Source organism: Schistocerca piceifrons, chromosome X (genome assembly GCF_021461385.2).
Source record: "Schistocerca piceifrons isolate TAMUIC-IGC-003096 chromosome X, iqSchPice1.1, whole genome shotgun sequence".
Classification (NCBI taxonomy): Eukaryota; Metazoa; Arthropoda; class Insecta; order Orthoptera; family Acrididae; genus Schistocerca; species Schistocerca piceifrons.
In genome coordinates, this window is record NC_060149.1 from 308,551,992 (window position 1) to 308,624,080 (window position 72,089).

Genomic DNA, 72,089 nt, shown 5'->3' on the forward strand with positions numbered 1-72,089 from the left:
TGTTTTAAATTTATTACATTATATTGTTGACAATGAGGTATATTTGTCCTGGTAAATATTGAAAATTTTTGATCAATTGTAACAAACTACTAGGAAACAAGCACAGTTAAACTGGAGATTTGAACTGGGCCATGAAACTTTGTCAGATGGCTCTGTTGACTGAATATCTCGCACAACAATAAAATGTGTGAATTCAAGGCTCAGTCAAACACAAAGTTTTAATCATAATATTTATTCAGCAGCATATGAGCACACATTTCCACAAAATAGGGTTGATGCCTACCATAGGAGCTAAACTTTATAAAAAACAAAAAAATAAAACAATAATATTCACAAGAACATTAGACAGGTGTCACAATGATAGACTTATATACTACTGCTGAAGAGCAAGTCTACAAATCTTGCTAACCTCTCTATCATCTAATTAAAAATTTATTAATTTGAAGAATAAAATTCAATTTCTGTTCACTCCGCTCTACTAGTGATTTTCTTTGGATTTCTAAGCAAACCATATAATTATTTGAGATCAAATACAAATTTTGTAATGACCTATTACAGTAATAATGTATGTAATGGCACTTTTGTTTATTGTTTGACTTGGTTCACAATAACAAATTATTGAAGTCTCCAGATGATAATTATTCTTTGGAAAAAGAATCTGTTAAGTCACACAAACTCCTAATATATATTTCAAATCTTTTGTTAGAAGCATTGTTTCTCAGTTTTTATTTTGACAAAACAACCAATTCTTCAGTGTACTTTAGCTTTACTTTATTTATTACCAGAAAAATTTTGCATATAGTTGTTTTATAGATGATTAATTTGGATATAACAAATTTTTTGTATGATGGAACAAGTCATTCATTTTATGTAAAGCACACAAAGAACATTTATTATTAAATCACCATGCAGTTTTGCAATTTAAATCTGAAGCACAATTTTTGAAAATAAGTCCAATTCTAGGAAAAAAGGAAATGCTCACTTATATTGAACAATTCTCCCAGGATTTGACAGTATTATACAGACACTTCATACCATGTTAGCTAGCATGGTGAGTAAAACAAACTAACCTAACCTGCTACATAATTCATATGAAGTTAATGAGTTGTTTGCAGTATCAAAACAATGGTGGTGTATAATCCTGAAACAAATATAGAAAATTATTAAAATGTTTAGTTCTTTTGAAATATGTATGTACTGTTACAAATAAAGAAATCATAACGTGGTTTACATTTAAATTTTACAATTATGTAACAAAGGAAGGAAAAATCTTCTTCTGTGAACATTTTGGTATTTTCCAGTATTAATTGAATGAGATCATCATTAAAAAAGACTCAAAGTTTTTTTCTTAAGTTAAGAATCCATTTTAATAGCATTTAGTTCATACACTGAACAGAAAAAAGGATCATAACATCAAGGAGGAGTTGTGTGGCATAAAAAGAAGTTGGTAGGCATGTTACTACATCTGAAAGATAATGTCTATTAAAATTTTGTGCCACTCGCTATAAGAGCAGCATTAATAGTACCACTATGAGGATGAAAATCAGGTTTGCTTTAAATACATGCTGTAAGAGTTGTGAGAATGAGTTATCTTTGAGGCTGGACATGGTGAGTTGATGTTTATCAAGGGTGCCTTTAAGGTGACAAAGCCACTCTTATCAACAACTCACTGATTTTGAAGGAGATCATGTAATGTTGAGAAGCTGTATGTTCCTTCTGCAATATTGCAGAAAGACTTGGCAGGAATGTAGCCACTGTACAAGATTGCTGGCAGCAGTGGTCCCAAGGCTGTCCAGTCACAAGAGTACTGGGTTCCATCATGTTTGGCATATGGCTCTGGTGCAACATACTGCATCTGCAGCAGCAATTTGAGCAGCAGTTGGCACCACAGTGACAGAATGATCTGTTACAAACCTCAAGGACAGCTCAGAGCCAGGTGCCCTGTAGAATGCATTCCATCGACTCCAAACTATCACCATTTGCGAATTCAGGGGTGTCGAGCAAGAGCTCATTGGAGGGAAGGGCGGAGGTATGTTGTGCTTTCTGATAAAAGCTGGTTCTGTCACGGTATCAGTGACGGCCATGTGTTGGTTAGGAGGAGGCCAGTTGACTGCAACCAACCTGTCTGCATGCTGGACACACTGGACCTACACCTGGAGTTATGGTCTGGGGTGCAATTTCGTATGACATCAGGAGCAGTCTTGTGGTTATCCCATGCACCCTGACTGCAACACCATATACTAGTCTGGTTATTTGACCTGTCATGCTGCCATTCATGAACAACATTCCATAGGATGTTTTCCAACAAGATAATGGTCACCCACATATCAGTGTTGTAACCCAATGTGCTCTACAGTGTGTTGACATGTTGCCTTGGCCTGCTCGATTACCTGATCTGTCTCCAGTTGAGCTCATATGGGGCATCATTGGGTGACAGCTCCAGTGTCATCCACAACCAGCATTAACTGTCCCTGCATTGACTGACCAAGTGCAATGTTCATGGAACTCCAGCCCACAAACTGACATCCGGAACTTGTATGAAACAATGCGTGCACATTTGTATGCTTGCATTCAACATTCTGGTGGTTAAACATGTTATTAATGTACCAGAATTTCACATTTACAATGACTTACCTCACTCTTACATTAACATGAAACCTTGCAATGCTAATCGCAGGAAGGGTATTTGGCCACCGACTGTCGCTAACATAGCCAAATCCCTTATAACAATTCTGACCTCATAGAGAATCAGAAAAAGGTGAAGAAGAAGAAATTACAATAGAATGATATAATATACTCTTACCACACTACATATCTGCCCATAACCTTCCTAATCTCTCAGATTTCCATACCTTCCTCTGAAAGCACCAAACAAAACAGCATGGAGATAGTATTTCTGGCTCCACTAGACTCTAAATCCAAATAATTAAGTGAGTGATTTGGATTTACTCATTGTCTCATTCATCTACACATTTTTTCTTTGAAGTGTTTATTAATATTGCATATAGTGTTCACTGTAGAGCCTCCTGTAGACAGCTGTTTAAACAGTTGGACGTACTAACAACAGCCTTGTAATGCATTTACTCCCTTATGAGATGTGTTGACAACACTCACAGTTCAAAAACCTACAGTAACATTTATACACATAATACTAGAATGAGACATAACTGATATATACCCATCACTTGGCCTGAGTGTGGCATAAAAAGGAGTAAGGTATTGAGCCATAACAATCTTCAACCACCTACACAGTGATGTAAATAATTTAATAGATAATACAATTAACTTGAAACATAAACTGAAGTCATATGTGCCTGACAATTCCTCCTGCCCCGTAGATGAATTTCTGAATGTGTACTGATATGATGTGTGATTTCTTTTTTTTTTTTTTTAAAGAAAGAGGGAGGGATAGATGGGTGGGTGGGTGGATGCATCAAACATAGTTAAGTATAAATCCCTATGCATAAAAAAGTGGCTTTAAGACCATCACATAAATGGTCAGTGTGTTGCCATATTTTTCACTGAGAAAGTGCATTATAATTGAAGAACCGACTTGTCTCAAATATAGGAAGACACCCAACTGTGATACATGTAACATGAAAATAACTAAACTAAGCTAATCTGAACTAGTAACACATGCCAGTTAGGAATCTTTCAAACTCATTTTGTACAAACAAAATTGTTTACACTGAAATCTGAAACTGGAAACAGTGATTATTAATCAGACTGAAAAATAATCACGAAAAGTATATTTGTAATGACTGAGAATGAAACATCTACAGCAGATGTAAAAGAATTATGGTAGATATCAGTTAAGTGATGAGACCATTATGGGAAGAAAGAAAAATAACACAACTTAAAAGTATGATGGTTGTCTTACCTCCTTCTTATTTTGTGCAACCTTAACATATTTCAATACAAATTGCTATACCCATTCCACCTCCTATACAGATAGCTGCAACACCTCGTTTGCCTCCTGTCCTTTGCAAGGCATAAATCAATGTTGCTATTATCCGAGCTCCTGAAATGTGAAGACATCAATAGAAAATACATCATAATCAGTTCCTTTGAAATAATGAGGCTAACAATGCAAGTATGGTGACAATGTCAGTGTAAATAAACTATTACCATATTTAAGTTGTGTTAGTGCATAAAAACACTGCAAAAATTCTGCAGACATTATTTTCTTATTGGTAGGATAGGTGGTGTGACATTAAAGTATACCATAAGAAATGGTTTTCATTGTTGGCCATCATACTTTCAATCATCACAGTTTTTTCATCAGACTGTTTTAACAAAACACTCAACAATGACATTAAATTATTAGCTATTTTACAATGTTTCTAAAAGCTTCTTTTTCTTGACAATTAAAATATTTATTGATTCATAACTAAGGTGTCTTGCACATCCATGCTAAAACTTCCTAACAGATTAGAAGTGTGTAACACAGTTTAATTGATTGTTAATGAAGCAGTACACAACCAAAGAGTTTCATAGTGACAGGTAACTTTAACATGTTGCTTATAATCTCTTCTAACTTTTGCTGCTGCAAATTTTGAAACTGCATCACCAAAATTGGTATCTTTAGCTACACTATTTTTGAAAGCACAAAACTGCCAAACTAGAGTGTCATACTTGACTCATAGTGGACCAAAGATAATTCTTCATTAGTTTGAGTTTTGGAAAACTTCTCTCGCAGGTTGCTACCAAAGCAGACAAAGTTAAGAGAAATATTAACACCAAAGTGAGGTTTGACCAGATTTGGAAACTGTATCTGTAACCATGAAGTGTAAGAATCATAAAAATGTCTTTGGAACTTTGGCAGCTTGCAGAAATCATATTAGATGTGGAATTTCTACAAGGGTATCATCTTCAGAAATCTCATCACAATTATTAATTAAACATTCACTTCTGAGGTTGCTGATCTCTAAAACAGCAAGTCTATCTCATATACAGTCCATGGTTTCACACTGTATAACAATTTACCAAATTGTAAAATTAATTTAGTAATTGACAAGCTTTGTTAACAATGCCTGCTGTACAAAAAAATATATGTCAAAGTAAGATCACTGACATCACTGTCTCAAGTGTGGTATGAGAATAATTGAGAATGATTTTTGTTTACATGCTATCTCTATGGTAAAGTATGTGTCTGCATGCAATAGGATCTGCCCAGTCCACAAGCTCTCTAATTGTCCAACCCTCCCATAAGTGTCAGAGGAAAAAAATCACAACTTGTGCTGGACTGGGTCTGGGACTCAGACCTAGATCCTTGTGGCCAATTCTCTTACCAACTAAGTGATCCAAAAACTACTAATAACCTGCCTTCACAACTTATGTTCCACCAGTACCCAGAAGCATAGCTAGAGGGGTACTAGGGATGCATAAGTTATGAAAGAGGGTTACGAGTTGTTCTTGGATCACTCAACTGCTAAGAGAATTTGCCATAAAGGTCTAGGTCTGAGTCCCAGTCCAGCACACATTTTTAATATGTCAAGAAGTTTCATAAAAATACATACTCTTCTTGCAGGCAAAAGTGTCATTCTAGCACATCCACACTGTTTACACATGTGAAATAAAAATGTGATGAGCTCTATAAATGGTACTATTTAACACTAATACCTATTATGTGTTCATAAGTGCAATGTATACAATAAGTGAGCATGGTTTATATCTTAAATTGTACTGACAATTAGACTGTGTGTCAAAAAGCAAATATGGATATGAATAGATTAACTTAACAGTACAGTTCAAGGTGATGCACAAAGCCACAGCACACCACTAGATTAGTTTGAAAGTTTCCTTATCATGGTGTGATACATTGGCTTATCTTCATACAGCGTAAGGAGTGTATTTTCAGTAGACAAATTCAACAAAATTAAATAATGACAGATACATACCAGAAGACCCCAGAGGATGTCCCAGAGCTACTCCACCACCATTGACATTAACTTTTGTTGGGCTCAGACCCAACTGCTTCATTACTGCTATGGCCTGGCAAGCATATGCTTCATTTATCTCAAACAGGTCTACATCAGATATTTTCCACTGTACCTTTTCCATCTATAATAATGAATAAAATCAAATTATAAGACAAGAGATGAAATATTAGAAAGAAACATACGTTGCATGTAAGGTATGTAGAAGTGAAACTGAAATACAATACCAACCTCGATATGATAAACAAAATCCTTGCCGGAAGACAGATAATTGAATGAAAAATCAATTTAAATGAAGTGAACTATTTTAATAATAATAATAAAATGCAAAAACTCCAGAAAAAATGATTTTCTGTTCACTTAATTTCACAACTATGTCGTATTTCAGAAATGACAGACTGCAAAGTAATGCCAAGTTTGTAATTTCACCACTACCCACCACATATTTCATTTTATCTAAATGAACTTCCAATGATCTTATAGCGTAAACTACATATGTACATATCCCTCATATGACATTGTATCCTATGGAATTAACTAATTATGTTTTCTACCACTGTATAATATGAGGGTATGCTGAAAAGTTATGCCTCTAAATTTTTAATGTAGAAACTCTTAAAGTTTTTTTTTTAAGTAAAACAAATGTTATTAACATTCTACATCATTATTCTTCATGTTTATTTATTTCTCAACATAGTCACCACAGTGATGAACACATTCCACCCCAGGAGAGACTTTTTTGATAGAGCCACAACTTCTTCTCCTCTGCTCGCACGGCTTTGTCACTATCAAAATGAAGCCCCTGAAGGTGTTCTTTGAGTTTTGGAGGCAGACGAAAATCAGACTAGGCCAACTTGGGACTCTATGGAGGATGTTTCATGACAATGAAAACAATAAAGCAAGGCACTGGATTACTGCCGATGTCACAGCACTCATGTCTGATCTGACATTGTCATGCTGAAGGAGAGGGTGTTCCATATGTGCACAAACTCTTCAAATTCAAAACTCAATTAGCGCATGATGTTTCTCACACATCAACTTAGTTATATTACACACTGCCATGTCACACACTACAATTTGGAGCATTCTAGTGGCAGAGGGCTGCAAATACGCTGACACAAAGACTAAAGGTACAGAATGTTAATAACCTCAGTTTCATGTAAAAAAACTTTGAGAGTTTTCACATTAAAAAAATTGGAGGAATTACTTTATGTTTAATAATGAGTCATCTGCATTTGAAGCTGACAGTTTTTCCTCCTTCATACCACTTGCCCCATGTAGGTGGAGGATGGGCTGTCAGTGGACAAAACAGCCTAACCCTTCAGCTAAAGGGTTTAAAATATACATCAGGAAAAACAATATAATTATATGGTGAAATAGTTACATCGGTTTTTTTTTTTAAATATAAAAAGATGAATTTCATGGATGGCATTATATAAAACTAAACTTGATTTTCTTCATTTGGAATTAAAAGCAAAAAAAGCTAAAAGGTGAAATTAAAATAAAACAAAGCTATCTAAAACACAATGCAGACAGGTGATGAGAAAAAGTGGTACTGCATCTTTGCTAAAGTTGAAGAATTTGCATTGTAAAAAAAATATTTAGGGAGAGGAAACAGCAGGTGTTCTGTAGGGAGTGGGTGGAGGAATAGGCATCTGTTGGGTTGTAATTATACAGATGAGGGAAGGTATTGGAGTGGCTGGTGGGAAAACAGAGAGGGAATAAGAGGTTGGGGCGTGAACAGGTCTGTAATATGAAGAGGAAAGAGAGAAGGGAAGATGAAAAGGGAACAGGGAACCCTGATATAGGGTAAGAATGGTAGTGAATAGTTACAGTTGATAGAACAGGTAAATTTCAGGGCTGCTTTCATTGTGGGGAAGAGGGAGGAGGTACAATTTTTATTAGAGAAGATATGGAATGTGTGTGTTGGTGTGGAACTGGGAGAATGTGCCAATATAGGTGCAGCAGCATACCAGGATTGGAAAATACAGAGGAAAAAATGTGGCTGTTGGAGTTGAGTTTCCAGATAGTGTAAGATGTATGGAAGCATTCGATGTCACTGAGGAAAGCTGGGAATTGAATGATATGGTGAAGGATCCATGTGCAAGAATGTAAATGGATGTGGAAGGCAAAACAGAGTGTCCGGCATTTAAGAATTTGGAGCAACTGACAGAACTTTAGTAGAGTGGATATCCATGCAATACTGGCATAGGAGAAAATAGCTAGGATCTCTCGGTGTGAAAAACAGTGGAGAGTAGCAATCCCCATACTTGGCCAGTTAGTAGCTTTAGCAATTTTAGTCTAGTGTGGACTTTCTGTTGGAGAGTTAGCAGGTAGGCTTTTCATGTTAGTTCCAGGGTAAGTGTTAGTCTGAAATTTTATTGTGTTGGCTAATAGAATAGGATGGTCGTACATGGTTAGGCAAAAGCCATGTGAGCTGCAGATCGCTTGTCCTATAATTATTGCCTGGAGTTTGGAAGGATCAACATCGATGAACTATTGGTTACACCAAAGACTAATTAAGGTGGAGTTCAAGAGACCATTGAAATTTCTGGGTTGTAGGATAGAGTGCTAGGAAAGTGGTGTCATCACCATACTGAAGAAGGTGAAAGAGGTCGATTTGTTTTGGGCATATTGACAATGTACAGGCTATTTAGGGGAGGAGAGAGGTCAGAACATGAGGCATGCCTGGGGTGGTTAGTTAGAAAGGTGGCAATGAAATGGATAGCTAATTGGAAGCACATATGCCTGGATCTTGAAAGGGAGGCCAGAATACCATACACAGTATTATTGAAGTAAGAAAGTTCTGGCAGAATGTAAATAAAGGAGACCATTCACCAAATAGCAGAAGAGTTGAGACATCGACAGGCACAGTTTGGCAGGTGGACAAGGGTGAGGTAGGGTTGTGTAAGGTGGTGTGGGCAGAGAGAGAAAGAAGCGGTAAGTAAGAAAGGGGTTGGGGATGGGTAGCTAGTGGCTCAGAGGGAGGTGCCAGTGTGGTGGCTAGGAATATGGGAGATACAAGTTACAGGTGCATGGACTAAGCATGAGATACATAGGTACCAGAGCTGGTGAATTGCAGTGTACAGCAAGATGACATAGAAGCATGAATTGGGAAGAGGTGCTACAACAGAGAAAGGAGAAACCATTGAATATAGGATGGGTAGACAGTGGGTTACTGGAGATCGAGGTCAGGAGGGTGATGGGAGCGAAGGACGTGTTGTAAGGATAACTCTCATCTATGTACTTTAGAAAATCTAGTGCTGGATGGCAGGATCTAGGTGGCATGTGTAGTAAAGCTGCCATTAAACTTGAGTATAATGTGATCTGCTGTGCATTATGCCACTGGGTGGTCAACTTTGTTCTTGGCCACAGTTTGACTGGGGCCATTCTTTTTGGTAGACAGCTGGTTGGTTGACACACCAACAAAAAAAAGCTGTGCAGTGTTTGCAGCAGCATTGGTACATGACATGGTTGCTTTCTCAGATGACCTTGCCGCTGATGCAGTATGATACAATATTGCAGTGCCTGTGTTATTCACATGAATGACACAAGGTTCCTTCAGATATGCAATGTGTGTCCAAAAAAACATGCACTGTTGGTGACTACACCCATTATCAAATGCATGAAATGTATTCACAGTTGTGAATATGGACAACCATCAGCTGTATAATGGAATGGTGACAATGAAAATGTGTTCCAGACTGAGACTCAGTTTGCCTTTCCATCAGACTATCTGAGCACAACTAACAGCCAGACCCAAACTTTCATGTCACAACCTATCCTCATACATGCATTATTTATATTCTCATACTAGGATACATTTTACCTGAAAGTTGCTTGCGGGTGTCAGTAGATAAATACAATACCGCAGTGCCTGAAATATTCAGACATACGATGCAATGTTCTTTCAGACATGCATGCTCAGTAGATAAATACAATACTGCAGTGCCTGAAATATTCAGACATACGATGCAATGTTCTTTCAGACATGCATGCAGACATGTGGTTGATGAGTTATGGATGTTTGGGTCTGCCCGTGAGTCATGCTCAGAGAGCCTAACGGTAAGGTAACTGCTTACAGTAAGTGGGAATTCGTGGTTTGAGTGCCAGCCTGGCACAAATTTTCATTGTTGTCACTCCATTAAACAGCTGATTGTTGTCCATATTCACAACTGCAGATATATTTCATGTATTTCATTAATGGCTGTAGTCACCACAGTGCATGTTCCTTCAGACACATATGCATGTCCAAAGGAACATTGCATCATACTTCTGAACAACTCATGTGCTGAAATACTCTATGCATCTGCCGGCACCAGGGAAGATACTTTCAATTAAAATGTCTCGCCTGTATGAGAATATTCATAATGGATATATGAGTACAGGTTGCAGACACGTGGTTGATGACATATGGAAGTTTGAGTCCGGCTGTGAGTCACGTTCAGATAGCCTAATGGTGTAGCGACTGCTCAGGATAAGCAGGAAATCCAGGTCTGAGTCCCAGCCCAGAACAAGTTTTCATTATCGTCGTTCCATTATACAGCTGATGGTTGTCCAAACCTGCAACTGTGAATATATTTCATATATTGCCTGTGATGTAGTAGGGTAAGCCTGTGATAGGACTGGAGTAGGAAATGCTGGGTGAGTGAATCGGGCAGGTCTTGCATCTGGGTCTTCCACAGGGATATGATCCCTGTCCTAGGGGGCTGGAAGTGAGAATGGCATAGGAATGGACCAGGATGTTGCAAAGGTTGTGTGGACAATGGAATATCACTTTAGGAGTGGTAAAAATCTTGGATGTCCCTCATTTCTGGGCATGTTAATAGGTAATCATAGTCCTGGTGAAGGATATAGTTCAGTTGCTCCAGTTCAGAGTGATACTAGGTGACAATGGAGAGTGCTCCTTTGTAGCAGATCCTTGGGAGTGGTGGGATGGTTAGGGGTTTGTGAGCATATAGCAAGGGAAATCTGTTTGCAGATTAGGTTTGAGAATAGTGACTGTCTATGAAGGCCACCATGAGACCTTCAACATACTGGGCAAGGGAGTTCTCATAACTGCAGATATGCCATCAAAATGTGGCCATGCTATATGAGAGTGATTGTTTGGTCAGGAAGGGGTGGCAGCTGTCAAAATGCAGGTACTCTTGATGGTAGTGGGATTACCAGGAAGTTGGTACACTGGGTTGAAGAGGATCCGATGAAGCTGATGGGAGAGAAAGTGTTAAGATGTGGAGGAATGAGGATAGGGTGTCTTGACCCTGAGTTGAGATCATTAAGACTTCATTAATGAACCTGAACCAGATAAGGGGTCTGGGATTTGGGAGGCTAAGAATGTTTCCTCCAGATGGCCTCAAAACAAACTGGATTAGGAGGGTGTCATGTGGGTTTCCATGACTGTGCTGCAGATTTGTTTATATATGTTCCCTTTAAAGGAGAAGTAGTTGTATGTGAGGATACTGTTGGTAAGGTGTACAAGAAATGAGGTAGTGGCTTTGGACTTGGAAGGATGTTGGGAGAGATAGTGTTTCATAGTGGCAAGACCATGCTCATGGGGCATGTTGGGTGTTCAGGGAGGTGGCACGAGTGGTGACAAGTAGGGCTCCAGGTATCAAAGGGGTGAAGATGGTCGAAAGTTGGTGAACAATGTTGTTAGTACCCTTGATGTGAGAGACTAGGATTCAAGTAGTTTGTTGGAGGTGTTGGTTGACACGAGTGGAAATTCTTTCCATGGAAGCACAAAAACCACAGACAATGTGGTGTCCAGGATTGTTGGGTTTTGTGAATTTTGGGGAGCATGTAGAAGGTGGGTGTATGGGGCATTGTTGGGGTGAGAAGGGAGATGAACTCAGGAGAAATTCTGGGGTGGGCCTAAGGATTTCAGTAGGGACTGAAGACTATATTGAACTTCTGGACTGGGATCATTATGGCAAAGCTTGTAGGTAGAGAACTCAGACAGTTGAGAGAAGTATGCTGTCAGGTAGTCACTGTGGTCCATCACAACAGTGTTGGAGCTTCTGTCCACAGGTAGAATGATTAAATTATGGCATGTTTGGAGGTTTTGAATGGTTGTCCTTTCTGTTGAGAAGTTTGTGTTCTTGGGAATGGACCTGGGGAATGATGGCGAGGCCAAGTTGGAGGTAGGAAATTCCTAGAAGGTGAGCAGAGGTTGGTTTGGTGGGTGGGGGATCATGGTTGAATGCTGATATGAACTTTGAAGTGGCCAGGTTCAGTGTTGGTATTAGGTTGCCTTTTGTTGGAGGGATTGGTAGTAAAGAAGTGTTTCCACTGTAGTGGTTGGGATAAGGAGAGTAGGTCTTTTATGAGTGCAGCATTAAGAACTTGGGTGTGGGGCTGAAGATGAGGCATTTGGATAGGACTGAACTTTTGTAGGATTGAGAACTTTGGTTGCAAGGTTAACAACAGTGTTTTGGGTTTTTTTGGGTTCTGGATTTCAGGGAGTAATAGGAAGGAGTCTTGGAGTATACGGTAAAATGAAAACATCAGCCAGGCAGGGTGTGGATGCTATTAGAGTTGGTTAGGAGGTTTTCTGAGAGTAGGATGTGTGTTGATGGATAGCAGTGCTTCAAGACAGAAGTAGGATGTCAACAGGTTGGATAATTTATGGACTTGTATGTAGCTAGGATACCACAGTGTATCTTGCAGAGGCAAAAGAGGTAGTTCTGAGATACCCGTAGGAGATGTGTTTCTAGAGTACCAGGTTTTGTGAGTTATGGGGAGGCAGAACGTGCACAGGTGAAGGTCATTGCCATTGGGGGGGGGGGGGGGGGGAGGAGGGTTCCATGGCTTAGGCAGCATTTAAGAAATATGATTTGGAGCTGGGTTTTAGCTAGGGATAGGGATACTTTTCGTAACTGATGCAGGCAGATGGAGTAGGGGTCCATTTGGGATGGAATGTTGCTGGAAAATGTGAAATAGATGAATGCAAGTGTTATGTGGCTGTAAATGTAACTGGCTAACAAGGCATTTATTTGGGGAGTTCAAAGGCTGGAAGAAATTGTGCTTATGGCAGTAGGATGGTTCTGTAATGTGAGGGTATTTCTTCATGCAGGAAAGAAAGGAAAGACGTAAAATTCATAAAGGCGTAATGACTGAGGAGAGGTGGTTTGATTTGGAGATGAAATGTAATGGTTTTGTTGCTAGGAAAGTGTTTTAACTGTGATGTGGTTGATGGGTGGTTTGTAGGATAGCATGAGGTGCCAGCAAAACTGCTGCAACCAGTGCTACAGGGTGTCTCAAAAGTCTAGCATGACCACACTGGAAGGAGTTGTTAATCTATGTGTGTAACAAAGGCAAGAAGAAACATGTAGTGAAAGATGTGGATGGATGATATGGAAGAGACAAAGTAGAAGCAAATTATAAGATAGTAATGAAGGATGAATGACTCAAGGTTTAGGGTGGAAGAAATCACTAGGCAGCATAAATATAATAAAGAAAGTTTTGGCAGAATGTAAATAATTTAGGAGAAAGGAGACCATTCACCTCTGTGTGCGCCTGTCAACAACTTGGTGCTTCTGCTATTTGGTGAGTGGTCCCCTTGACTCTTAAATTATGCACAGTATTTTAATGTCCAGCAGTTTGCATAGATAAAGATTTTGGCCATTGTTGCAAGTGTCCTTTACCATGGTAATCTATGATACAACTTGCAACAGTGGCTGAAATTCCAGTCAGTATAACATGGTAATGTGATTGCATATGTATTGAAGTTTTATTGAAACAATAGTGTTTTCCAGGTAGTTTGGATAATGTTGAAAAATGGTAGATGCAGTTGAAATTCTGAAAGGTATTTATTTGGTGATTATGATGTAACCAGAATGGTATATTAATGAACAGAAATGCTTGTAAATGCTCATCAAGTGGGGGCTGGAAACATGCTTCTGAAATATCAATCTTGAAGAAACAATGAGCACTGGTGATATGGGGAAACAATGCAGTTTATGTAGAATGATGATGGAGATAACTTACTGACTAAATGTAATATGTCATAGAATTCATATAGCTACTAATCAGTTGAGTTTGACTAGTATTAGACTTCCCAATGACATACAAGACAGGCAGTGCTTTGACTTCTTGTGGGTCAACATAACTGCAAACAGTGATATGTACTGTAAAGTTCAGAGCACAGGTCAAACCCTGCTTCAGTAGGAAAGGGAATGCCCTGCAGATTTCTTTGAGTCCTTGAAAGAGAATAACTTCTGATACAATACTCTTTGAATTTGCAATGGAAAAGTAAAAGGTGTTGAATGAAATCTACATTAAGATATATGGAATATGATTTGTGATCATGCACTGAACAGATGGAAGGAGTGGAGATAGGGGAAAGAGTGGGAGAGAGTGCTGTTACACTGAATCATAAGTCCAAATTAATTATTTATCATTAGAACAAAAGTGGTAATGTGTATGTGACTTACAAGTGATGTAATAGCTGGTACTGGTCCCATGCCCATGTACTGTGGGTCAAGACCACCTTGTGACCATCCTACAATCTTCGCCAATGGTTTTAAGCCTCTTTTTGAGGCAAGCTCTTTGGTCATCAAGACTAATGCTGCGGCTCCATCATTTATACCAGTAGCATTACCAACTGTGACAGTTCCACCCTGTAGTAAATGTAGAAAGTAATACAATGTAACAGCTTAAAGTTGTTGACAATTGATTAGTTGTTATCAGTGGTATTATTACTTAGCGTTTGTTCTAATAAAAAAACTAATAGAAATCACAAGATGTTGTACATGTTTGAACATAAACTCTGTCCATAGACTCTGGCGGGTCCATCAGTGCCAGTCAACTGCAGTGTCATCCTCTGCCAATGATGGATGCAGTATCGAGGGCTGTGGGGTCAGCATCCTGCTCTCCCAGCTGTTGCAGTATTTGTGACCTGGGACTTATACTGCTCACTCAAGTAGCTCCTCAGTTGACATCACAAAGCTCAGTAAACCCTGTTATAGTCCTCCCACCAATGAAAAATCCTTGCAGTATTAGGAATCAGACCCGGGCCCTCTGCATGGCAGTCAGCTGCGCTGACCACTCAGCTAAGGGGGCTGACATTATGCATGTTTGACTAATATAAATTAAAACACTATGATTTTGAATAGTAGCATTGTAAAGCTTTAGATCGAAATCCTGTCTCTATGAGTAACATGAATATCTTCCTGTGTTATATACAATCTGTATGCATCTATCTTCCAATTAAGAGGGTTCTATAAACGATGAAATAGTGTGAGAGCATCAGTTAAAAAAGTACCTATATGAAATGTATAGAAATACTTAAATGTTCATTAATAATTAAATCTGGTTACATTTTGGCCACATTTCTTATACTGAAGAAAAATCAGTTATCTTCTCCTAGACGTATGTAGCCAGTGACTTGCAAATACGTTGTACAGTTTTGGTCATGTATAGTTGTGTATGCTCTCCATTCTGATTCTATCAACAATTTCTGAGGTTTGTTAGTGTTTAAACACCTCTAAAATTTAGATATTGCAAAATTAGTTTTATATTCTTACTGTTATGTGCAATTTAACATTGATATATCCTCAATGACTCAAAAAATTCCCAACAACCAGCCACAAAAAATTATAAATAAAAACTAATTATGTTATAATCTTGTGTGGATTTCCATATGTGTACAAAGTATTTACACAATGTAGATGTTAATGGAATAAGTAAATTTTAAGCTAGAGAGATTCAATAGCAGTGCTACCTTTCGAAATGCTGGTTTCAGTTTCTGCAAGTCCTCAATCTTCAGATCATTCCTAGGATGTTCATCAATTGACACTAATTTTTTCCCATTTGAACTTTCAATAGGAACTGTTACCATTTCCTTATCAAAATATCCTCCCTGCTGAGCTTTGGCAACTCGACGCTGAGATTCGAGAGCTAATTCATCTTGTTGTTCACGAGTAATTCCTTCTTTGTCAGCAATTCTTTCCACTGTAATGCACAAATACTAATGTAGAACATGATAGGAAAGTAATAATGCATTTATTTTGTTAGACCTTTCTCACACTGAACAGTATTGTTTTACATATACTTGAATAAGTTTCTTACTGATGTCATCATTAAAGTCATGGTAAGGTTTCCACTCAGCAGAGCATGACTCACAGTAACTCATACACTATACCAGGATGCTCATTTATAACAGTACTTCCAGAAATAAGTGCACACACAAACATCTAAATGTAGAAACTTTCTACTTCACAGAAAATATTTGCAGAACTAAAAGATACTGCAAATGCAAGTATTAAGAAGAGTAAAGGTAACCACCCACCATATATATGAGGCACAGGAGCATTTGAAAGGCACATAAAAAAACTGAAATTGTTGATGAGCTTTCAGAAAATGCCCTTCTTTGGAGCTAACTAATACAAAACATGCATGTCAAAGAATACTGATATATGAAGATACTATCACATGCAAAAATGTATATAGTTTGCTGGATGTTACCTTAATCACTGTATTTGTGACACATAATATCAACAATGAAATGGCCTCTCGAAGCAGCAGCAAGTGGTGACTTGATGTAGTGGAAAACCTCAGTATAGGCATCAAAATTAATGTCTGACCCCTTTGCCAGCCTTGAAGTATGGGCTATTGGTGAAACAGTTGTCTAGGGCCACTGCCAGCCTCAAAGCATATGCTGTTGGTTCTTACAGCCCACCTGACATGTGGTGGGACAGCACTGCACTGAAGCTATAGGAAGAAGCGTCCACTACATTAAGTTCTCCTAGCACTGACTACAGCTCTTTTTTTGGAATGAGGTGCAGGAACTGCTTAGCAACCCTCAGCTGTGTTCCTGACCTTTCTCAGGATGTGACCCAATTGATTAACTTTGGGTTGGGGAAAGGCAGAGAGGGGGAGGGGGGGAGAAAAGGTCTCTGGGATACAGTGGGTGGAGCTGAGAGAGGCAAACCAACAGTGGTGCACCCATTGACAATGCTGGACACAGAAGAGGCACCGTGTCATCTTTTTGTATGAGCCCCCAGATCTGTGCACAGCATCACTGTGGAAATTTCCATGTGTGGCATGTTTAGAGGCTTCAAGGAGAATGAACATTGCGAGGTTGAATGTGTCAACAGGATATGGGCCCAGCAGCTAATTTTATGGTGTGGCATTCCTTGGGGTGCACGACACAATCATTTCTCATTCACACAGTCAGTAATTTGGACAGCAGCCATTACATTGCTGATGTGTTAATAGTGATGGTTGTATCCTGCTTCTGAGGTCTCCATGGTATTGCTTTTCAACAATATAACGTAAGATCTCATGTTGCTCATACTGTTCTGAACTATCTCAATGTAGAGGGTGTTTGACTGTTGCGTTGGCCAGCACGTTCTCCATGTCCCTTGTTCATTGAAAACATCCAGTCACAAATTTCTGAATGAGTGGCATGACACCTTTCTCCAGCCACTCTATTGATGAACTCTGGCACAGAGTTGAAGTAGGAAGAGTGATTAACCAGTATGTGCCATCCAAGCTCAGCTGGACGTGATGCCCTGCCAGGTTAGAGCCATCACTGTTGTCAGACATGGCAGCTCTGTGTTCTAAATACTGTGATTGTGTATCCCCAAACCATGTACAAATTTAATAATTTACCTTCTTATGACACAATATATGCAAACTGCATAAAACTTTGTTACATGCTATTCTTCCTATCATTGCAATTTGAATGATCAGCATTTTAATTTGCTATCCACATAATTGTATTTTGCTTTCTGTAAGTGTCCATTTTGCACTCACAGTGTGTTCATAATAAACAACTGATTTCACTCTCCCTTACCCTATAAATACTAGATGCACAAGCATATAATGTCGGAAATCAACTTAAGACTACATGGAATGTAGTGAAACAAGAGACATGACAACCAGCCACAGAACATCACTATTGAACTGAATGGAAGGACTATAAATGATGAGTCACATGTAGCAAATATATCTAATAGTTATTTCTTACATATAGTGGAATGTATAGGAACAATCAGCTCGAAAGAAAAATCACAGCAATATGTTGAAAAAGCGACATTCATAAAATTCAGTCATATGAATGTATCCTGTTGAAATCAAGAAAATTATATATTCTCTCAAAAATAAAAACTCATCTGGTTTTGACTGTGTTTCCAATAGAGAACAAAAGATTTGCTCCCATATAAGAAGCCCTATCACATCTGAAATATGTAATGCATTATTAACTTAAGACATTTCTCCAGCGAGACTGAAATATGATGTTGTAAAACCCCTCCCTGAGAAAAGTGATAGGACAGATGTCAATAACTACCAACCTCATATATGTTTGACATTGTGTCAACAGCTGGGAACATCTTAATTGTTATATTATTCTGAAATATCAGGTACACTAAGATTGCCTGTAAATCTTTTTATTGATTACCAGTTTCAACAGATCTGTGCTGTCATCATCAAATATTGATCTTTACAGACTTGCAAGTAACATTGTGATGTTGCATGTAACAGGTAGCAAAGATAAAATGCCACAATTATAAAACATATATCACATTGTGCTGATGTCCTAGTGTCTCCACTGAGTTGTTATTGTGATGTTAAGTGTATGAATGCACTGAGACATCAGCACAGTGTGGTGGGACTGATGGTGTAGCCAACCAATGGGTAATATCATATCATATCTTCTGACAGGGAGGAAATCATGTGTCCCCAGGGCTCAGTCTTAGGTCCACTATTCATCCTCACATATGTAAATGATTTTCTGTCTCATATACAACAACCGGAATTAGTTCTTTTCACAAATGACATTAGTATTGTAATCAATCCAAGCATATGTACAGGAACAGAAGCAATTATAAACAATGTTCTCCAAAGCAATATTGACTTATTTTCTGCAAATGGTCTCACCCTCAATTTAGAAGATACAACATATTAACTTCTGCACATCTATGGCTACCACACCGATGATAAGTGTAACACATGGTGAGGAAATAATAAATAGGATGGAAACTTCAAAATTCTTAAGTGCCCATACTGATGAGAATTTAAACTGGAAAACGCACATTTTGGAACTCATAAAACAACTTTGTTCATCCACATTTGCATGCAAATGTTGGGGAGAAACAAATCAGTAAGTTGACATAATGTCATATGAAATAATGTTCTGGGGTAACTCATCTTTAAGAAAGAAAGTCTTCCTTACTCCAAAACTTTCTGTGACAATAATATGTTGTGCTTACCCACTACCATTTTGTAGAAATCTGTTTAAGGAGTTGGGCATTCTGATTACTGCTTCACAGTATATTTATTCCATCATTAAATTTGTTGTAAATAATTCAGTTCAAAAGGAGCAAAAATGTACATAATTATGATACCAGAAGGAAAAATGACATTCATTACTCCACAGTAATGTTGTCTTTAGCCCAAAAAGGGTGCATAATGCAGCAAATAAAATTTTTAATACCTTATCCAGTGATATAAAAGTCTGACAGGCAGCAAAGTAAAATTTGAAAATAAACTGGAAAAGTTTCTCCTTGACAACTCCTTCTATTCCATAGAATAATTTCTGTTATTGAAATGTGTAAATAGTCATATTTACAAATGAATTTGCTATGTGAATCTAAAATGATTTGTTCCAAGTCTTTTCAATTTATCATGCAAATGATCCTTGAAACATGAAACTAACTACCTAACTGAATGACATTCTGAAATGAAAGCTGAAGCTATTCTCTGTGATCTACATCTAATACTCTTCAGAATCCCCTCAGATGTATTATTTTCCAAAATTTCACTTACCAGTTTCTCCCATGTGTATATCATAAAATGCATCTGTGAGACCATCACATAATATGGTGTCACGTAAGGATGTATCTCCCACCTTCAGTCCTTTTCTCATATTGACTACATGAGGTGTCTGGCTCATTGATTCCTGTCCACCACACACTGCTAATTGTGCATCACCATTTCTTATGCTCAGGTATCCGTCAACAACAGCTCTGTAACAAAATTGTACAAATGAATGAAAAAGGAATGTATATCAGTGAAAAATACTAGTGGTTAATAAATGTCATCTACCTTATTCCAGAACCACACATCATGTTGACAGTGGTTGCTGGGACAGTATATGGTAATCCTGCACGGAGTGCTGCTTGGCGAGCAGGATTCTGACCTTGCCCAGCTGCCAGAACCTTGACATACAGGTTTAAAATTAGTGAGGTACTAGACCAATCACACATCAAAAACATTTTCTTGTAGCATTGTGAACTATCAAGTCATGATTTATCATTGTGAATACAGAGAAATGTAGCTTCCTGCACTGGAAAAAATATTATAATGCTGCACTGCAGTATAAATTCTAACAGACTCTTGCTCTATAGTCATTCAGTATTTACTAAACTTAAAGAAGAACATTTTTGTCTGAAAATCATATGCATCAGATGTCTCTTCTGAGAGTGGTCAGGTGCATTTTCTCTGGTGTTTAGGTACTTATTTGCAATTCCCTTTCTGCAGTGTGTAGACAGTGTCAGTGCAAACAAATACTACTCATCATATGTTTTATAGGATATCCATCTCAAGGGAAAATGTCAATCATTTTTTGATATGCACAAAACGTATTTTAAAAGTTGAATTTCATGTGTCCATTCTGTAGAATGATCACACAGTAGTCAAGTACTACATTCAGTTCAGTGAAATGTGATAACAGGGACAGAGAAGCATGAATAATAACCAGTATTCGAGGAATAACTGAGTCGTGGTGTTGCATGGTGATGACAGACATGGCACTGCATGAGATGGTATATGAAATGGGGCAAGTCATGAAGGGAGACATGGTGAAAAAATGTTTATTCGTTTCTCTGTGTATGGTGTTGTTATTCACTGGATTAGGGACCAATTTAAAGCTAAAACACCAATACAACCTAGTAAAGTATCACTTTCATTATATTTTTTCAAAGTGGCCAGATGTTCCAGTTTCCACATACCTAACACATTAATATCTCCATTCATTATTGTAGTACTGGTTATTTTCTGTGTTGATAAAAATCAACTAATAAACAGATATCGAACAGAATATCACAATATATGAAACTGGCACTGCTCAATTGAACGGGTTCATAAAATTCAGTTTAAGAGCCTATTGTTTGTAAAGAGAAACAACCCAATGTTTCTCATTAACACTGAGTGTCACATGATGATTAATATTTGTTTGAGCTGACTCCATGTAGACATTGCAAAGAAATGGAATTTGAAATATCTACTGAAACACCAAACACCTCAGTAGAGTTAGGAAAGCATTAGATATGCACTACCGTTTATCGCAACATCAGGGATGTTAACATGCAAATACATGTATGGCATGCATATGTGCAGACATTACCTGTTATCTGACACAGAAGTACTTAGTTGCTGTCTCTGACAAAAATATTAAAGTTCTTTCAGTTTTTTATAGAGTTCTGCCTCCCCTGTTACTATTATGTTTGTTTTTTATATTTTATTGTGCTTTCTTTAACTAGACCATTATGTATGTATGGAAGCACAGGTGAAGTACTTGTCAAAATGGTCCACAGTACAATGAAGTTACACTTTTCAAAGAATCATACAATGAATATCCATGGATATATGCTCACCTGTCCCATAACTACTTCACAGACACCTGGTATTTTATCAGGCTCAATTTCAGCTCTGCGCAGAGCTTCTTTAATTACAACAGTGCCCAATTCATCTGCTCTCAGGGATGATAGGGATCCACCAAAGGCACCTGTTAGTTTGAAATAAAATTAAAGAAATTTTACTATGCTGCAAGGAGTAACTGGTAATGAACACATTATTCACATTTGCAATCAATCATTGATATGAAATTCTGCTTTATTGTAGTGGCTAGAATGTATCATAAGCACAATGAATGAACTGTAATCATAATAAATGTAATAATTACCAGATTTACTGAGTTAATGTGGGTTACTTTGTTTTGCACAATAGAGCAACTACTTCATGTATGTTATGAGATAGGATCTTTTCTTGATGTACATCAAATTTGTCCCTGACAGTTCATCAACTGCTTTTAAACCACTTGACTGAAATGTCATGATTAGGGGACATGTATTTTCAAATTAGCATGTACTTGTTTCTACAGTTTACCTCTTTGCATAGGTTTTGCCATAAAAACAGTCTTAGTGAAATGTTTATCTGTAGGCCTTCTGTTATGTGGGAAATGTTAGTAAGTAAACAAAGAATAGAAATGTGACCCTTTTCAAAGGGTTCAGTTAATAGTGTGAACAAACCTGGTGGGATGAGTGTCAGCAGCTAGAAATGTTAAGTTTAAATACCTATAGAAATAAGCATAGTTCCAAGAAATGAGCTATTAATAGTAATGTCCAGCCTAGAAATGTTCATATCAAGCTACAACAGTGGATTAGTTCCGTTTTCTATACATCAAATCAAACAAGAATAAGAAGAAATGTGACTCCAAGAAGCAACTCACTTATAATCATATTAATGTGAAAGGTCAGACCTGCTGGTCTAGCAATTAAGCACTTGGTTGGAAACTGAAAGGTTAGGAGGTTGAAACCTGGTCAGGCCATGGATTTTTCAACCTGCCTTTAACCTAACTTTCCCCTCTCAATGATGTGAAGTTCCACCAGGAACGACACGTGATACAGATCCCATGTTAAACTGTAGGTCTCATTTCCCAGGCAGGATTACTAGGGTAGGTGAGAAACACCTGCACCAAGCCATTGAGCCACATGAAATTATTACTATTATTAATAATAAAACCATTAGAACTATGAAGTCTGAATGATCATAGTGAATTTCAAGCATAGTTCACTTACTCTCTCTCTCTCTCTCTCTCTCTCTCTCTCTCTCTCTCTCTCTCTCTCTCTCTCTCTCTGTTCATGTATGTGTATGTGTGTGGGGAGGGGGGGGGGGGGGGGGTGTTTGTGGAGAAGAGAGTCATGTCTCAGTATACAATAAATTACTTATGTCTATTTAGCAACTCATTTTATGTTGCAGAGAAGAACTATGAAAGGCAGACTACATAAATCTGTATTTAAGCAAATTTCTGCAGTCTGACTAACATTTTATTCCTGCGGATCACTATGGATGAAAAGGATCAAAACTAAATCTTATCTCATATAAACTCTCCATGCCTTTGGCCAGGGTGATTTCAACCACTTTCTCCTAACATACCATAAAATAGTTACTGAAATGTTCCCATCCTATCGACTATAGCTTACCCTACCTCTTCCATTCCAAGCAAAGGCTCCAAACCATCCTTTCCCTGCATACCTGCAATCCTACCCATCTCTCAACACCTACATACTGTCTCTTGACCATTCTCAGTAATCACTCCACATTGATTTTTCAAATCACCTCCTCTTCAGCCTCATGTGCCTCTGAAGCCCTTACCCAGATAATATTACCAGTACTGAAAATCATAAATGTCATCCCATCAAACTTCAGACCACCATTTTTACTCTCATCAATGAATTTTCATGCATTTTAATATTTTTATTCAAAGACTGAAGGTTTTCATTTAAATATTACATTATAACCCGTTATCAATAATTTAAACACAGGCTGTATTCATTCATATGCAAATTATTACTATCAACAACAATTTTTTTCTACGCATCATCAACTAATTGTACAGTATACATCAAAGACTGAAGAGTGGAAATACGGCCATCTCTAGCCCAGTCCCTATTGAGGGAATGTAAATAATAGATAAATAACAAGAATGAAAAGTCCTGGTACAGCCAATATTGTTTTGTAACTCTCTGTGGTGAGAGAAGACACTAATCAGTGCAGTGGGAGTCATTCTCATGTACAGGCAACTACTCATGAGAAGGAGGGTGCAGCAGACCTATACCTGATCACTGTAATGCAAGGAATACAGGTCAGGGTGAAGCCCTTACCATTGCATATCCGCTGGACTTCATTGCTAAGCACTGCAGAGCCAATCCCGTCTACATCCTTCATCCTGGTGCATGCTGCAGCCACAGCTAAGGAAGGTACATACCACAGATTTGGTTGCAATCATATCACTACATGAACAGGCACTCAAGGGAAAGAAATCTTGCTGCAGGAGGTTGAACAACAGAAGTTTCCAATTGCCAGCAACTAAGGAGTTTGCCTGTCAAGCTGCTACAGAATGTGCAGGCGTCAAATCAGAGCATTTGTAGAGGGAGCAAAGGATAGCATCATCTATCCCAACTTGAACTGCCAGCAACTATGCCCTGTGATGGCGCAGCATGCAGCATATAGGGATCCACAGATGATACTGGGGCACCATTTCCAAACTGCTACAGCTACAAGCAGTGAATACACCATCAGTAGCAGAAGAGTGGGAGAGCTTGTGTGCACCAAGAAGGCAATCTAGTGATGATGACGACACCCATGCTGCAGTTGCATAACTGGTTAAGTGCTTGTACTGATGACCAATGCAGTTGGTGAGACAGCTAAAGCACCATTTCCACCCCAGCCATGGTTTTAACAGAGGTTTCCCTCCATGGCTGTAAGACGAAATTCACCTGCCCCACCTCAGTTCACAAATAAAGTCATCCTAGCATAAACCAAGTTATGTTGAAATGTCCAAAAGTCTTATGTACAATATACACCTCTCTAGTGTAGTGTTGCTGGTTTGTAAGCTGGAGGCTACAGATTCAAGTACTGACTTGAACATGATAATAGATTTTAAGTGTTTCGTTGGTGTGTCTCTTCAGTGTAGCCATGAAATTAAGTGGGATTAGCTTCTTTGGCTAAGGAGCTGGAAGATTTACAATTTAGTGAGAAGTGTGCTGTATCTCAAAGCTGTCTTGTTATGGTCACTTGCAGCAGGTATGGTATGAAGTTTGTACATTTATGCATAGTATTGTTTTTTACTTACAACTTTGTGGAAGTAAACAGTCAATAGTTTACAATTAGCTCTACCATAAGTTTAGTATTATCAATTTCTCTTCTAGTTTTTGTTTTAGGAAGATCTAAGTTTGAGTGTAGTTTACAGCAGTGGATAATAGTTAGGGATTGTTAGTGTTGTGGGACCTTGATTCAGGTGTTGCGGAATCTTGATTAAAGTGTTGTTTGCTGCCCATAGACAGCTGGAAGTTGCATTGGCAGTTGTTGACAGGCTTTGTATGCCTGCTGCAAACAGCATTTGTGGTGCTGTGGTAAGATAGTCTCATGAGCAATGTAGCTTGCCAGTTACTCCTGCTGCCCAAGTGGTTCATAGAGTCCTAAATCTAGCATCAAGAAACCACTTGATAGTGACTGGTGGGTCATACCCAGAGCTAGAGCTGTATGTAGCTAAAAGATGGTCGAAAGACTAGCTGCAACCATATAAAAATAGCTTTGAACTATTACCATTTCCTGATAAGGTGACACAGCATCTGTACCCTAATTACCTTGATTGAAATGTGCCCCCTTTGTTGAGACTTGAGTAGCTACAGGGAAAAGAAAGGGCTGCTAGTCGCAGACACTTTGAGAAGGGAACACCTCAAATGGGCACTGAGTGTGTTTCCCAAGAAGTGGATGAGACCATCCCATATGCAATGAACAAGGCTAGAAGCAGTCAGTGAGATAAACAATGCCTGTCACCTATGATATGGAATCATTCTTGGTCCTTTTCAGAGACTGGCAGAGATGGTAAACACAACTAGCCTCACTCAAAGAGTATCAGTGCACACCTGGAACATGCATCAAAAGACATAGAAGACTCCCCAGAAGGTGAGAAGTTTATAGCAACAGGTAGAAACATTTGGTCTAGGGAAGCCCAAAATAAATCCAAATGTGAATTCATTTGGACAAAAGAATCTGAAGTTGGTGAACTTAGATTAATAAAGGGACTTTTCTACTACCCATTAGATTCTGAGATAACATGTATTCAGTTGGATAAAAATATTCCAACCATGTGGTAGTAGTTTGAGGTGTCTGGTACATTCTGAAATATTAAAATCCGCATCTAAAAATACATTCACAAATGAAGTTGTTATCATTGTACCTATGTTTGAGGGCCACACATTAGCACAAATTAGAGACAGTAAAATAAGCACTCTCGGTATTGCAAAACAATGAAGACCACTTGATTCAAACAAGACACCAGAACCTGACAGAATTCCTAACACATTTGCAACTGTTTGCTAATACACTGTATAACAAAAAAAAGTGAAACACCCAAAAGTTATGGTTGGATGCCAGTTTAACTCTATACATGAACACACCATCAGCAGGTATGTAAAAGATTAGAACTGAAACTCTCTGTGAAAGGTAGAACAATCACCAGAATGCATTAGTGTTCTTTGTGTGTAGTGTTGTTACCAGGCATGGTAAGTTGTATAAGGGGCATGAACAGTGTCAGGTGTAGGCTGAAAACAGTGAAGAACATGGAGATGCTGTGTACTCATGTGAGACAGTCTTATCACCCCCTGATAGCGTTTGAAATGGGAATCATTTTGCATCTCCATTTGGCCAACTGGTTGAATAATGCAATATTCAAATTTGTGGAGCACTCACAGGTGACAGTGGCCCAATGTCAGACTACACGGGAACATGAGGGGAGGCATACTAGTCATTAAGTTTCTGGTTGGCATGTTTGACCACCACAAAGGAGGATTGTCACATTGTGCACCAAGCACATCGTAACCCATTCTCATTTGTGCTTGCCATCTGAGAACAAGCAATGCACTGCTTGCAACATTCTGTGTCACCTAATACCACTGGTTGGAGACTAGCAGCAGCTGGACTACATAATTAGCATCCCATGCATAGTATCCCACTAACACTGCAATATAAATGGTTGTGTTTTGAGTGGAACTGTGACTGGGAAGCAAAGGTTTTCTCAATTGAAACACTTGTAAATTACTATGTTGTACCTTGGAACAAATTTTCTCCTTTGTAAAAACTTTAATTTTCTAGAATAATTTTTGTAATTTCAGAAAAAGCCAGCAGCACATAAAAAGTGAATAGCATCATTTAAGAATAAAATAAGAAAATAAATTAATCTGCTATTGCAGGGCTGGCAAGAGGCAAAAGTCTGCAAAGCATACCTAGGAACAACACTTTCCCCTACTTCTCATGCCTCTGAAGTCATTATTTTCGTGTCGTAACTGACGTTAACATTATTATGCCAATCAACTAACAAATGTACAGGAGGGCAGCAATCAGTTGCAGAAGCCATAATTTATTGCAGATCTAGATTTCAACTATAAAACAATCATCATTGGTGCTTTACCAGATGAGTCATATTGCCATAACTGTGTCAGAACATATACATGTGACAATTGGCACTAGCATTTATATGGCATTTAGTTAAAGTCAACCAACACTTGCCATGAGGTTTATACAATGTCATTGAGAAAATATTTATCATGAGTCAATGAATTCACTAACCATTTTCAGTGTCTGTAAACAAGCTAACAAAAAATCACCACGGAAGCAAGTCAGCATTAACCGAATAAGTTTGTGAGATGCTGAGCTTTGCTTACCCCATGCATGGTGATCAACATGTCAACCAATGTGATGCACCAAATGAGGTCGCACAGTGGTTAGCATACTGAACTCTGACTCTGGAACATGATGGCTCAATTCCTCATCTGGTCATCCTGATTTAAGTTTTCTATGGCTTGATCGAGGCAAATGTTGGAGTCACACTCACCACCTAATGATGGTGTCAAGAATCCTCCATTGTGAATATCTGAAAGCCCATACACACATCTGGGAGCCTGTATGAGAGCAGTTCCATTGCCACCTCAGTGGTGCTACTGGTGGCAATGGGCAGAGCTATTTTTTGTTGCTTCTGTACTGGAGGTGTTCTGGGCTGTGGCAGAGGACAACAGTCGAATAGTACATGGCCAAAATACTGATCAGAGCTTCCTGTGTCGACACCATCTTTATCTATGATGAGGTCTTCTCAGGTTATCAGCTGAGTCAAGGCATCAATGTGTGGCAATGTTTCGACAAGTTTCCGACGCATCACCTTCAGCACCCTGGTGCACAGAGCACAAGACATATGCAGCAAGGAATATGTTCCAGCATTTGAGGGAACCCTTTGCAAGAACGGTGACTTGGAGACACAAATAAGATTTGCTCTCCAGCCACACAGTAGAAAGAAGGAAGAAGACATAAAGCATCTGGTGTTTCTTCCATGTGCTGGGCGACCCATGGCCAAGACTGCAATGATATTGAAGAAGAGCATCACTGAATCCATTTTCTGCTCATTGACTAAAATCAAAAATATCCTTGGCTCAATGAAAGACAATCTATAACTATGGATACCTGGAGTCTACAGCATCAGTTGCAAATATGGTGAGCAATATATTGGCCAGATGCAACAGTGTATTTCATACTGCCCCTCAGAACATGTGTGAAGCATTCACCTCAGCCAAATGAACAAATTTGCAGTGGCAGAGCACAGCCTCAACAAAGGTCATATTTTTTACTTTGAACAGACAGAGGTGTTGCATGAGATGAATGAGTTCTGAGACTTGATCATTAAAGAGGCAGTAGCGATATGGGCCCACGATGATCTTGTCAATTGGAATAGGAGTGAGCTCTGCACGGAATGTAGTGCTGGCTAGAATATGTCAAAAGCGCTCTGATGTGAAAGTGACAAAGGCTGCCAATGGAAGAGACAGGCAGCATTAAGAGAAAATGGCAGGACCCTCCAACATGCCAGGAGTTCTCCCCATGATTGTCTACAATCCCCCACAGTACCATCCATGACATCCCTTCTGGAGATGCATGATTGGCCCTGCCCCTGCAGACTGGGCAGAGGAGCCTGCAGTCAAGTGTCTATAATGATACAAACTTGACATGAACCTGACACTTCACCTTAAGATAACAAGTAGGAAACTTGTTGAAATGTTGCTGCCGAATGACACCTTGATTTGGCTAATAACCCAAGAAGACTTCATCTTCAAAAGTCACCGTGGAAGGCTGCATACCCATATACCATCTTTATTGACTTGCACTTTTTGTGGCCTCACCAGTCACTCAGTCTCTGTACTGGAATGCAGGTACACTGGAGCAGCAGTGAAGTGTCTTACTCCATTTCTGTGTAAGAAGGATTTGAATTGCAAGCACATGAATTGGAAGCTATTATCAGAAACAATGGTCTGTGAGGTTCCCTTGATGGCATATGTAGTCATCAATGCTGTGACTGTCACTCTCACTGTGGTACAAGTTATATGGAAAATTAGAAAATGTGTACAATGCTAAGAATGACATGAATCTGAGGAATGCCCCCATATAATCAATATAGATCTGTACTCACAGGTTCTCTGATGTAGGCTGTGGTTTGTGGAAGCAGAGTTTGGTTGTACACACAGGAGCAGACTTTACAGGCTGCCCATTTTATGACTCCATTGATACCCAATCAGTATGTGCGGCACTTGACAAATATTTTTCGTCCATTACATGGGATGTCTGTCACCAGTAAGATGTCATGCAGTAGACTAGCATCAGTGGTGCTCGAGAAGAGGATGTGAAGCACCTAATAGGGTGCCGGTAGGTAGATGGTCGGGGAACCGTCAAGCTTATCTGAGGACCCTTTGGAATAGAGGTTCTCCAGAGGTGGTGAAAGAGACTTTATGTGGCATGATTGAAAATTCTGGCAGTGTTTGCTATAAACTGTGATCAAGTTGAAAATAAAAAGCTTATTGTGTATGAAAGTCAACAGCAGAAATACTCCAAAGACACAAAAAGGCATCAGCATTTCAATGATACACGAGAGGCCAGTAGTAAATGCAGCATAATAAACACTAAGACAGAGCACCCGACACTGGAGCTTTCATGAAGTTTCCTCAGGAAGATAGGTGGGCATGATGACAAGTAAGATTAATAGTCCATGATTGAAGACCCACAAAGTTTTGTACAATAAAAAAGGACTGGATTTTCTGGGCACCACGAAGCATCCTTTTCCTATCTGTGTACAGTTTACTTGTGATGGCATCATGATTTTGTATATGTAACCCACCTGTTACTCTGCTCCATCTGGATACTTAACTGGAAGTATAGTGCCAGTTTCATGTTACAATACATCTGTCACTAGCAGATGACACCTGAAGTGTGTAAAAGTAACAAATCATGTAGGAAGATTTGAGGTGTGCTTTCAGAGTGATAAATTCCTTCCAACATAATGGGGTCCATTCAGATTAAGTGCCTTTCTCCTTTAGTTGGTTCTGAGGATGATAAATCGGGACCACCTTTGGGGTGAATTTCCTATAATAATTAACATTTCCCAGAAAGAACTAAAGTTCTTCATATTAGTGGAGAGTGGTAGGCAATCAGTGGCATTGACATCCTGCTGGGAAGGTTTTAAAACCGTCTTTCTGGAAATATGGCTTAAATATTCAGTGGTAGACTGAAAATGCATTTGAGACAATGTTGTTGCAGAATGTTTCTAAATAATGCTCTCTCTGAAACAATAATGACATCTAATTGGCACTTTGATGACTGCCTCTGTTTATTGCAAAGTTGCTAGCTGCACTGAAGTAGAGGAAGTTGCATCAGAAAGGACCAAAATACATCGACCCTCAGATAGTATTGCCATCAGTTCTACAAGCTGGTAAATATGATGTGCGTGTCCACTTTTCACTGCACATTAATAGTAGCCTTGATGACACCACATATACAGGGTGGTCCATTGATAGTGACCAGGCCAAATATCCCACGAAATAAGCATCAAACGAAAAAACTACAAAGAACGAAACTCGTCTAGCTTGAAGGGGGAAACCAGATGGCGCTATGGTTGACCCGCTAGATGGCTCTGCCACAGGTCAAACGGATATCAACGTCGTTTTTTTTTTAAATAGGAACCCCCATTTTTTATTGCATATTCGTGTAGTACATAAAGAAATATGAATGTTTTAGTTGAACCACTTTTTTCTCTTTGTGATAGATGGCGCTGTAGTCACAAACGTATAAGTACGTGGCATCACGTAACATTCCGCCAGTGCGGACGCTATTTGCTACTTCATACATTACCCGTGTTAAAATTGACCGTTTACCAATGGCGGAAAAAGTCGATGTCGTGTTGATGTATGGCTATTGTGATCAAAATGCCCAACGGGCGTGTGCTATGTATGCTGCTTGGTATCCTGGACGACATCATCCAAATGTCCGGACCGTTCGCCGGATAGTTACGTTATTTAAGGAAACAGGAAGTGTTCAGCTACATGTGAAACGTCAACCACGACCTGCAACAAATGATGCTGCCCAAGTAGGTGTTTTGGCTGTTATCGCGGCTAATCCGCATATCAGTAGCAGACAAATTGCGCGAAAATCGGGAATCTTAAAAACGTCGGTGTTGAGAATGCTACATCAACATCGATTGCACCCGTACCATATTTCTATGCACCAGGAATTGTATGGCGACAACTTTGAACGTCGTGTACAGTTCTGCCACTGGGCACAAGAGAAATAACGGGACGATGACAGATTTTTTGCACGCGTTCTATTTAGCGACGAAGCGTCATTCACCAACAGCGGTAACGTAAACCGGCATAATATGCACTATTGGGCAACGGAAAATCCACGATGGCTGCGACAAGTGGAACATCAGCGACCTTGGTGGATTAATGTATGGTGCGGCATTATGGGAGGAAGGATAATTCGGCCCCCATTTTATCGATGACAATCTAAATGATGCAATGTATGCTGATTTCCTACGTAATGTTCTACCGATGTTACTGCAAGATGTTTCACTGCATGACAGAATGGCGATGCACTTCCAACATGATGGATGTCCAGCACATAGCTTACGTGTGATTGAAGCGGTATTGAGTAGCATATTTCATGACTGGTGGATTGGTCGTCGAAGCACCATACCATGGCCCGCACGTTCACCAGATCTGACGTCCCCGGATATCTTTCTGTGAGGAAAGTTGAAGGATATTTGCTATCGTGATCCACCGACAACGTCTGACAACATGCGTCGGCGCATTGTCAATGCATGTGCGAATATTACAGGAAATCACCCTGTAACAGCATGCGTTCTCAGAAATGATAAGTTCACAAAGGTACATGTATCACACTGGAACAACCGAAATAAAGTGTTCAAACGTACCTACGTTCTGTTTTTTAATTTAAAAAAACCTACCTATTAGCAACTGTTCGTCTAAAATCGTGAGCCATATGTTTGTGACTATTACAGCTCCATCTGTCACAAAGCGAAAAAAGTGGTCCAACTACAACATTCATATTTCCTTACGTACTACACGAACATGTAATGAAAAATGGGGGTTCTTGTTTTAAAAAACGCAGTTGATATCCGTTTGACCTATGGCAGCGCCATCTAATGAGCCAACCATAGCGCCATCTGGTTTCCCCCCTTCAAGCTAGACAAGTTTCGTTCTTTGTAGTTTTTTCGTTTGACGCTTATTTCGTGAGATATTTGGCCTGGTCACGTTCAATGGACCACACTGTACATGCAAGGAACTTGGTTCTCAAATGACTGGAAAAGGTGGAGCCACTGATTGGCAGAAGTAAGTCTTATCACACGATGGGCTAGCATTTGATCAAATTCCTGCCCTAAATCTTGCTGGAGAGAAATGAAATCAATCTTTCCATACAGGTGTTAGGTAGAGTTGACAATTTTATAGTGATGTGTACAGCATAAATATCCTTACAATCCAAACCAAGTTCAACAAACAATGTTTACTGTGGGTATTGTGTGGCTAACAATATGGCACCGGAGATCAAATTGACAGAACATATCTAAAAGCCGAAATGGAGAAAGCATGAAAACTGATGCACCTGAAACTGTGAGAAACACATGTACAAATGAAGTTTATTTGAAGTTGATTAATATGTCATTTCGAAGGAAAGACTGATGCCTGCGGCAATCAGGCATTGAAATAATTCAATCGTGGAAGTTGAAAATTTGTGCTGGACAAGGACTTGAACCGATCTCCTGCTTAATGCGAGTGGTTGCCTTAACCACCTTGTCCATGTGAACATGCTTCCAGTCTGATGCAAATTATCAACTTGTCATACTCTAGTAGCGTTCACTTTGCATTGACCTACTTGCTTGCAATGAGTCCTGTGTTCCCACAAGAGGCTCGGACCCCGTTGTGCATCTGCGCTGAAGTTATGAAGACGGGCATGCCCTCAGACACACTATATACAGTGTGTTTGACACCTCGTGTTAAAACACTTGTATAGGTTGTAGCGGGGACTTAGTAGATCAAGTTTTACATAGGAACCTACATCTAGAAATGTCATCTAACAATCAAGTTTTACATAGGAACCTACATCTAGAAATGTCATCTAACAACAGTACTGAGCGTCAAAGTTATAGGTGCCGGCGCCTGTGAATGTATGTATACACGCAGGGTGATTCCGTGATGATGGCAAACATATCGAGAAAGCTTACGCATTGTATCAGGTAGGGGTGTATTGTATGTTAACTGGGGACCTAGAAACGACGGAGAGGCTCCGTCTCCGCCGCAGCCGCAGTGGTCCACAACCCCACGACGACTACCGCAGTCCACTTCACCCCTCCGCTGCCCCACACCGAACCCAGGGTGCCGGCCGGTGTGGCCGTGCGGTTCTAGGTGCTACAGTCTGGAACCGTGTGACCGCTACGGTCGCAGGTTCGAATCCTGCCTCGGGCATGGATGTGTGTGATGCCCTTAGGTTAGTTAGGTTTAAGTAGTTCTAAGTTCTAGGGGACTGATGACCACAGCAGTTAAGTCCCATAGTGCTCAGAGCCATTTGAACCCAGGGTTATTGTGCGGTGCGGCCCCCGGTGGCCCCCCAGGGAACGTCTCACACCAGACGAGTGTAGCCCCTATGTTTGCGTGGTAGAGTAATGGTGGTGTACGCGTACGTGGAGAACTTGTTTGTGCAGCAATCGCCGACATAGTATAACTGAGGCAGAATAAGGGGAACCAGCCCGCATTCGCCGAGGCAGATGGAAAACCGCCTAAAAACCATCCACAGACTGGCCGGTTCACCGGACCTCGACACAAATCCGCCGGGCGGATTCGTGCCGGGGACCAGGCGCTCCTTCCCGCCCGGAAAGCCGTGCGTCAGACAGCACGGCTAACCGGGCGGGCCAGGTAGAGGTGACTCATGTCCATCGATAGAACGAATAGTAGTGAGACACGTCCTTTGAGTTCGCGTTCAATGCCGAATTAGATGTTACAGATATGCTTACTGATACTGGAGAAACGAAAGTGGCTGGGAACGCAAACGAAAGCAATCTAATTGTAGTCTTTTCCAACGCATAAGCGCATGAGTACACTGCGAAGCCGAGTTTTGGCAACGGCATCCCGCCATTCCATAACTGAGAAATAACGCACATGGGAACGGCTTGTCCACCCGCTCACTGCAGCGATGATATCATAGAGAGAGAGGTCCGTCAGACATAAAATATTCAGCTTCCAAATGGCGAGAAAGATGTACCCGCTGCGGGACATGATTAAGAGTCATTGAAGCAGCATAGTGGTAGGTGAAGCTGACAGGAATAACTTCAGTTTTATATATATAGACTGAACCAGCAAGTGAAAATTTGTACCAAGACTGGAAATCGAACCTATTCTCGTGCTTACTAGGCACGTGCGCTAGCCACTAAGCCACCTTGGCACAGCGGTTCGCACAACTGCACGGATTACCCTAGCATGCGTCCCTTCTCGATCCAAATTCTCACTGCTACACCTGTCTATCTTAAATTCCTGGGGTGCTATTCCAGAACATGGAGAGCCTCGGCAAGTCTGTCGGTGTGCGAGGGGGAATTTAAAGTAGACTGGAGCGGCAGTGAGGATTTGGTCGAGGAAGGAGGCATAGCAGCGTAAACCGTGCAATTGTGCGAACCACTGTGCCAAGGTGGCTTATTGGCTAATCCGCCTGCCTGGTGAGCAGGAGACCCGGGTTCGAATCCTAGTGTTGGTTTTTCACTTTAGGAATTTCACTTTACACTCCGGTCTATATACATAAAATCATATCTGTGTGAGACCAGTAATGCCTCTGAAATTGTGTCATTTCATTTGTATGACTTCAATTAACAAAAGTTGACTATAAAGGGAAGCAGACAAATAGAAAAGATCCAGCCGACTACTAGAAGTAGCAGTGAAATACGAAAACCGCACTAACATGGGACATCTGCAGATCCAAGCATCCTGCAGATTCGACGACGTCACCATATCATTAAGTTCACGACAATGGTTACAACCGGGAGTCTTATCCACAGGACGTAAGACCCAGTTAAAATTTTCCCCCATCAAAATTTTCCCCGGATTTTGACGACGTAAATAAGTGACATCTTGCTTACAAAAACGCGCACGGTCATATGTGCGACCAGATCCAGATGGAGCATAAAAAAAAATTAAGGCTGAATCATAAAAACCTGACCATCGTGTAGCGTTTCAAAGTCCGTCAACGGAGTAACGTGCCTGTAAAGTACGGCCACACCAGCAAAACTTTCCAATGCAACATTAAAAAACAGAGTACGCAGGGAGACAAAACAAACACATCAAATAACACCTCCTGCGAACACATGACATCAGCTTGGGAATCATAAATAAACTGTTGTAATGCAGCAAACCGTAATGGAGAGAGTATCCTATTAACATTCATGGTAGGAAACGTATACGCCCGCATTAATTAACACATGTAAGGCATGTAGGGAGAGCTGGTAAAGAATTCACACATCACGTCCCACTCTCCATAACACCAGCAAATTGCGGAGAAGGTACAGGATTTGAATCCTCCCCACCGGAAGGTGCAGATTCCATGCTTTGTTTTTTTTTGGCGCGACGCTGAACGCCCAGGCTGAAAACGTTGTTCCATACCACTCCACGACAACACAGCTTCTTGGCGCAATAGTGTAGGGGGCTCATCAGCGTCCTTTGCAGGCGTGGTGGAGGGTGAGGCGACCCCATTCCCCTCGACGGAATGCGAGAAACACAGCCGAGAGCCACGATCATCATCAGCAGGTAAAGAAGAGACAGCGTCTGAAGCTTTCTAAATCGTCTGACTTCCTGGAAATAAATCCGTAGTAACCTGCTACTCCATCGTATCAAAATACGGAGGGGGCATTACTGCACTACAACACTGTAAAGGTAAGAACAGCAGACTATGCCCCGTTAAATCATCGGAATCCACTGGTGGAGGAGCGGACGTAGATGCAACATTCATTTCAACATCAACAAAACCAGCTTGGTCATCCCCTGCAGAACAAGAACCGCAAATAAAGTCCGTTTTCAAAGCGTCATTATTGGAAGAAGCACACTACACCGTCACCTTCTCGCAGAGGCGAGACTGGGGAGGGGTGACCAAAATCTTCACCATCCTGAGTCCGCCGGCTTTTAAATTGTGCTACCGCTGCCGACGCCTTGTCGGCAGCAGGGGCCGCATCTGAAAGTGCCGGTAACGGTGGAAAGTCGCGTGGAATGGGGGCGTAATGTCTCCCCAACGGCCTCTAAGGCTGGAAAAGTACTGACAGCAGATTGCGAGACACTAATTGACCCATCAACGGACGACGTCCTTCACATGACGACTTCAAAACGGTAACACGACGCCCACAACTGGATCTGAGATGACCAGTTTCATTACAAAGGAAGCAATGTCCTTCCTGTCCTGCAAACGTAACATGAATACGATAACCAAAAACATTCAGGTGTGAAGGAATATTCATTTGCACGCACATTTCTATGGTTCGGACACCACTGTAACACGGCAAGCGATGTTGTGCAGACCAACGCTCCCGCCAGATATACCAAAGGATTCGAAAAACGAAGCAACACCGCCTTCAGAAATGAATCATCCACTTCAGGTGGAAGATAGTGAACTCTAACAGGAATATACTCGATCGCCGCATTTACAAGAAGGACAGGACTAACGGAACCATCACGATATGTAAACATTACTTAAGATCAACCCGAGACAGAAGCTGGTGAACTTGGAAGGGATTCTTGAACTTCACAAAAACTAAGCAGATGTAACTCGAACTGTGTACACCAAATATTCGTGAATTTCTAAAGAGCCTCTCTGAACCTGACGCGTATTCTTGTCAAAATTGAAACGAACGGCACCCCGACGAGGAATATTCATGAGAGACTTGACGGGCATCATAGGGCGGGCAAAGAATGCCTGAGATAAACCAACAATAAACTGCGCTAGGCAAGAACGATCTGACATTGGCCGATACACACACAAAACTGAGTACACTCAAGTTCGACACATGCAGCACTGCGGTACGGGTGGGAGTAAGATCAACCTGCTAGCCCAACGCGCAAGACGGAACGTGGTCTTGGCCATCCGGCCATGCTTCCCATCAGACAGTGCCACAACTTGCCACACGCTAGTAGCGCCCCATGTCCATTCATCTACCTGCTCGCAGCGAGTCCTGTATTCCTGCAAGAGGCTCGGTTCAAAATGGTTCAAATGGCTCTGAGCATTATGGGACTTACTTCTGAGGTCATCAGTCCCCTCGAACTTAGAACTACTTAAACCTAACTAACCTAAGGACATCACACACATCCATGCCCGCGGCAGAATTCGAACCTGCGACCGTAACGGTCGCGCGGTTCCAGACTGTAGCGCCTTGAACCGCTCGGCCACCTGGGCCGGCAAGAGGCTCGACCCTGTTGTGCATCCATACTAAAGTTATCAAATCATTTCCGGGTTCTAGGTCTTCTAGACCCGATCCGGCACAAATTTTCAACTCTCACAATCGAATTATTCTGATATCCGATTGTAGCCAGCTTTGGTATTTCCTTCAAAATTTGATATTTACTGCTGCTGTATCAACCAAAAATGTGGTGTCTTACGTCGGACCTGTCCGATAGAACAGACACCCCCGCTCCTCCATTAGCGATAGATGTTACTGACGGAAAAAAATCGCAGCACCAAAAAGGAGTTAGTAAACGTGTTTCTACATCTGAAAGATGATGTCTTTTCAAATTTCGCAGTAGTTGCATAAGAGTGGCGCTAGTAGCGTAACTATGAGGATGAAAATCAGGTTTGCTTTAAATACACGCTGTAACGGGCGTGAACGTTAGTTATCTTTGAGACTGGACATAGTGAATTTATGTTAGTTACGAATGCCTTGAAGGCGTCAAAGACGCCATCATCAGCACGCCACTGAATTTGAAAGAGGTTGCGTAATAGGGCTACGAGAAGCTGGATATTCCTTCTACAATAGTGCAGAAAGACTTGGCAGGGATATAGCCACTGTACATGATTACTGGCAGTGGTGGTTACGAGTATATACAGTCGCAAGATGACCAGGCTCAAGTCGAGCACGTGGCTTTGCCGAGAGGGAAGACCATGGTGTTCGGCGTATGACTCTGGTGCATTGTACAGCATCTGCAGCAGCAATGTGAGCAGCAGTTGGCACCACAGTGGCACAACGCACTATTACAAATCGGTTACTTCAAGGACAGCTCGGGGCCAGACGTCCTGTAGCGTGCATTCCACTGACCTCAACCACCGCCATTTGCGACTTCAGTGGTGTCAAGCGAGAGCTGATGGGAGGGCAGGGTGGAGCTCTGTTGTGTTTTCTGATGAAAGCTGGATCTGCCTCTGTGTCAGTGATAGCTGTATGTTGATTAGAAGAATGCCAGTTGAGGGCCTGCAACCAACCTGTCTGCCTGCTAGACACACTGACCTACACCTGGAGTTATTGTATGGGGTGCAATTTCATATCAAGTAGGAGCACTCTCGTGGCTATCCCAGGCACCATAACTGCAAATTTGTACGTCAGTCTGGTGATTCGTCTTGTTGTGCTGCCATTCATGAAAGGCATTCCAGAGAGTGTTTCCCAACAGGATAACGTTCGCCCACATACCGCTGTTGTAACCCAACATTCTCTACAGTGTCGACATTTGCCTTGGCCCACTTGATCATCAGATCTGTCTCCAATTAAGCGCATATGGGACATCATCGGACAACAACTCCAGCGTCAACCTCAAACAGTATTAACTGTCCCTGTATTGACGAACGCAATGCAACAGGCATTGAACTCCAGCCTACATTCAGCACCTGTACAACACAATGCATGCGCGTTTGCGTGCTTGTATTCAACATTTTGGCAGTTACATCGGTTATTAATGTACCAGCACTTCACATTTGCAAGGAATTATCTCTCACTTACATTAACTTATGATTTTGCAGTGTTAACCACTTAAATATGTTGCCTAGACACATGTATTCCCGAAATTCTATTATTCTAAATTAATTATTTTTTGATGTAGCGATTCTTTGTGTTAGTACACACGCACACACACACACACACACACACATATATATATATATATATATATATATATATATATATATATATATATATATATAGAGAGAGAGAGAGAGAGAGAGAGAGAGAGAGACAAAAACACTTCTGCATCTCACTAGTACTTCTCGTGTTTTTATTCGGTGCTCAGGCACATCGCTAACAAGCTCCACTGCTACAATCGTCCACAGACAGAGCACAAAGCCGGCCGGTGTGGCCGTGCGGTTAAAGGCGCTTCAGTCTGGAACCGCGCGACCGCTGCGGTCGCAGGTTCGAGTCCTGCCTCGGGCATGGATGTGTGTGATGTCCTTAGGTTAGTTAGGTTTAATTAGTTCTAAGTTCTAGGCGACTGATGACCTCAGAAGTTAAGTCGCATAGTGCTCAGAGCCACAGAGCACAAAGCAACAGCTGCGGCGCTGCTATCATGGACTATTTTACGTCTGGGAATGACGTGACCCTCGAGAGCCCGCAGATATTCCTCCGCCACGGTATACTTGAACCATGGCGGACGCTTCAGCGGCCAGCTACAGTCGTAGCTTTGCTCCAGGCCACTCGCGCCGGTCGCCTAAGGCGTCCCATCAGTTGGAGCTGCATCGCTGCGTTATGTCACTCAGAAACCATCCGCACTCTGTCTGGAAACAGTACTATGGTGTAGTTGCGCAGTGCTGATTAAGTCACAGTCTACGTCACGACCTGAGTCACGATTCAGATCACGACAAACAGCTGGTGTTTCTATGTTCATATTGACCAAGGACGATCATTTCTGTTATCATTTTCTTATGTGGAACTTTACATTTCAGTGGTGAGACTGCAATAAATATTAATCGTGAAACTAACTGTGGAGGAACCATCAATCATTGTGTGCAACACAGACTACTGTCCAACCTACAAACATAAAACAAAGGCATCTGACTTCAAGAACCGTCTGTATTCTGTGAGGAAGGGGTTCTATGAGGTGGGTAATAAAACTGTCAATATTTACTATCTTTCCCAAGAGAGGCCGAAAAAGATCCAAACGTCATCATCGGTTATTGAGACAAAGTCAGACCAGTTTCCTTTTATTGTCCTGTTTATCTCTGTTCTTATATTTTCAATGGGGCTGAGGTCTGGTGCATAACGAGACTGGCTGAGAAGAGAAATCGCGTTCTGCTTTGCACCATCGCTGACAGATGTATTGGAAACTACAGATTAATCACCCGGGATATACACTATCTGATCAAAAGTATCTAGACTCCTATTAGTGGACGTTAGTATCGGATGATTATCCTTTGCCTTTATGATGGCTTGTCCTCTGCTGGAGATTTTTTTTAATGAGATGTCTGAATATCTGTTGAGGAATGGATGACCATTCTTTCTCAACAGCCCAAACCAAAGACGGGAATTGTGTTGGACGCTGGGGTATGGAGTGAAGTCGACATTCTAACTCATCCCAAAGGCGCTCCACTGATTCAGGACTTTGGGCAGGCTAATCCATTTCAGGAATGTTATTGTCCACAGACCATTGTCTCACAGATGCTGCTTTATGACAGGGTGCATTGTCATTCATAGTCTCCAAACTGTTCCGCTGCTGCATGAAATACACAATGCTGTAAAATATGTTCGTATCCTTGCGCATTTAGCGTTTTCTTAAGTGCAATAAGAGAACCACAGCCTAACCACGAAAAACACCCGTATACTGTAACAACACCACCTCCTCCATTCTTCATAGTTGCACTACACGTGATGGCAGGTATCGTTCTCCAGCCATTTGCCAAACCCATACCCTTCCATCGCACTGCCACAGGGTATAACGTGATTCATCACTCCAAATCACTCTTTTCCAGTCATCCACTGAAAATGATGTTCTTTGCACCACCTCAAGTGTTACAGAAATGTGTGGCTTATGGGTAGCTGCTTGACCATTGTATCCCATTCTTTTTAACTCCCTATGCACAGTCATTGTGCCAGTTGGACTCATTCGGGAGGACGACGGTTCAATCCCGCGTCCGGCCATCCTGATTTAGGTTTTCCGTGATTTCCCTAAATCGCTCCAGGCAAATGTCGGGATGGTTCCTTTGAAAGGGCACTGCCGACTTCCTTCCCCGTCCTTCCCTAATCCGATGAGACCGATGACCTCGCTGTTTGGTCTCTTCCCCCAAACAATCCAATCCAATCCAGTTGGACTGCTGGTATCTCATCGGACCTCACGAATGATTGCTTCCTTTTTCTTTTGCTACCACCCTCTGCAGCGCTCAACAGTCCCTGTCTGCCATTACATAAGGTCTGCCTGGTCCTCATTTAGCCATGATTGTTCCTCTGCGTTTCCGCTTCACAATCATAGTGCCTAGATACTTCTAATCAGACAGTGTACTTGTCGCGCACTGATGGGATTACTGATAATATGGTTATACTGGGCACCATTTAGTCGACCATCTATCGCACAAAGGGACCGATGACCTCACTGTTTGGTGCGCTCCCCCAAATCAACCAACCACCTGTCGCACAAAGCATTGTAAGCTTATAGGAGCTTAGTCAACTGCCACAAACATAAAGGCACAGAGAGATGACTCATGGACATATTTAGGATCGAAATTAAAACCTTGTGGCTTATGCATTTGTACTGTACCATCATTCACTGAGGAAATACTAATTCACTGGAAAATATGTCGTTCTGCCAGTCACAAGCAATACTGTCTGTCATAAACGGTAATAGGTAGAGTTGACAGCCATCATGGTATCTCTCCTTGATGACGGCAGGCTTGCTTTGTAGTCTGGCCTTCTAAAACCGACGCCGAACGATGCCCACTGCAATGGGGAACGTAGTATGCTTCAACAAAACAAGTTCCTCGTAATACTGTGAAGGCCCAAGGGTTTCATACCGGCCGCCGTGTGACCCCCTGCCTCATAGCGACATGTGGATGTAGTATGGAGGGGCATACTGGCAGAAAACAGCCCTCCTGCCCGTGTTGCAGACTTTCCAGACAGTGGGCCGCCACTACTTGGTCAAGTAGCTCCTTAGTTGGCATCATGAGGCTAAGTGCACCCTGTACCATGAAGGAAAACTCCTTGGCAGTACTGGGAATCGAACTCGAGTCCTCCATATTGCACCTATCTATGCTGAATACTCAGCTGCGGAAGTGGACGTGTTTCAACTGCACCACATTCAAAAATGATTTTTCTATGATGTATTGACAAGTTCGTTATCTTGCACTGCAGTTGTTACACGATAAAATACTGCTCCTATACGCCTACAGGTTTCACCAGTATCTCAGCATTGTGTTATCGACTGTCGCACAGTCCGCTTAGGAACTCCAGATTGTATCCCAGCCTCTGAAACGGTAGAATTAAAAAAAAAAGAAAGTTCAAATAGCTCTAAGCACAATGGGACTTAACATCTGAGGTCATCAGTCCCATAGACTTAGAACTACTTAAACCTAACTTACCTAAGGACATCACACACATCCATGATCGAGCCAGGATACGAAACTGCGACCGTAGCAGCAGCGCGGTTCGGAACTGGAGCGCCTAGAAGCGCTAGGCCACAGCGGCCGGCTCCGTAAAATTTCCTTCTTTCCATCTTTCATGAGAGCAGTGACGTGGTAACGAATAAACAGTCGACGATGGTGCATGGTTCAAGAATAGTGTGGCTAGACTCAAAGTGGAGTGGTTCAGGAATCTGACCCTAAACGTGTACTGTTATTGGCTACTATAGATTGAATAGTGCACCTGCACATATAGCTTGCCTTGTTAGACTGGTAGTCTACACAGCAGGGCACTGAGATTTTGCGAGATGAAGTTCAATGCGACAGTCTATTTTATAAGATACTAACTCCACGATGACTTTCTTCTTCAGGTAAGATGATCTTACAAGGAAATTAAGTAGCTTATTCTCTCTGAACGTGTCCATAAGGAACCGGTCGTGGAATCAGAACGTAAGAGTGCAATGCACAACTTTCTAAGTCAGATAATGGACAGTTATTTCAACTGCAATGTTTTCCTGTGGCATTTTGTTACATTTAATTTTTGTTATTATTATGATTCAGCTGCATGGAATTATCAAGAAGAGTTGTTAGGCCAGCAACAATTATTCTTCACTGACAGAAACAAATCACAACACCGAAAAATAGTTTATGTAGAGTACGAAATTTTAGGAATATATTTGTACAGGTAACATATCTAAGTGATTATCATTGCAACAATAAAAATGGTTCAAACGGCTCTGAGCACTATGGGACCTAACTTCTGAGATCATCCGTCCCCTCGAACTTCGAACTACACTACTGGCCATTAAAATTGCTACACGAAGATGACGTGCTACAGACGCGAAATTTAACCGACAGGAAGAAGATGCTGTGATATGCAAATGATTAACTTTTCAGAGCATTCACACAAGGTTGGCGCCGGTGGCGACACCTACAATGTGCTGACATGAGTCAAGTTTTCAACCGATTTCTCATACACAAATAGCAGTTGACCGGCGTTGCCTGGTGAAACGTTCTTGTGATGCCTCGTGTAAGGAGGAGAAATGCGTACCATCACGTTTCCGGCTTTGATAAAGGTCAGATTGTAGCCTATCGCGATTGCGGTTTATCTTATCGCGACATTGCTGCTCGCGTTGGTCGAGATCCAATTACTGTTAGCAGAATATGGAATCGGTGGGTTCAGGAGGATAATACGGAACGCCATGCTGGATCCCAACGGCCTCGTATCACTAGTAGTCGAGATGACAGGCATCTTATCCGCACGGCTGTAACAGATCGTGCAGCCACGTCTCGATCCCTGAGTCAACAGATGGGGACGTTTGCAAGACAACAACCACCTGCACGAACAGTTCGACGATATTTGCAGCAGCATGGGCTATCAGCTCGGAGACCATGGCTGCAGTTACCCTTGACGCTTCATCACAGACAGTAGAGCCTGCGATGGTGTACTCAACGACGAACCTGGGTTCACGAATGGCAAAACGTCATTTTTTCGGAGGTATCCAGGGTCTGTTTACGGCATCATGATGGTCGCATCCGTGTTTGGCGACATCGCGGTGAACGCACATTGGAAGCGTGTATTCGTCATCGCCATACTGGCGTATCACCCGGCGTGATGGTATGGGATGCCACCTCTTGTTCGCGTTGACGGCACTTTGAGCAGTGTATGTGTTACGACCCGTGGCTCTATCCTTCATTAGGTCTCTGCGAAATCCTACATTTGAGCAGGATAATGCACGACGGCATGTTGCAGGTCCTGTACGGGCCTTTGTGGATACAGAAAATGTTCGACTGCTGCCCTGGCCAGCATATTCTCCAGATCTCTCACCAATTGAAAACGTCTGGTCAATGGTGGCCGAGCAACTGGCTCATCACATTACGCCAATCACTACTCTTGATGAACTGTGGTAACGTGTTGAAGCTGCATGGGCAGCTGTACCTGTACACGCCATCCAAGCTCTGTTTGATTCAATGCCCGGGTGTATCAAGGCCGTTATTACGGCCAGCGGTGGTTGATCCGGTACTGATTTCTCAGGATCCATGCACCCAAATTGCGTAAAAATGTAATCACATGTCAGTTCTAATATAATATATTTGTCCAATGAATACCTGTTTATCATCTGCATCAAATCTATAACCTACATGTGAAACCATAACCTATGTGTAAAAAAGACAAATCATGTAATATTTCAGGACACCCCCTGAAGATGCCGTGTAAAAAAGGCGAAACGCGTCTGGGTGCATAAATAAAAATAAAAATTTGGTTGTGCAGCATGCAAAACGCATTTTCTTAGAAACAACTGCAATTTAAATGTTGTGTTTATTTGCTACGTGCTGTAACTATAGAGGATAACAACGCATTTCATTGTTGCATTTCATTCGCGTGATTGCTGTACGTGAAGTCAACTTCGGCTGCGATTACCGACGGACATTTTTCGTGCTGTTAAAGTGTGCAACGATATTGACACGCACACGATGGCGCGGCGGAACTGTCGAGTGCTGCGGCAGACAACGGCCATATGGCGAGGTTTGTTGCAGCGGTAACATAAGGTGTTGCGCCGCGGGCAGTCACTATTGTTAAAACACTATAGACGCGACAGATACTGATGTTAACGTCGAGATGCAAGGGCTTGTAGTGTTTTCAGATGATGCTCAAATGCAATAACCGTTAGATTTACGATACGGCGAAGATTTTTCCGATTCCGATAATGTCGGTTGATCATGGGACGTAGTGCTGTGAATTCCATGTCATGACGCTGACGAAGTCGTCATTCTATCATTCGAAATGTCTTTATGCGCGGCAGGGGATAGGTCACACACAGGGGTTGAACAAAAATATGGATACACGTCGAGAAATGCATGCCTTGAGCACAAATGCAGTTGCTCTGTTGTTCTTGGCCACGAACGGCACCTGTGCAGTGTCCTCAAATACATGGCAAGCATCAATGGTCAGAACAGTTAAAAAAAAAGTGTGTGAAATCTTATGGGACTTGACTGCTAAGGTCATCAGTCCCTAAGCTTACACACTACTTAACCTAAATTATCCTAAGGACAAACACACACACTCATGCCCGAGGGAGGACTCGATCCTCCGCCGGGACCAGCCGCACAGTCCATGACTGCAGCGCCTAAGACCGCTCGGCTAATCCCGCGCGGCCGGTCAGATCAGTTTTCTGTGTAGTTGCGTGTGCATTATATAAGAGCAAAGACAATTCGAACGTGGGCAAGTTGTCGGTGCACGTAAGGTGGATGCTTCCGTAACCAAGGAAGCACAAGTGTTTGGTGTTTCAAGAGGCACCGTATCAAAGATTTATACTGCATGCAGGGCAAGCGGGAAAACATCATCTACGAAGTCGCAATGCGGACGAAAGCGAGCGTTGAGTGATGGTCACGAAAAATAAGAGAAAAACCTGCAAAAGTCAATGCAAAACTGAATGTCACACTAGCGAACCGTGTCAGCACCAAAACAACGGGTATGGTGCTGCAGGGAACTGCATGGCGAGCTGGAATCCAAAACCACTCATCAGTGATGCAAATGCACGTAACAGGAAAACGTGGTGCCGAAGCCGTAAAACCTGCACTATAGAGCAATAAAAGAAAGGCATTTGGTCGGATGAGTCTTGTTTCACAACACTTCCAAATTATGGCCGAATCTGTGTCCCAAGAGTGAAACATGGCGGGGTATGTCGTGAAGGCAATACGAATTTCAGCTTTTCACCGAAGGTGACCCTGCATTCAGCTGCACCACGAACATTTGTTATGTCTCCTGCAAAGGCATACACTGGATTGCACAGAATAATTAATGCAAAATTTAGCCTTCTCATAGGCCAAGCGCTCTGAGATCAACCAGGAAAGTCTTTAATTTCCTTATTTGACGGGAAATACAAATTAATTTTGTATTTGCTTTAATGTATATATCATTCGTTTTTCCTCCGTGTGATCTCTTCCCAACTCTTCAAATTTAATTGTTTGTGGTTTACCTTAAGAGATATGCCACCGTGTAGTAATTAAAAATTGCTGATGTGACGTTAGGGCCACAGCATAATGAGTGCCCACACCACTTTAGTAGAATTTCTTTATAAATTGCAAACGTATACAGAAAAAACTACTTCGTAATTTCATTTACTTACGCACACTGCTGTCTCGCACAATGGACTCGCATTCGGGAGGATGACGGTTCTATCCCGTGTCCGGCCATCCTGATTTAGGTTTTCCGTGATTTCCCTAAATCTCTCCAGGCAAATGCTGGGATGGTTCCTTCGAAAGGGCACGGCCGACTCCCTTTCCTAATCCGATGAGACCGATGACCTCGCTGTCTGGTCTCCTCCCCCAAAACAACCCAACCCCATGCTGCCTCTTTAGCCGTCCGTAACTGGGAAAGTGTTGCCCGTGTATGATTTTGAGCACGAACTGAGTTCCCGATTATGTCCCGTGAATGTTCGATCGGATTCATGGAGAACCTTTCAAAATACGGTACCTCGTAAATGACTCTCACTAGAACCCTGCAAAAAACACCACTAACATCCTAATTTACTCTACTTTTTGTCTATTAATGTCAACAGGCATTGCTCCATTTAAAAAAGTGTGTGTTTGAACCAAAAACACACTTTCCAAGTATTATTACAATCTGTTTATTGGCTAAAAATACGAGCCCCTGAATACCAATTCATTCTGTGAAAATCGCACATCAATAGCACTTTCCATAACCGCAAAATCTGTGGTGCAAGTTTTAGGTAAGTCACCTTGTATATTATCAGACCCAGTGCTCCCACTAGAAGAAAATGGTTCAAATGGCTCTGAGCACTATGGGACTTAACATCTGAGGTCATCAGTCCCCTAGAACTTAGAACTAATTAAACCTAACTAACTTAAGGACACCATACACATCCATGCCCGAGGCAGGATTCGAACCTGCGACCGTAGCAGTCGCGCTGTTCCGGACTGCAGCGCCTAGAACTCTCACTAGAAGAGATGATTTTTAGTGTTGGATCGTGAATCTGGGACGTTTCTGAATTTTATTATTTTCATAATAGAAAAAATCGATCTACACATAAGTATTGAGTTATAATAGCTGTCCTTTAATAGAGTAGAATTTTTTAAATCAATTGTCTCTAATTCAAATTCCAAAGGTTAAGCGTTTGATGCAACTGATACTAGAATGCTAATTAACTTAATTTCATTTTCCATGCTACGCATGAAAGCTTGAAGCCTAGTCTCGAATTTTGCACTATGTCTTCTACATGTACATGTAGGCTACATGGATACACTGCGAATCAAGCTTAAGTTCCCGGCAGAGGGTTCATCGAACCACCTTCACAGTAATTCTCTATTATTCCACTCTCGAACAGTGCCAGAAAAAAAAGATCATCTATATCTTTACGTGCGATCTCTGATTTCCTTATTTTATTTATTATGATGATCGTTTCTTCCTATGTACGTCAGCGTCAAAAAATATTTTCGCGTTCGGATCAGAAAGTTGATGATTTTTGTTTTGATGATGTTCACCCAAAGTTCTGTATCATGTGCGTGACACTTTCTCCCTTTTTTCTCGATAATATAAAACGTGCTGCCCTTCCTTGAACTTTCTCGATGTACTGCGTTAATCCGATCTGGTAAGGATTCCACACCGCACAGCATTACTCCAAAAGAGGACGGACAAACATAGTGTGTGCATTTTCTAAATGTTCTGCCAATAAAACACAGCTTTTGGTTCACCTCCTGCACAACATTTTCTTTGTGTTCTTTCCAATTTAAGCTGTTCGTAATTGTAATTCCTAGATATTTAGCTGAATTTACGGCCTTTAAATTTTATTGATTTATTGTGTAACCGATTCCTTTCAGCACTCATGTGGATGACCTCGCACTTTTCATTATTTAGGATCATTGCCAATTTTCGCACCATACACATATCTTGTCTAATTCATTTTGCAGTTTGTTTCGATTTTCTGATGACTTCACTAGGCGGTGAAGGACAGCGTCATCTGCAAACAAGCTAACACTGCTACTTATATTGTCTTCTAAATCGCTTATGTAGATAAAGAACAGCAGAGGGCCTATAACAATACCTTGGGGAACGCCAGAAATCACTTCTGTTTTACTCGATGAGTTTTCGTCACTAACTATGGGCTGTGACCTCTCTGACAGAAAATCACGTATCCAGTCGCATAACTGAGATGATATTCATACGCACGCAATATTGTTACAAGCCGCTTCTGAGGGACGTTGTCGAAAGCCTTCTGGAAATCTAGAAATACGGAATCAACTGGGAATCCCCTGTCGATAGCACTCAACACTTCGTGTGAGTAAAGAGCTAGTTGTGTTTCACAAGAACGACGTTTTCTTAATCCCTGTTGACTGCGTAACAAGAGATCGTACTATGCGAGGTGCTTCATGATATTCAAACACAATATATGTTACAAAATCCCGCTGCATATCGACGTTAATGACATAGGCCTACAATTTAGCGAATTACTCCTACCGCCTTTCTTCAATATTGGTGTGACCCGTGCAACTTTCCATTCTTTGGGTATGGATATTTCGTCGAGCGAGCGATTTTACATGATTGTTTTAGTATGGAGTTATTGCAACAGCATACTCTGAAAGAAACCTAATTAGTATACAGTCCGGACCGGAAGATGTGCATTTATTAAGTGATTTAAGATGCTATTCCGAGGATATCTATTTCTAAGTTACTCATGTTGGACGCTGATCTTGATTCGAATTTTGGAATATTTACTTCATCTTCTTTGATTAAGGAATGTCGGAAGGCTGTGTTTAGTAACTCTGCTGTGTGAGCATTGTCATCGATAGCATTTCCATTACTATCGCCCAGAGAAGGTATTGATTGTGTCTTGCCGCTAACATACTTTACATACGACCAGAATCTCCTTGGATTTTCTGCCAGGTTTCGAGACAAGGTTTCGTTGTGGACGCTACTATAAGTATCTCGCATTGAAGTCCGCGCTAAATTTCGAGCGTCTGTAAGAGATCGCCAATCTCGAGGATTTTGTGTTCGTTTAAATTTCGCGTGCTTTTTTCGTTGATTCTGCAACAGTCTGTTGACATGTTTTGTGTACCATGGGGGATCAGATCCGTTGTTTGTGAATTTATTTGGTATAAATCTATCAATTGCTTTCGATACTATTTCTTTGAATTCAAGCCACATCTGGTCCATACTTTGTTAGTTTGGAAGTAGTGGAGATTGTCTCTCAGAAAGGCCTCAAGCGAATTTTTCCCTCCTTTTTGAATACATATATTTTTCGTTTATTTTTAGAGGATTTGGTAGTTGCGGTACTCAGTCTTACTACGACAACCCTATGTTCACCAACCCACGTATCCGTTTTGATGTTCGTTATTAGCTCGGGATAATTTGTTGCTAAGAGGTCAAGTGTGTTTTCACAACCGTTTTCCAGTGGGCTCATTAACTAATTGCTCGAAATAATTTTCAGAGAATGCGTTGAACACAATTTCGTATAATGTTTTATGCGTACCTCCGGATATAAACATGTAGTTTCGCCAACATATCGAGGGTAAATTGAAGTCACCACCGACTACAATTGTATGAGTAGGGTATGTGTTTGAAATTGGACTCAAGTTTTCTTTGAACCGTTAGGAGGTCGCTAAAAGGATCCAATTACTATTATATTCCGGTTGCCAAGAATGACCTCTACCCACACTAACTCACAGGAACTATATACTTCAATTTTGCTACAAGATAAACTACTTCTAATAGCAGCCGGCCAGTGTGGCCGAGCGGTTCTAGGCGCTTCAGTCTGGAACCGCGCGACCGCTACGTCGCAGGTTCGAGTCCTGCCTCAGGCATGGATGTGTGTGCTGTCCTTAGGTTAGTTAGGATTAAGTAGTTCTACGTTCTAGGGGACTGATGACCTCAGATGTTAAGTCCCATAGTGCTCAGAGCCATTTGAACAATTTTTGAACTTCTAATAGCAACAAAGACGCCACCGAAAACTGAATTTAGCCTATCCTTTCTGAACACCGTTAGGTCTTTCGCAAAACTTTCGGCTGAACTCATTTCCGGCTTTGGTCAGCTTTCTGTGTCTATAACGCTTTGAGCATCAGTACTTTCTATTAGTGCTTGGAGCTCTGGTACTTTCCCAACACAGCTACGACAGTATACAACTGTTACACTGATGGTTCCTAGATCTACGTTCTTCCTGTGTTCGACCTGCACCCTTTGAGACTAAAGCCCTTTTTGTGACCGTGCGGGGTAGCCACGCGGTCTGAGACGCCTTTTCACGGCCCGTGCGGCTGGCTGACCCCGTCGGAGGTTCGAGTCTTCCCTCGGGCATGGGTGTGTGTGTTGTCCATAGCGTCAGTTAGTTTAAGTTAGATTAAGTAGCGTGTAGGCTCAGGACTGATGACCTCAGCAGTTTGGTCCCATAAGACCTTACCACAAATTTCCAGTTTTCCCTCTTTGTGTTCCCTCGAGACCCTCTAACCTAAAGAACTGCCCAAGCCATGCCACACAGCCCCCACTACTCGAGTAGCCGCCTTTTGCGTCTCATGGACTACTGACCTCTTTAGCGGGACCCGAAACCCCACCACTCTATGGCTCAAGTCGAGGAATCTGCAGTCTACGCGGTTTCAGAACCGACTGATTCTCTGATTCATACCCTCCACTCGGCGCTGCACCAGAGGTCCGCAAACGGTCCTCTCGACTACGCTGCAAATGGTGAGCACTGATTTCATCTCGAAAGCAAGACTGGTAGCCTTTATCATTTCTGTTAGCCCCCTGAAACCAGAGAGAATCTCTACTGATCCAAAGCTACACACATCATAGGTACCAACGTGAGCTACCACCTGCAGTTCGCTGCACCCTGTGCTCTTCATGGCATCTGGAAGGACCCGTTCCACGTCTGGAATGACTCCGTCCGGTATGCACATGTAGTGCGCACTGGCTTTCTTCACCCCTTAACAGTCCAAAGGTCCCAAAACACGCCTAACTTTGGAGCGCCCAACTACCAATGATCCCACCCTCTGTGACTGCCCAGACCTTGCAGGCTGAAAGGTTTCCTCTGAAACAAGCCAAACAACAGCATCTGGTTGAGGGACAGGAATAGTGTCAGCCATAGACAGCACTTGGAACCTGTTGGTAAGCGTGATCGGGGAGGCCTCTGGAAAGTCTTTCGCAACTTGCCACGCCCCTAGGCGTACTCGTGGGTCGTTGGTAAACAACGAAAGCCGTTCTAGTAACGGTCGTGATTTCGTCCTGAATATTATTGATTTCATGTTTCGATATTTCGGCTCTAAAAGATGTATCATTGACTGACTGCCGGGTGAATCACATCAACATGATCAAGCAAAGAAGAATGGGCAGAGTGAATCGCACAAAAGGGAAACATACGAATTCGAATTTCAACTATGGACGCAATTGAAACTCATAGTTGTGTAAAACTGGAGAATTATTCTGTAATTCAAGCGAGAATTATGTGCATGTCTAACTTTGTACAACCTGGTACGCGTATTTGGTTACGAGTGTATCTTGCATTATTCTGTAATTCAAGCGAGAATTATTTGCGTGTCTAACTTTTTACAACCTGATACGCGTATTTGGCTACTAGAGTATCTTGCATCATAAAGATTATCGTAGCAAAACAGCTCCTAAAATGTTTATAAACGTTAGCAACAGTTTCCAAGGGAAGTTCATAACTCATTAAATTGGAAGAGTGACTTTACTTCTCTGACGTAAAGTAACAATCGTAAAGTAACAATCGGGAGGACTGGAGCTCTCTACCGTTTAGCCAAAGAACATCGACGAAATTAAGTATAGTGCCAGTGAATTAACGTGTGAATTGCAAAAACTAAAGCTTGATACAGAAGACACTCGTTCAACACAAATGGCGCGTAGCTACACTCCTGGAAATTGAAATAAGAACACCGTGAATTCATTGTCCCAGGAAGGGGAAACTTTATTGACACATTCCTGGGGTCAGATACATCACATGATCACACTGACAGAACCACAGGCACATAGACACAGGCAACAGAGCATGCACAATGTCGGCACTAGTACAGTGTATATCCACCTTTCGCAGCAATGCAGGCTGCTATTCTCCCATGGAGACGATCGTAGAGATGCTGGATGTAGTCCTGTGGAACGGCTTGCCATGCCATTTCCACCTGGCGCCTCAGTTGGACCAGCGTTCGTGCTGGACGTGCAGACCGCGTGAGACGACGCTTCATCCAGACCCAAACATGCTCAATGGGGGACAGATCCGGAGATCTTGCTGGCCAGGGTAGTTGACTTACACCTTCTAGAGCACATTGGGTGGCGCGGGATACATGCGGACGTGCATTGTCCTGTTGGAACAGCAAGTTCCCTTGCCGGTCTAGGAATGGTAGAACGATGGGTTCGATGACGGTTTGGATGTACTGTGCACTATTCAGTGTCCCCTCGACGATCACCAGTGGTGTACGGCCAGTGTAGGAGATCGCTCCCCACACCATGATGCCGGGTGTTGGCCCTGTGTGCCTCGGTCGTATGCAGTCCTGATTGTGGCGCTCACCTGCACGGCGCCAAACACGCATACGACCATCATTGGCACCAAGGCAGAAGCGACTCTCATCGCTGAAGACGACACGTCTCCATTCGTCCCTCCATTCACGCCTCTCGCGACACCACTGGAGGCGGGCTGCACGATGTTGGGGCGTGAGCGGAAGACGGCCTAACGGTGTGCGGGACCGTAGCCCAGCTTCATGGAGACGGTTGCGAATGGTCCTCGCCGATACCCCAGGAGCAACAGTGTCCCTAATTTGCTGGGAAGTGGCGGTGCGGTCCCCTACGGCACTGCGTAGGATCCTACGGTCTTGGCGTGCATCCGTGCGTCGCTGCGGTCCGGTCCCAGGTCGACGGGCACGTGCACCTTCCGCCGACCACTGGCGACAACATCGATGTACTGTGGAGACCTCACGCCCCACGTGTTGAGCAATTCGGCGGTACGTCCACCCGGCCTCCCGCATGCCCACTATACGCCCTCGCTCAAAGTCCGTCAACTGCACATACGGTTCACGTCCACGCTGTCGCGGCATGCTACCAGTGTTAAAGACTGCGATGGAGCTCCGTATGCCACGGCAAACTGGCTGACACTGACGGCGGCGGTGCACAAATGCTGCGCAGCTAGCGCCATTCGACGGCCAACACCGCGGTTCCTGGAGTGTCCGCTGTGCCGTGCGTGTGATCATTGCTTGTACAGCCCTCTCGCAGTGTCCGGAGCAAGTATGGTGGGTCTGACACACCGGTGTCAATGTGTTCTTTTTTCCATTTCCAGGAGTGTAGTCTGCGGCCGCGAGCTCGGCTCCAGTTCACCATCGGCAATGGAGGGTGATGCTTTGACAATGCCAGCCACTCGTGCCGGCGAAACGTCAGTAAAATCATTAGATGAACGTCGGCCGAAGAACCCGAGACAGAAGCCAATAAGCAGTTTGTCAACACAGGTTTCGCCAGGTTTCCAAAGTTAACCGTTGTCGGGCTTGGCTAGCCGTTGAATGGGTGACCGTCTGGGTCTTTCGAGCGCCGTTGGCAACCGAGACGCACTCAGCCCTTGTGAAGCCAATTGAGGAGCTACTTGATTGAGAAGAAGCAGCTCCGTTCACGAGAACTGACAACGACCGGGAGAGCGGTGCGTTGACCACACGCCCGTCCATACCTGTGCCCGTCGCCTACTGGCTGAGAATGACAAGGGGGGATTTTAGTTCTGTTTTAGACGATTAGATATAGCATTGACAAGATTTTTTCGATTCCGACGCTTTTAAATGTCGATAGAGTGTTTTCCACTAGATACATAAGCATGTTGTACCTCGGAACATGTTTTCGGGAGTAGAAAAATCTTAATTTTCTGGAGTAAGTTTTGTAATTCCAGAGAAAGGCCGTAGTCCTTAAAGAGTAAAAGCCACCATTTAAAAATGGAATATGAAAATATATTAAACTTCCGTTACTGGGCTGACAAGAGGCGGAAGTCCGTGAAGTGTACCAATGTACAACAGTCTCCCTACCAACCATCCACTGCCAGTGACGCCATTCGGATGGGATATGAAGGGGAATGGGATCACCAGATTGCTTTCCAGACTGTTGTCTGTTTTACGAACTTTGAAGCCGCTACTTCTCACTCAAGTAGCTTCTCAGAACCGGAGTCCTTCGTATAGCATTCAGACACGCTGACCACTTAACTACGGAGGCGGACTTATTATTGTATAACCGTACAACAAAATGCGCAGTGGCGAAGTGCTAGACTACAGACAAAGATTTCAGGTTCAATCACTGGTCAGTCCCATGATTTTCATTTGTCACTTATCACTTCCTCCATACCTCGTAATGTTTCTTTACGTGAAATATGTCGAGCTATCCAGTGGGTCGGAGTCAACGTTAAACTGTAGTCCCCATATAACCGGTTGGGTAAGTCTGTTCAAATATCAGAGGAAGCCAACGACATAATTCCTTCAATAGGGCTGCAGAGCTGTACCGAAGCGAAGCTGCCCTCTGGCAGAACTTCCAAAGCTGCCTCCCCCCTTCCCGAAGCAAAAACTATATTTCTGCAGTTTTATATGCACACATATAGGAAATTCTGTAATTTGTAAGGTAAGGTAGGTTTAATAAGGAACCATTACTGAAAAATATGATTTAAAAGAACTATACATACAAAAAACATCGCACATAACAAAATATATGCATCATTGTAGTAAATAAATAACGAATTGTACAAACTTTCTAAAAGAATGAAAAGTAAAACAAATTCTCTGAATTATCGTTTGTGGCAGGTACTGCACATTGATACTATCGTGATGCACAATAAATAACAGATTTTATTTGCTCTAATTAAATTATTAACAGTGTATGAATCGTTAATAGGAAATAAAAGAAAAACGGTTTTAATTAAGTGTTGAGAACGCATTTCTTTACAAGAATTGTTGTCTTATTATAATTTTACTCTACATTTCCTTACTTTGAGCGCAGCACACTCACTGGTAATATAATTGACAAATTTAGCAGCTTCGTCGTATACTGTCGTCACGATGGCTGAACTTGTCTGCTACACCTATACTCAACCTTAAATAGCATTTTGTATCATCTTTAACTAGCTTTATCGTAAATATACCCAATATACCGAAGCTGTTTTGGTGTTTGGATAAACATCTGTATCCCACACTTGGAAAAAGAGTTCAAAATGCCCAACTGGGAATCTGTGTCAGTCTTCTTCATCTGCTATTTCTACTGGTATTTGAAAGCAGCTATTTCGTTAACTAGCTCTGCTTTAGCAATATTTATGTTATATTTGGCACCAATATCTGCTGAATATTTTACAAAATAAGATACAGAGCTCTCGTTTAACGCTTTTCTGACAGGAAATTAAAGTGAGATGAAATAATGTTCTACATGTGATATCTGTTTCCCATTTCACGTATTACTCTACCAAATGTATTGAAGCAGTGTAGCTTAAACAGTTCCACTCCTGTACTCTGTTGGCAGAAATCGGCAAAAATAGAAAGCCTTCAGTTAAACATCAAATTATTTGCTTCAAGACCCGGTGGCCAACCTTTCAAAATCCATAATACTGTAGCGAAGTAGCAGCAAAGACGCCATTGTCGAACATGAGCTAGCTGTGTAGGCAGCAGCTGTATGAACCAAGCACACTCTAGGGATGTCAGTTATTTATGAAGTGGCTCAAGTGGCTCTGAGCACTATGGGACTTAACTTCTGAGGTCATAAGTCCCCTAGAACGTAGAACTACTTAAACCTAACTAACCTAAGGACATCACACACATCCATGCCCGAGGCAGGCTTCGAACCTGCGACCGTAGCGGTCTCGCCGTTCCAGACTGTAGCGCCTAGAACCGCTCGGCCACAGCGGCCGGCTATTTCTGAAACAAACGATTTTCGGTTACACCGGTTCTTTTTGTCTCCAGTTTAACTTGACTGTTAAAACCGTTAAAAATCATCGCATTTTGAAATAATCGATTTTCTGTTTTTTGATTGGTATTACTTCCAATAATAAACGTAGACTTCGAACAAAGATTGAAAAATTCTGATGGAGGAAAACGAGATCACGATCAATATGGGGTTGAGGTTCGGCAGAAATCGGTCTCATTGTCTGCAAGATAGATTGTGAAGGCGAAGGAGGAGGGCCTGGGGACAGCGAGGGTGGAAGGTCACAAGTTGATGACTTCCCTGCATCGTCAGTTTTGGATGGTATTAATTTTTCATCCTGAAGAAACCACAAAATTAAGGGCTCAGTTATTAAACCGAATTTATAGCACGTCAATAAAATTATAGGTATATCAGACAAATTTTCCAAGAAACATTGTGGATGTTTTCTCCTTACATGGTGTGGTAAGTTTGTACTGCCTCCTCCAGTTTTTAATCTTTTAAAGGAAATGGAGCATTGTACTTCATTGCTACCGTACTTGGTGAAATACTTCCAAACTAGGGATGGCACCACTTTGCAGTACAACTGATGTCCGAGGACCACAGCGAGAAACTACACTATAGACCAGCTGAGGGCAAGTCTCGCACACAGCACGTCCCCGCGTAGCATCTAACAGGCAACCCTTCTTGCAGCGGTGTACCGTAGGTCTCTAGAAGAGCGTAGCATTCCAAAGGATTGGAAAAGGGCACAGGTCATCCCCGTTTTCAAGAAGGGACGTCGAACAGATGTGCAGAACTATCTCTAACGTCTATCAGTTGTAGAATTTTGGAACACGTATTATGTTCGTGTATAATGACTTTTCTGGAGACTAGAAATCTACTCTGTAGGAATCAACATGGGTTTCGAAAAAGACGATCGTGTGAAACCCAGCTCTCGCTATTCGTCCACGAGACTCAGAGGGTCATAGACACGGGTTCCCAGGTAGATGCCGTGTTTCTTGATTTCCGCAAGGCTTTCGATACAGTTCCCCACAGTCGTTTAATGAACAAAGAAAGAGCATGTGGACTGTCAGACCAATTGTGTGATTGGATTGCAGAGTTCCTAGATAACAGAACGCAGCATGTCATTCTCAAAGGAGAGAAGTCTTCCGAAGTAAGAGTGATTTCAGGTGTGCCGCAGGGGAGTGTTGTAGGACCGTTGCTATTCACAATATTCATAAATGACCTTGTGGATAACATCGAAAGTTCACTGAGGCTTTTTGCGGATGATGCTGTATTATATCGAGAGGTTGTAACAATGGAAAATTGTACTGAAATGCAGGAAGATCTGCAACGAATCGACGCATGGTGCAGGGAATGGCAATTGAATCTCAATGTAGACAAGTGTAATGTGCTGCGAATACATAGAAAGAAAGATTCTTTATCATTTAGCTACAATATAGCAGGTCAGCAACTGGAAGCAGCTAATTCCATAGATAATTTGGGAGTAGGCATTAGGAGTGATTTAAAATGGAATGACCACATCCGCCCGGTGTGGCCGAGCGGTTCTAGGCGCTTCAGTCTGGAACCGCGCGACCGCTACGGTCGCAGGTTCGAACCCTGCCTCGGGCATGGATGTGTGTGATGTCCTTAGGTTAGTTAGGTTTAAGTAGTTCTAAGTTCTAGGGGACTGATGACCTCAGATGTTAAGTCCCATAGCGCTCAGAGCCATTTTGGAATGACCACATAAAATTAATCGTCGGTAAAGCAGATGCCAGACTGAGATTCATTGGAAGAATCCTAAGGAAGTGCAATCCGAAAACAAAGGAAGTAGGTTACAGTACACTTGTTCGCCCACTGCTTGAATACTACTCACCATTGTGGGATCCGTACCATGACAGGGTTGATAGAAGAGATCGAGAAGATCCAACGGAGAGCAGCGCGCTTCGTTACAGGATCATTTAGTAATCGCGAAAGCGTTACGGAGATAAACTCCAGTGGAAGACTGCAGTAGGCACGCTCAGTAGCTCGGTACGGGCTTTTGTTGAAGTTTCGAGAACATACCTTCACCGAGGAGTCAAGCAGTATATTACTCCCTCCTGCGTGTATCTCGCGAAGAGACCATGAGAATAAAATCAGAGAGATTAGAGCCCACACAGAGGCATACCGACAATCTTTCTTTCCACGAACAATACGAGACTGGAACAGAAGAGAGAACCGATAGAGGTACTCAAGGTACCCTCCGCCACACACCGTCAGGTGGCTTGCGGAGTATGGATGTAGATGTAGATGTAGAAATGGCAACAGGTACGTTATTGTCTCTGCAATACTGTACTCATCCCAATGCCACGTATTTGTTGCTAGTTTCTAACTGTAGGCATTGTGCTGATAGCTTTTTCCAATTTCCGTTATCAATATTTCAAAGCAATGGAAATTTTAAGAATAAACATTACTCGCTTTTTTATATAATATTTTATCCAAGAACCGAATTTTACCTCTGCTGCTCTGGAAAAATGATAAGCGGCTTTTTACTCGGTTGCCGGCCGGAGTGGCCGAGCGGTTCTAGGCGTTACAGTCTGGAACCGCGAGATCGCTACGGTCGCAGGTTCGAATCCTGTTTCGGGCATTGATGTGTGTGATGTCCTTGGTTTAGTTAGGTTTAAGTAGTTCTAAGTTCTAGGGGACTGACAACCTCAGCAGTTAAGTCCCATAGTGCTCAGAGCCATTTGATTTTTGTTTTTTACCCAGTTACTTTAAAAAAAAAGGAAAAGAAAAACTGTTATGACTGTGATCAAACAAATACCGGTTATTCGGAACTAAAATACCGGTTTCGGTTTTAGCCGAACGGTTTTTCCCGTTCCTAGCGCAGTTTTAAGGCATAACTCAAGTTACACATGTTCGGTAGTAGTCAGATCTTTATGTGCTACTTGGACGAAATGATACTGTGAAAACAGCGTGCGTTTTCAAATAGGAATACGTGGGCGGGAGAACCCATGTGCTACGAAAACAGTGTTCGTATAAATGTTGCCATTGTTAGCAAAATATCGCAAAAGCAGCGCCGCGTCGTATTACCTATTGGTGTTCTGACTGCAGAAACAATGACGACCTCCGCCATGGTGCGCTGTGTGGCTTGTTACAGCTGCGGTGTGCGGCGCGGACTGCGAGCTCCGCTGCAGATGCCGGCTCTTCTTTACGCGAGTCAAGGCCGCACAGCGAGGCGATAACAAGCAGATCGCGATGACGTCAGGTCCCCACCCCCCGCAGACGGCGACCCTGTCACGTGCGAGTGAAGCCACTAGCGCCGACTGGCTCCACCCATGTTTGCTGCTTCGTAAGTGGCAGTTCGCCGGCCACTTCACTTAACGCCGCCACGTGATACGCCCCGCCAGCTTTTCATCAGAGGATCGACCGTTGCGTCAGCCTCATCCCACCTCGAGACCTAGCCACGTGGAAAGCGGTATCTAACTGACAGGTCAAAGACCAATTCGCCTAACATCGTGTTAGGGACCGCCAGTTTTTCACCATTATTGCGCCTGTTGCATCATTTCTGCCCCGCTAGTAGACACGTAGCCACAGGCGTTGTATTGACCGGTCTGAACCGATTCGTCCAGGGTCAAATGTCAGCAGCAACAACCCGTGTTAAGGGAATCCACTTGCCTAATACCGAACTAAAATCGGTGGGTTAGCAAACTGTTAATCATTTTTTTGTTTTTAATTTTTGTGAAAACTCTCATTTAATCAAATAAAGTTTTATTCCCTTAAACTGAAGCTCATGAAAGCAGACATGTCGTCCTAGATGGGTATAATTAAAGTGCAGCCACTCACAGAGGTCCAGTGTGGGCTGTAGTTATCGCGTGGCAGTGAAACTTGGTAGATATTCTCACGCGTTTATTCGTAATCGATTTACTCTGGAAAAGAATTGGTTCCAATTTTGGGCACCAGGTGCAAAACTGGCGCTGTGAATGCTGTATGATGTATAGAAATGGCTCTATATGTAATGGATAGGGAACGAGACGTGAGTAGAAAAAGTCAAACAAGTGGAAAAGCCATAATGTTGATTTTATTATTAACCGCCACTAATTTTTCAATATAAGCAATGGAGACGTCGACGATATGTACAGCGCCAGATTGGCACCTGGTGGCCAAAATTGGAACAATTTTTTTTTTTTTTTTTTTTGCGTAAATTGGTTCCGCCTTAGCGCATTAGCCGGCCGGGGTGATCGAGCGGTTCTAGGCGCTGCAGTCTGGAACCGCGAGACCGCTACGGTCGCAGGTTCGAATCCTGCCTCGGGCATGGATGTGTGTTATGTCCTTAGGTTAGTTAGGTTTAAGTAGTTCTAAGTTCTAGGAGACTGATGACCTCAGAAGTTAAGTCCCATACTGCTCAGAGCCATTTTTAACGCATTAGAATATCTACCAAGTTTTGCAACCATGCGATAATTACAGCCTACACTGGACCTCTGTGAGCAGATGCACTCTCATTATAACCACCTGGTATAAAGTCAGACGGACTGCTTATGACAAGGTCAATTAAAGATTGTTAACGTTCCGAAAGTTTTCAGTTTAACACCGCACTAAAGCCTACGAAAAAAAAAAATCGTTCTTATCGTGCGTCACAACAGATGTGCGACTGAACTGGTGAATTCTCAACTGGCAGAAAGCACTAAATTTACTAGACGTCCCTACCACTGTACCCTGCAGAGGGCCGTACAGTGTGTGGTGGGAGGTATTAACCGCCACTAATTTGTTCAATACAAGCAATGGAGACATCGACGATATGTACAGCGCCAGATTGGCACCTGGTGGCCAAAATTGGAACTATTTTTTTCTAGCGTAAATCGGTTCCGCATTAACGCATTAGAATATCTACCAAGTTTTGCTACCATGCAATAATTACAGCCTACACTGGACCTCTGAGAGCAGCTGCATTCTCATTATAACCACCTGGTATAAAGCCAGATGGACTGCTTGTGACTAGGTCAATTAAAGATTGTTAAAGTTCCGAAAGTTTTCAGTTTAATACCGCACTAAAGCCTACAAAAACAAAACAAAAAATGGTTCATATGGTGCATCACGACAGATGTGCGACTGAACTGGTTAATTCTCATCTGGCAGAAAGCACTAAATTAACTAGACGTCCCTACATCTGCACCCCGCAGAGGGCCGTACAGTGTGTGGTGGGAGGTATGAACCGCCACTAATTTGTTCAATACAAGCAATGGAGACGTCGACGATATGTACAGCGCCAGATTGGCACCTGGTGGCCAAAATTGGAACTATTTTTTTCTAGCGTAAATCGGTTCCGCATTAACGCATTAGAATATCTACCAAGTTTTGCTACCATGCAATAATTACAGCCTACACTGGACCTCTGAGAGCAGCTGCACTCTCATTATAACCACCTGGTATAAAGCCAGATGGACTGCTTGTGACTAGGTCAATTAAAGATTGTTAAAGTTCCGAAAGTTTTCAGTTTAATACCGCACTAAAGCCTACAAAAACAAAGCAAAAAATGGTTCATATGGTGCATCACGACAGATGTGCGACTGAACTGGTTAATTCTCATCTGGCAGAAAGCACTAAATTAACTAGACGTCCCTACATCTGCACCCCGCAGAGGGCCTTACTGTGTGTGGTGGGAGGTATTTTGTGGACCACTGTCACATTCCCCTTTCTTGTTCCGGTCGCGAGTGATGTGAGGGAAGAATATATGCGTGATTAACATGAACGTGAACTCGGAAGCTGTTCAGGTATATTTTCTGAATTGGCTGTCATGGCTAGTTACAGAGAAAAAATGTAACAACGGTTTACTTCGTTTATTACGCTAATTACCTTTGCTTCTGTAAAAATGCGTTCATTACGTTGAAAAAGTGTGTAACGTGCGATCACCAGAACGTGTAACGCAGAACACGGGGTAATGCCACAGTCCTCCGAAAAGTACTGTGATGTGGTTGACGCCGCTGCGGGAACAGCGCAGCATGGCGTTATTTTGCCACACTTCCATTATATTCAGTGAACCCATACACGAAGTGCTTATCGATCAGCTCTTCATCATTAAACCTAGTCACGTTACTCTGTATCTCTGTTAACGTACAGCCAACAGTGCTGGAAAAATAAACCCTTGACAGAAAATAACAGTACCGAATACAAGTTCGGGGGCGAACAATAAAGCGTTAATCGCTGCTGTCGTCAAGAAATGCCGTGAGTGAATAGAACAAGTTTGTTTCCACAAATCTTAAGGCTGTAAATTCAATTAAATACTTAGGAATTACAATTACAAATAACCTAAATTGGAGCGATCACATAGATAATGTTGTGGATAGAGCAAACCAACGACTGCGATTCATTGGCAGAACACTTAGAAGGAGAACAGGTCTACTAAAGAGACTGCTTACACCACGCTTGTCCGCCCTGTTCTGGCGTATTGTTGCGCGGGTTGGGATCCGCATCAGGTGGGACTGACGGATGACATCGGAAAAGTTCAAAGAAGAGCGGCTCGTTTTGTACTACCGCGAAATAGGGGAGATAGTGCCACAGACATGATACGTGAATTGGAGTGGCAATCATTAAAACAAATGCGTTTTTCGTTCCGACGGGATCTTCTCATGAAATGTCAATCATCAGTTTTCTCCTCCGATTGCGAAAACGTTCTGTTGGCACCCGCGTACAGAGGGAAAAATGATCATCACGATAAAATAAGGGAAGAAAAGGCTCGCACAGAAAAATTTAAGTGCTCGTTTTTCCCGCGCGCCGTTCGTCAGTGGAACGGCAGAGAGACAGCATGAAGGTGGTTCATTGAACCCTCTGCCAGGCACTTTATTGTGAATAGCGCAGTAATCACGTAGATGTAACTGTAGATGAACATTCAGGGCGTACTGTCGATATTTGCACTGTTTAGTAGACACTTTAAGTGCTAGATAAACTGATGTAAAAAATCAAGGGAAATAAATTACTCTCTTATGAGCCACTGGAGACCACGGGTCTCTGATACCAAAATTGTTAGATACGAGTAATCTCCCTGAACAACTTCGGAAATTTTGTCGGTGGAGTTGGGGTTCATCCTGTGGATAATTTTACCTTAACAATCTTTTCGCAACATAAGTGTGGGAGGAAGCAATATGTTGGTTGAATCTTCTGGGAACGTGCATACTCGAAACTTCAACAGCAAGCCACATCGTGAGGCACGGAGCCGGTCTTGTCACGTCTACCACTGCAGTTGAATGGACCAAACGAACCTGTTATGAACCGTGCTGCTCTTCTTTGGATCTTCAATATTTCCCTTAACAGTCCTATATGTAAGGGTCCTAGACAAAGCAACAGTATTCAAGCGTCGGTGGAACGAGAGTTTTGCGAACTACCTTCTTCGTGGGAGGATTACACTTCCTGCAAATTCTTCTAATGAATCTCAGTCTGTCGTCTGGTTTTCATAAAAATAATCCGACACATAGCCATTCAAAGACAAGGAGGTAATTTTGTGTGTGCTCCAGAGAAATGTTCAAAATGGTTCAAATGGCTCTGAGCACTATGGGACTTAACATCTGAGGTCATCAGTCCCCTAGAACTTAGAACTACTTAAACCTAACTAGCCTAAGGACATCACACACATCCATGCCCGAGGCAGGATTCGAACCTGCGACGTAGCGGTCGCGCGGTTCCAGACTGTAGCGCCTAGAACCGCTCGGCCACCCAGACCGGCCCAGAGAAATGTGATAAAACTATAACTGTTCAAGTGGGCACATACACTGACGGAAACAAAAAAGCAATACCCTCTAGGATTGTGTTCAGTGGCACCGAGGTATAATACGTGCATACTGATGGGTTATACTGCTAGTGATCCATTTGTCACGGTCATTGGCGATCTGATGGTGCACCTTCCTGTGCAGCCTCTGTTTTCACTCTAAAGGCAGTAAATCTGCTGAATTTAGAGGTTAACAGTGTTTGCAACATTCATTATAGGGTACAACATGCCACACCGACGAGTATGTACTCCCGTTGAATAGCTTCAGCCATCGAATGGAGTCACATTGTGGGCCTGCAGGAAGGTAGACGGACGTATCGACGGATTGCTGCATCTGCCTGCATCTACATATGAAGGGCTTATTTCAATAGTGGTACAAGTCTATTACCTCCACTTTTCTGTCTATAATGCTTCTTACATTAATGGTCCAAACAAACAGAAAGAAACGTTCATCTCTAGCAAGAAGCCATATGCTTGAATATTTCTGGTATCTCAACTGCAGATAGGCCGGCCGAAGTGGCCGTGCGGTTAAAGGCGCTGCAGTCTGGAACCGCAAGACCGCTACGGTCGCAGGTTCGAATCCTGCCTCGGGCATGGATGTTTGTGATGTCCTTAGGTTAGTTAGGTTTAACTAGTTCTAAGTTCTAGGGGACTAATGACCTCAGCAGTTGAGTCCCATAGTGCTCAGAGCCATTTTTTCAACTGCAGATATTTTAGCGCTCATTTAACTTTAGGACTCTGTATCTCAGAATGAACAAAAATGGACTTGTACCACTATTGAAATAAGCCCTTCATATGTATTTTGCAAGCCACTGTAGGGTGCATGGCGGAGTGTGTGTTCTACCACTACTAGCCATTTCCTTTCCTGTTCCACTTGCAAATAGAGAGAAGGAAACACGACTGCCTATGTGCCTCCGTATGTGTCCTAATTTCTCCTATGTTATCTTCGTGGTACTTACGCGAAATGCATGTCGCCGGCAGTAGAACCGTTCGGCAGGCAGCTTCAAATGCCGGTTCTCTCAATTTTTTCAACAAAAAAATGGTTCAAATGGTTCTGAGCACTATGCGACTTAACTTCTGAGGTCATCAGTTGCCTAGAACTTAGAACTAATTAAACCTAACTAACCTAAGTACTTCACACACATCCATGCCCGAGGCAGGATTCGAACCTGCGACCGTAGCGGTCGCTCGGTTCCAGACTGTAGCGCCCAGAACCGCACGGCCACTCCGGCCGGCATTTTTTCAACAGTGTTCCTCGACAAGAACTTCGCTTTCCCTCCACGAAGAGTGTAGCTCATGCATAAAGGAGACCGCGTGGTGCGTGGTAGAGGGTACCTTGTACAGCTACTAGTCATTTCCTTTTTGTTCCACTTGCACCCCCCCTCGTCGGAGGTTCGAGTCCTTCCTCGGGCATGGGTATGTGTTGTCCTTTGCGTAAATTAGTTTAAGTTGGATTAAGTAGTGCGTAAGCCTTGGGAGCGAAGACCTCAGCAGTTTGGTCCCATAGTTCTTACCACAAATTTCCATTTTTTTTCCACTCACAAACAGAGTGAGGGAAGAAGGCCTACATGCCTCCGTAAGAGCCCTAATTTCTCCTATCTTGTCTTCCTGATATTTAGGCGAAATTTACCTTGACGGCAGTAGGATCGTTTTGCAGTCTGTCGCAAATGCTGATTACCTAAATTTTCCCAATAGTGCTTAGCAAAAAGAATATCTTCTTCTTTTCAGGGACTCCCTCTACTGTTCACCTAGCATTTCTGTAATAATCACGTGTTTATCGTACTTACCGGTAACAAATATATCAGAACGCCTTTGAATTGTTTCTACGACTTCCTTTAATCCGACTTGGGGGACTCGGGTCACAATCGTGTTCTATAAGAGCTCTCCTTTATGGATGAGATACACTTTACTAGCGTTCTCCCAATGAAACGAAGTCAACCATTCGCCTTACCTACTATCGACGTTATGCGCTAAGTTCATTTCATATCTCTTTGCAGTCGGCCGCGGTGGTCTAGCGGTTCTAGGCGTGCAGTCCGGAACCGCGCGACTGCTACGGTCGCAGGTTCGAATCCTGCCTCGGGCATGGCTGCGTGTGATGTCCTTAGGTTAGTTAGGTTTAAGTAGTTCTAAGTTCTAGGGGACTGATGACCACAGTAGTTAAGTCCCGTAGTGCTCAGAGCCATTTGAACCATTTTTTCATTTCATATCTCTTTGCAGCGTTACGCCCAGATACTTAATGGAAGTTACTGTGCCAAGAAGCACATCACTAATACTGTATTCGAACATTGCTGGATTTTTTTTCTTAATCGATTGTATTAACCCACATTTTTACACATTCAGAGCAAGCTGGTTTTCATCACACTAGACATAAGTTCTATCTTATGGGCCGGCCGGAGTGGCCATGCGGTTGTAGGCGCTACAGTCTGGAACCGAGCGACCGCTACGGTCGCAGGTTCGAATCCTGCCTCGGGCATGGATGTGTGTGATGTCCTTAGGTTAGTTAGGTTTGATTAGTTCTAAGTTCCAGGCGACTGATGATCTCAGAAGTTAAGTCGCATAGTGCTCAGAGCCATTTGAGCCATTTTCTGTCTTATGTTATCGTTTAGCCTCCTCAACGACGCAACTTTCCCGTACATTACAGCGTCATCAGCAAACAGCCGCAGTCAGATGGTTTATGTGCTATCATACCCAAAAGTTTCCGAATGACCTGAACTGCGTTTCGCCTGATTTCCATGCAGCCCACATAACGCATCGGTCTTGCAGGTCCTCTGATGTCTTTGCAGTACAAAAAAAATTGCTATCACTTGTAGTTCGGTGTGCATATGCTAGGGCAAGAAATAAACACATGAATATTTTTGTGCTGGACCAGGATTAGAACCTATGTAGGTGCCTTTCATGGATACTCAGAGGAGTCTGCAATCCTGAGGAAAACAACGAAATGATCGAACTATATCGTTCTGTGTGTGTCAGATACCACGAAAGAGGAAATCCGAATTCGAATCCTAGCCCAGCACCACATTTTTCAGTGTCTCAAGTTCAAATAAAATAAGAGCCCTGTGACCTTAAATGACCATTGACTCATTAAATGAGATAAAGTTTCTAGTGTAAGGAAGCTCACTGGCAACAGAATTTCTGGTTGCTGCGACTTCCGCCTCTGCTATGGCCCAACCTAAACCGGCGCTGACTCAGTTGGTAGTGAAAAAATATTATGTTTACAATGCGGATTCTGAAGTGTGGTGCAACCTGATGTTCTTAAGTAGAGGTGAAGGAAATATGTTCGTGTGGGTTTAAAATACACGCTGAAAGTGGGAATAGAATTCGTACCTCGCAACTAAGAACCTAGGATCAACCTAGCAGACCACTGAAGCCCAAAGGTGCTACCTTCCTCACTGGGTCTTAACGCATGGTGCGTTTAGCTTACAAATTAGACATGGTGAAAAAAAATTCAGTCCTCCATTTAGAGGTTAATTATCAACAGGCTTCTGACACGGATATTAACCGGCCGCGGTGGGCGAGCGGTTCTAGGCGCTTCAGTCCGGAACCGCGCGACTGCTACGGTCGCAGGTTCGAATCCTGCCTCGGGCATGGATGTGTGTGATGTCCTTAGGTTAGTTAGGTTTAAGTAGTTCTAAGTTCTAGGGGACTGATGACCTCAGATGTTAAGTTCAAATGGCTCTGAGCACTATGCGACTTAACTTCTCAGGTCATCAGTCGCCTAGAACTTAGAACTAATTAAACCTAACTAACCTAAGGACATCACACACATCCATGCCCGAGGCAGGATTCGAACCTGCGACCGTAGCTGTCCCGCGGTTCCGGACTGAGCGCCTAGAACCGCTAGACCACCGCGGCCGGCTCAGATGTTAAGTCCCATAGTGCTCAGAGCCATTTGAACCATTTTTTGAACTGACACGGATATTATGCCAGCCTTATGTGACAGGAATGTAAAGACGCTTTTAGCCATCATAACCTCGATCCGAAGCCATTTTCAAATTTTCACTGTTTCAAGAAACTTCTTAGTTCCAGAAACAGCGTTGCAGAGTATGAAGTTACCAAATACTTCGATTATTACTGCCATTTTCACTATTAATTTCTTCATTCTATTGCTGCTACCCGTGTGCTTGAAAGAAGCATTTAACACTTCTTGGCCTTTTTAGATGCAGTTGCCCAAAACAGTCAAATATTTAGTTCGCAGCAAATGGTTGTGGCGTTTTGTTGCAAGTGGACTGTAAAAGTAGTGATCGAGTTCTTCCTAGTCTAGGGGATACTTTTCAAGTTAATACCGGACATCTCCAATTATTCGTAGATTACATTAAAACTAAATTCACTGGCGAAGACGATACTTCATAATAGCAACTGCGTTGCATTACTTCATTTACTTGCGCTTAGCAACGACGCTCGTAAAATGATAAGACTGTCGGTAAAGGCCACGTTCAAGGCTATAAGATGTTAATGTCTTCTGTTAAATGTCATGATCATTCTCTCCAGATGACTTGGTCGACGTCAGCTATTTGAAGTAGAACAAGGAAGAAAATATTGCAGAACATCGGCTGCTTTCGGCTGCAATAAACTCGTTCTGCGTGGTCCCAGTTTATAATTTCGCTGAGTTACTCTAACTGTAGTACCCACTTGAACAACGTAGAGAAATATTTCAGCTTTCCAGAACTCACATCCGACTCAGAGGCCTTACACTTAGTTGTCAACCAGAAATTCTAGCTCTGTGGAACACCAGTTTCCGTAAACTGATGCAGCGAAAACTGTTTAGCAACGTTCTTTCTCATCAGAAAATTTGCAGTTGACTTATCGGGCCCTATAACTATACTGTAACAGTAGTTTCCTGAGCAAGAAATGCATACGAATTGCAGAATTTAGTAGTACCGTGGCTTCCATTTCTGTATATTCCTGGCTCTACATAATTTCAGGCCGCAGGCACTGCAACTTCATACTGACACCAACAATATGCTTGTCCTGCTAACTTCATTATTCGTTCCACTTGATTTTGTAATCACTGACATAGAAGTCACATGACCTCCCAACATGAGAGGTTTCACTTCGTTCCGCCTTTCCTTCTGGGAGACTAATGTTCTGCTCCATATGATTTTTCCCTTACAAGCAGCGAAATGCGGCACATTGCTGCCAGTAATCGCTTCACAAACCGCTATTTAGTGCTATTAAGAAGATTTCTTTTAACGTCGTCATAGGCGAAGGAAATTTGTTTAACCTTAGGACATCTTAAGGAACAACGTTCACAAATTTACCGAATAAGAAAAGCTTATTGTCCAGGTGAGAAAAGGTTTAAAAACAAAGTTTGCGTACTCTGAGCCAGGTAGATCTTCCCGTATGATAGCACTGTGTTAAATTCTGCCTAAGAAGTATCTGAAGTTGCGTTCAGGTAGCAGTGGAAATCATTAGTTGTAAACGAGATTAACTTGTAAGGGGTATGGTACTGCTAAAAATACGAAATGATTGACAACCGAAGGATAAGCATCATATTAATTTGTGTTCTCTTTATTTTACGCAGAGTGAACATCAGTACCGACAAAAGCACAAAGGAGATATTTTCGTTTAATGCCAAGGAAAAATCACAATACATGAAGTGAAAAAGTGTTGTAAGACCAGCGACGTGGGAATAAAGTCAAGCGTTTGAATCCACTACATCGTCAGTTATATACTTCTGAATACTTTAAAATTACGAATACTTAATAATTCTCGTGGTCCTTCTAAGCTAATAACACTTACCACAAACAAGAATTCATGGAAGTGTCAGGATTCGAACCCCCAAACTGCAAATTAAAAACGCGCAGCATTAACCTCTACACCATTCTACCAACCGCGCATCTTTGAGTTACGACATGTTGGTTGGTGCACTTTAGTTATGAGAGTTGGTACGAAGTGTGCATCATTTTAATTACTTTGGCTCAAAAATTTGTGTTGTTGACAAGTCACGATGCCTTGGAGAACTGTAATATCGGCAGAAGCTACAATACGGCAGAATAAAAACAATGAAAAAAAAACAAGTAATTTTGTGTTAAGGTTACTGGATTCTCTGTTAAGAGAAGAAGATTTATTTATTGATTTTCAATGTCAAGATTGAAGATGTAACGCATTAGTTTACGATTCCAGAGAAGAACGTTAAAGGCAGTTAAGCCAGGCCGTGAAGGCTGAATATTGTAGAGCATAAGGACGGACTGAGGGGGAGGTAGGAAGTCAATAAGCTTCGTGTTGTCTAAACATAAAGTCACGCGTTCGAGTGGACTCCATTTCCTAGTTTCTTTAAATCGCATATAGAATATCTGCTAAGGTTATAATTCTGATGAAATCTCGAACATAGTTCGTTTCATTTCCTAAGCGACCTATAACAGCAAAAAGTTCCAGAAATATTTCCGAGAAACAACTCGTGGCTGCTTCAAGATGAGGATAGTTCACGCTCGAGGGTTTCCTCTCGCCACAGCAGCTACCGGCTATCGGCTGTACGCAGCCCGCCGCATACGTCGGATGTCTCCGACCAGGTGAACGTGGCGCGTATACTGCTGATGATTAATTTCTCTTTGATGTTTACTGTTGTGTCCAATAAAATAACGACAATGATATTGAAATATGCTGTACACTAATTAAAATGAAATTCATGTCAGCATGAGATCCTTATGACGAAAGTTTATTTTACTAAAACATAAAGTATCTGTAACAAGAGTGTGCCTATATCAGCACAAATTAGTAAGAGATCACTCATTCTGGACTTAAAAATGGTCTGTGTTAGCTTATTTCCCTGTCTCAAAAAATGGTTCAAATGGCTCTGAGCACTATGGGACTTAACTGCTACGGTCATCAGTCCCCTAGAACTTAGAACTACTTAAACCTAACTAACCTAAGGACAGCACACAACACCCAGCCATCACGAGGCAGAGAAAATCCCTGACCCCGCCGGGAATCGAACCCGGGAACCCGGGCGTGGGAAGCGATAACGCTACCGCACGACCACGAGATGCGGGCTCCCTGTCTCACAATGAAGTAGTATGGAACTGTGGCATTTCATAAATGAATTAAATAAAGTTTCCTCGTTGATTTTCGATCTGACTGCTCATAGGCCTGTCACGAAATGGCTAAAAATGAACCCTTCAGCGAGACTGGAAGCTGGAACCAAAGCAGCCCCCAGTTCTCAGGCAAACAAGTTACCTCACTGCTAGTGGAATACTGCAGTCTTACATACTCCCTTATTGCTCCATTGGTGGCTAGGTCATATAAGCTCGCAACGTTGAAGGCGAGATGAATTGCCGTTTCCACGTCGAATGACTTCCGTGGACTCAAAACCATAAATTGATAACTTTATTTCACATCTTACGTGAAAATTACTTAGATTATTTAATGGAAATGATACGAATGTGTCAAGTGAATTCTGTGGGTTAATTTTATGTAAGCCAGGAAGTAACTCGTCGGTCACTGAGTTGCCAATAATAACCTCCGCTGTTCCCAACATTCAGTTACACTTCTAGCAGGAAGAATATCAGCCTTGAGAGGTCTAGGAAGTGAGTACAGTTCACGTCTCAAAGACGGTGGCGGCCGAGCGCCGAAGTACACAAGGTATATGTAAATGAGCCTTATTGGCGTTTTTATAAATGGGTTTAGGAACTAGAGCGTCGTCACTAATAATACTCAGATGCGCCGACTGCAAACTAAACAGCACCAAAATTATTTGTGTTTTCCTGTCATAAGTGTACTGAAACTAAAAATCTCATCAGAAGACATCTTTCACGTTTTTACAACATCTCAAGTAGTTATACTGTAAATGTTATGAGTAGATACAGATCTATTTTGTAACAACAGATCTGGAAAATATTTTTCTTCAGCTCGATGTCAGTGGCACTATCCATGAAAGACAGGCACACAAATGAAGAGA

The 72,089-nt window shown here is 42.2% G+C and overlaps 1 protein-coding gene across 1 annotated transcript; it reads right to left on the reverse strand.

Moving 5' to 3' along the window:
• Positions 1-216: 216 nt before the first annotated feature.
• Positions 217-59,680, reverse strand: LOC124721471 (acetyl-CoA acetyltransferase, cytosolic-like). Its single transcript, XM_047246466.1, has 9 exons — positions 59,530-59,680; positions 21,539-21,669; positions 19,989-20,101; positions 19,710-19,909; positions 15,661-15,890; positions 14,372-14,557; positions 5,901-6,063; positions 3,881-4,021; positions 217-1,141 (listed from the first exon to the last, which is right to left on the reverse strand). Exons 1-8 carry the CDS (start codon positions 59,570-59,572, stop codon positions 3,903-3,905), a joined length of 1,185 nt encoding a protein of 394 aa, XP_047102422.1. The 5' UTR covers positions 59,573-59,680; the 3' UTR covers positions 217-1,141; positions 3,881-3,902.
• Between the last annotated feature and the right edge of the window lie 12,409 nt (positions 59,681-72,089).

Excerpts from the sequence above, each read along its gene's own strand:
- LOC124721471 (XM_047246466.1), bottom strand. The coding sequence starts at position 59,572 with ATGGCGGAGGTCGTCATTGTTTCTGCAGTCAGAACACCAATAG. Across the intron at positions 19,910-19,988 it reads ATGTGTGGTTCTGGAATAAG|AGCTGTTGTTGACGGATACC; the intron begins GTAGATGACATT and ends ATTTTGTTACAG. Across the intron at positions 15,891-19,709 it reads TATACACATGGGAGAAACTG|TGGAAAGAATTGCTGACAAA; the intron begins GTAAGTGAAATT and ends TGTGCATTACAG.